Below are 72,089 nucleotides of genomic sequence, written 5' to 3'. Positions count from 1 at the left end.
GTACATGCATTATTTTGCAAGAGATGCGTCCATGCATATGCATGGCTATATTGGTGGAAATAAACGACGCGATACCTTGAACTAATTTTACTGCCAAAGCAAGAATATGGGTAATTACCAAGGACATGGAAAACAAAATCAATGCATTTGCAACATCTTGCTACAGAGTCATGTCAAACATCAAGCGTGTGGATGGATTCCAAATGAAACCATCTATAACCTGACCAACACCACTCCACTGGTTGCCAGAGTGAAGATTCATCAACTCAAATTTCTCGGCCATATACTGCGTCTTGAAGATGGCGAACCTGTGAAAGAATATGCGCTTTATATTCCACCACATGGGAAGAAGAAACCGTGACGGTCACACTGAGAAAACAGTTTACACCTGTGTAAAATATTACACAATATCGATGTAAAAATAGAACACCATAACTATTAGGTAAAAGTTTACATAACACTTGTTATGTAAAATTATACCAATTATTTATGTAAAATTTTACATAATTAATAAGTATTCAATTTACATAGCTTTTAAGTAAATCATTTACACAATTTGATGTAAAAATAGAACACCATAACTATTATGTAAAATTATTTACAAAGAAATTATGTAAAATAATTTTAATTAAATTCTTTGTAAATGAGGCTTTAAAAAGAAGAACATTGACACAACATAAACACACTTGCCAGAACCAATGTGTAAACAAGAACTCATTAAAGGTTTTATTTCACTTCTCACTACTCCTTTGAACTCGTAGACAGCATTCTCCAGGAACTGCCAGGCACCAGAGCGTTCAAAAAAAAAAAATAATGTTCAAAGATGTCCTGTATGTTTTGATTTAGTATTAGATAATAACTGTCTTTACAATCTAGGCTAATTTTATCAGTTGTTCAATGTTGGTACAGACAACATTCTCCAAGAATTGTCAGAGACATACACTATAGTTTCAAGCAGATGTCAACAGCCTTTAAGAGTGAATTCTGAGGCAAAATTGTCTTTTCCACAATTGTGAAAACCTGCTGGGGTTTGCTATGGAACCACCGAGAACAAAACGTACGGTTGAGATCCACCTTGGGTGTTGGCAACACAATGCTCCAAATCCGTGCTTTCCTGTAAAATGAAAAAAGAAAGAAAAACAAGTTATTGTTTTTATTGTGAAAGCAATATTTATAACCAGTGTCATTATTAGCATAGTGATTCACTATTAGAGCAGTGGAAATTGGGTGCCTCACACTACAGACCATAGCTTCAAGGAACCGAAGCACTATTAAACATGACTGACTTGTTTTCTTCGTATAGTTAGTGTGTCATGTGTGTGATGCATCGATAAGCTTACATTTGTACATCATGTGCGTGTGCAGATATTCAACGGCAACGCATACACCCGGCACCAAAAATTGAACGCTCTGCATTTAAAAAGAACATGACAAAACACAAGATACAAACAAAAATGCTGCTATACTCACCTTCAAACTTCTCAATATATTGGGACAGCCCCCATCGCTCGAGAATGTCTTCCACCGTGTCATCCGCCATCGTTTCGTTTTGCGCTGTTGCCACGGAAAACTACACAGTAACTATGCAAAGCACATGTACCGAGTTTAGGCCTACATAACGTTTTGGTATTTTTATTTTTACTTTAAAATTGTAATTTTGAACATAACAATGTGTAAAAACGCTGAACGTTTGCAAAATGTGAGGATTGCATAACAAACGTGTAGTTTAAAATGTACACAGAAGTTATGTTCACTTTTTTTACCTAATATTATGTTATTTTACCAAACAAGAGAATACATATTTTTTTTTTACATATTGTTTTTCTGTGCATGCACACTGTACTTTAGTATGTCCAGCACCTCCTGGGAGATGCTGATAGGATGCTGCAGCCAAACAAAATTGTTCCGCTTGCCCAAGATCGTATTAGTTGGAGAAAGATTGTAGTAGCCTGCTCCGCAGCCGACTGATGATGATGATGATGATCTGGGTACACTCATAGAAATGACTTGTTCGCCTTGTTGGCGCAATTCAAAAGGAGTAAGTTTGGACAACTCAAAAATAGTGTAAAAGTTGCCAAAACAAAATTCATTTTAGTTATCCGAACTTTAAAAATGCTGAAAAAGTTCAAAAGGTTCCGTCAACTATCAACTTTGTTGGCATTACTTAAAAAGTTGATGTAAGTCGTTGCGTCAACTTTTTAAGTAATGCCAACTTCTGAATTCAAGTTCAGGGAATAAACAAGGTTCAAAGAACCAATTAGTTGAGTTATTGTAACTCAGCATGTAAGTTGATGTAACTCGTTCATATTAAGTTACTGGTACTTATTGTTTTGAGTTATTCCAATTTGGTACTTTGTTACTTAATTCACGTAATATGATCATTTTCTGCACAATTAGCAGTATTCAAATATTTATTTTTGTAATCAGTGTATACTATAGCACACCTCTAGAAAATTATGCTAACCTAGTTTTATTTTTCTGAGTTGTAACAACTCAATAAGGTAAGTGCAAATGAATGCGACCAACATAACGATATCGAGTCAGCGTTACTCAAGATTGTACGCGTTGGCATTACTCGGAAAGTTGACGCAACGACTTACATCAACTTACTGAGTAATGCCAACGAACAATTTCTATGAGTGTACAGTCATATTCTTTGTAAGAAAGTGTGTTGATTCTAAAAACAAAAAGCAGTCATTGACCCCACTTACGACATTTTTACCAATTGTTTGTGCCATATATACTGGCCAGAGAAAGGAAAACAGGTGTAAGTGGAAAAGGAAACACCTTTTAAACTTAATCTTTCTGGTACAAGCAAGATATATTAATCTGCTGAACAAGTCCCGTGTTGTCTTTAGCTCAACAACCTTTTAATTTTTACCTTCTAATGTATTTTACTCTTGGTAGCAGCACTGGCAAAGTTGATCACTTTTTGCAGTGGTCTTTCAAACCTTGTAGGGTCCTTGAAACATTCCTCTAGGAACTCATCTTCCACTTACTCCCTAAACAAAAGACGTTTAGCATGTCCACTTAAATTTCATCAAGCATTTTATTGTCTTATTCTAGGATGAGCTTGAGATAATACAGGGTGTCTCAATAAAATTAGGCCCTGTGGAATAGGGGACGTAATCAGGCTTTGAAATAAGACAAAAAAAATCCAGCGGTCCTCCGGACCCTTGCCTTTAAAAAAAATTTGCGAGCCCGCGCCTACTTTCACGGGTATTTGACGCAAGGACGCGCCTTATTTCAAACGCTGGACGTAACTTAAAATATCGGCAGTAAAATCAAAACGTTTGTGTAGATTCAAGAATCATGACGTTTTTCTTTAAGATGATGCATAGATCATTAAAATCTGTTCACGCGTCACTGAGATAATTGGGATTGTACCAATTGGCCCATTTTGGACCGTTCAATATGGGGTAATACACGTGTGCTGCATTGAAGTTTAGAATGGAAGAATATGGGTACGAGTTGAAAACATCAACCAACCAATCTCTCAAAGAATGTTTTTCACACATTTCTTTTCGGGTTAAAATATGTGAAAATAATCATACCTATATCTAAAATATAGCTGTATAAAATATATCAGCCCCCGCGACGGGGGCCGATACAAGTTACCAAGAGTGTACGACCGGGTTTTGGGGTCAAGTGTCCAAAAGGTCACTGATCCCAAACTTGGGTTGCCAGTCTCCAGATGAAGGTCAACGTTGTGACCGAAAATTTGAGGTACGTCTTAATTTTGTGTTGAGATCATAAGTTTAGATTTCCAATTATAAAATATAGTTCATACATTTCTCAAGCAACAACAGGCCATGGGGCCAGTTAAGTTTTATAGACATGCGTGACCAGGAAAAGGGGGTCTTTATTCAGAGAATGAATCGCAAGAATCGCGTTTAGGGGTCAAACACATCAACTGATGCCGCGTTTATGAGCCACTTATATTGATACGCTTATTCGCAAAGCGTATGTATTCGACTGATTTCTATCAGGACCATCACTCAAACATTATAAGTATTGGAAAATTATATTAAAAAAACCCATAAAGGGTGTATTCTTTTTAAATCCTGTATAGGTGCTACCATTCAGATAAAAAAAAATCTCCTGGTTATTTGATGTAATAACGAACTAAAATCCTTTTTGCTCAAAGGGTAAATCCTATTTAAGCTATGTTCTATAAATCACTAGTCGCGCATCAACTATAGCGTTTTGACCCACTAAACGCCATTCGTGAGATTCATTCTTGGAAAAGAACAATATTTCGATGTTTGAACAATATTTTCAGATATATTTTAACATATCGTTAACCCAAACAGAAAACGGAAAGGCGTGAAAAACATTCTTTGAGAAATTAATAGATTGGTTCTTTTTTTGTAAATTCGTACCCAGTAAGACTGAGAATTTACTTAATTTTCTTTAGTCCATTCTACAATGTTCTAAAGTACGATGTAGCACATTAGTGTTTAATGTGTATTGCTCCACTGGAATGGTCCAAAAATGGGTCTATTTGTAAAATCCCAATTATCGCAGTGACGCGTGAACAGATTTTGATCATTTGTGCACCATTTTAGAGAGGAACCGTCATGGTTTTGAATTTTTTAAACTTTTAATTTTACTGCCGGCATTTTAAGTTTAAAAGTCCTGCAATGCACAGGGCCTATTTTTATTGAGACACCCTGTACAAGCACATATTGCGTGCATAATTGTGGTGATTTGCAAAATGTCAATCGTTTCCCCAAGCATGATGTAAAAAGATCCACCCAGTTTATGAATCAAGGGGTGGTGAAACAACAGATTCTGATCTGTGGCCTTGTGGTGTACTGACGTTTCAAGGCTGTCGTTTTGGCAGCGTGGCAGAACTGGTCCTGAGGATCATATCGTTATGAATTCGGCAGACGGCCGATTCCGGATTCGGCTTTTGGTAAATTCATGTTACGCATGCATTACTTTTGGATTTGGGAACAAGGGATCAATGCTGTACATAATTGAGGGCATCATATCAATTTTTAAAGGAGATCAGATGATAACAGCATAGTAAGTATTCAAAAGAGGGCGGTATACAGGGTTAGCTAACGGTGCGTCGCAGTACGGTCGACAACAATAACCGTTAAAAGTCGATATGCTGCCCTCTATAGGTAAAAGTATTGATCCCTTGTTCTCAAATTCAAAAGTAATGCATGCATAAAATGAATTTACCAAAAGCTGAATCCGGATTCGGCCACCTGCCGAATTCATAACGATATATGCAGTTCACAATCACGCAAAGAAGACTTTGTGTTCGTTACGTAAAAGCATAGACAATGTTGAGCAAGAGGTGCTAATGTGGGGTGGGGGCTCATTTAACATCAATGGTGAAGACCAGTTACCATGGTTACGCCCTAAAGACTTCAGATCTATTTATTTATTTACATAACTGGCTAAAATACATCAAAAATACAAATACAAAGCATGTCATCAAATAAAAATAAGATTGTCCCGGTAGGCTAGCCAGGAGCGCGAACACTATCATCCGGGGGTGTGGCCCTCCAACCCTCCGAGACAAATGAACTCAAAACATAAATATTGCACATTTATAGTTATTAATATTATTACACATACTTCTTCTACAATAACGTAAACTTGAGGAGTCCAGCCCCAGCTCTTGCATAGTCATTTCAATCAAATGTGTTTTAAGGTGGCTTTTGAATGGCCTCATATTTTTATGCAAAACAAAGTGATCTTTGATGTGCACTGGAAGTGCATTCAAAAAGACGAGGAAAATTGATGGTATATTTCAAACTATCGGTTTTTGGGATGATTATGATTGTTAAAAAGCACATTTTCAAGATGGCGAGTATTTACAATCCAATTGCTGAAATGAAAGACATAAGAATTTGAAATACATTGGCTAGCAAAACAAATAGATAATCAAGTTTCAAAACTGCACTTTTGAAGTTCTGCATTGAGAAATATAAAATGACAAACATACAGCTGCCAAAAGAATCGTACAGTATAAAGAGGTGCATAAGTTTTATGCGCACACGTGGAAGCCGATACGAGGGTGGCGTACCATCTAGCATGCTGTCTAAAGCAGTTCAAGGACAGAATGTTGTTGTCCGTGCAACAGATGCCGATATCATGATTATCCTCATTCATGATGCGCACCTAAGACAGAATATATGACTGCAAACTGTAACGCCCAACCAGCGCTTGAAGTCTATGGTAGTACCACCAATCATGTCACAGACTTCAAGTATTTGGGTTCCAAGATGGGCTCTAGTGTTGGAGACCTAAAAAGAAGAAAAGCACTAGCCTGGGCAGCTTTCTGGAAACTGGAAGGCCTTTGGAGAAGCTCGTCCCTGCCAATCGAAACAAAAATCAAGCTGTTTCAGACAACGTGTGTTACTGTCTTTCTGTACGGGTGCGAGTCATGGCTAATTACCAAGGACATGGAAAACAAGATCAATGCATTTGCAACATCTTGCTACAGAGTCATGTTAAACATCAAGCGTGTGGATCGGATTCCAAATGAAACCATGTACAACCTGACCAACACCACTCCACTGGTTGCCAAAGTCAAGATTCATCAACTCAAATTTCTCGGCCATATACTGTGTCTTGACGATGGCGAGCCTGTGAAAAATATGCGCTTTATATTCCACCACATGGGAAGAGGAAACCGGGACGTCCAGAACCTCCTGGGAGATACTGAAGGGATGCTGCAGCCAAACAAAATTGTTTCGCTTGCCCAAGATCGCACTAGTTGGAGAAAGCTTGTAGTCGCCTGCTCCGCAGCCGACTGATGATGATATGCCAAAGCAAATTTGGGATGGATGTAGGCCATCGAAGTGATAACATAAGAAGATACCTCCCTATCACTGCGCTACCAAACTACCTTGGTCCAATTATTTGTAATCAGGCATTCACGCTATCGTGCACTATTTGGATCCAACTACACATGAACCTTCTTTAGGTAGGGATTAGTCAACCAACTAAAGATACCTGGAAAGAATGCTCTCCATCTCGAGGGACGGGGTAATACAGGAGAAAGCACAACCTTATCTGATATCAGCCTTGTAGAAAAGTATGTGTGTTCACCCTATGATCAGGGAGCATTATCATCTTCTTCACTTTGCGTCACTCGGTTTATACGCGACACGAGACGACGCACCTTGTCTGTCGGGAATCGGTATGAGGCGCACACCACCAAAAGTAAAAAGAGGGACGAAAAGTGGAATTCGTGAAAGATATGACTGCATAAAAAAGTTAAATGTACGTGAATACAGTATAAGTACAGGATGGGATTATTAAGGGATTACGAAGACGATTAAAATCACAGTGGTATACTGCAAATAAAAATATTTAGGGTTCTGTGCATTTTCTAAACACATAAACGTGTATATTAACAACTGAAAATAGTTCATATCCACATTATCTATAAATTACTGGGATTTTCAGAAACCTCTACTGCTACATATTACACATTCAAAATAAAACCTAACACTTTCGAAGCGAAATTCATTCCCATACAAACTAATTCGAATTTTGTCCTATTCTGGCTCACAAAATAATTTTTCATGGAGAAAATGCAAATATTATTTAATATTTTAGGTAAAGAAAGTAAATATGCAAAATCGCTTTGATAGTAGCATAGAACTAATAATTATTCCAAAACAGTTTTGACGTTTGAAACAGCTCGGTAAATAAATCGGCAAATTTTGTGGCGATAAACCGACTACCAGCAATTTACGGTTGTGGGCACGCAATGCAAGAAACGTGGCGCGTACAGCCTTCCGACCACATTTTTCGACTTTTCTTTTAGGTTGGCCTTTTTGTTGTTGTTTCATTTTTACTTGTTAAATTAACAATTTACTGTTGCTATTTAAGCGCATTTCTATTTGTTTACCTTCGCGTAGTCAACATCGATCATCGTTCTTGGATCTAGGGTATACTGATAATAGCGAGTTCATAAAGATTACTCCCCGCTAAAATTACCAAACATTTATTCGCATAACTAGACATAGGCTACATGTTGTTGATTTGCAAAAAATAAAAACCTGTGAATGAATTAAACATTTTCTACACTCCCACGGTATACCGCCCTCTTTTGAATACTTACTATGCTGTTATCATCTGATCTCCTTTAAAAAAGTGATATGATGCCCTCTATTATGTACAGCATTGATCCCTTGTTCTCAAATCCAAAAGTAATGCATGCGTAAAATGAATTTACCAAAAGCCGAATCCAGATTCGGCCGTCTGCCGAATTCATAACGAATAATCCGTGCATGCAAAACAAAGCAAAATTATATAAATTATACCATTGTTCACCCTGCTGTGGCAGTGACATCAACGCGTTGAGAAAGATTCTCGCGTACATCTATGTGGCGTCTAAGCGTGTGCGTGTAAACGCCAGCGCTTTGAGCAAACGCTAGCGATTTAAAGCTGTGCCCATTGTATACGCACTGACGTAAGTGCCACATTAGGTTGAGAAATGGTATATTATTTACTTTGTTCATTAATTGGGAGTAGACTGACTCCATACACCTGCCACCCAAGTTAAAAAGCAGTATCTACTACGTAATTTATTTACAGATACTTCAATTTACGTGGAAGAGCAGGTTGTCCATTCTCCCTCAGTCGTCAACACTTACTGTCTGGGTTGACGACTGAGATACTTCATTTTACGTGGAAGAGCAGGTTGTCAATTCTCCCTCATTCGTCAACACTTACTGTCTGGGTTGACGACTATTTTATACTTCATTTTTACGTGGAAGACCAGGTTGTCCATTCTCCCTCATTCGTCAACACTTACTCTCTGGGTTGAAGACTGGGATACTTTATGTTCACATGGAAGAGTATGTTGTCCATTCTCCCTCATTCGTCAACACTTACTGTTTGTGTTGCGACTGAGATACTGTTTTTTACGTGAAAGAGTATGTTGTTCATCGTCCCTCACTTACACTTACTGTCTGGGTTGAAGACTGAAATACTTTATTTTACGTGGAAGAGCAGGTTGTCCATTCTCCTTCATTCGTCAACACTTACTGACTGGGTTGAAGACTGAGATACTTCATTTTTACGTGGAAGAGCAGGTTGTCCATTCTCTCTCATTCGTCAACACTTACTGTCTGGGTTGACGACTGAGATACTTCATTTTTACGTGGAAGAGCAAGTTGTCCATTCTCTCTCATTCGTCAACACTTGCTGTCTGGGTTGACGACTGAGATACTTCATTTTTACGTGGAAGAGCAGGTTGTCCATTCTCCCTCATTCGTCAACACTTACTGTCTGGGTTGACGACTGAGATACTTCATATTTACGTGGAAGAGCAATTTGTCCATTCTCCTTCATTCGTCAACACTTACTGTCTGGGTTGACGACTGAGATACTTCGTATTTACGTGGAAGAGCAGGTTGTCCATTCTCCCTTATTCGTCGACACTTACTGTCTGGGTTGACGACTGAGATACTTCATTTTTACGTGGAAGAGCAGGTTTTCCATTCTCCCTTATTCGTCAACACTTACTGTCTGGGTTGAAGACTGAGATACTTCATTTTTACGTGGAAGAGCAGGTATCCATTCTCCCTCATTCGTCAACACTTACTGTCTGGGTTGACGACTGAGATACTTCATTTTTACGTGGAAGAGCAGGTTGTCCATTCTCCCTTATTCGTCGACACTTACTGTCTGGGTTGAAGACTGAGATACTTCATTTTTACGTGGAAGAACAGGTTGTCCATTCTCCTCATTCGTCAACACTTACTGTCTGGGTTGGCGACTGAGATACTTCATAACCTCCGCATATCACACTATAATATAGTATGAGTCATAATCAAATTGCTCGTTGGCTGACATACGCACTTGGGCGCGTAGGTTATTGATGAGAGGTTAATGACTGTGCATCAGGAGTTTTGATGGTATTGTTTTGGAACCGATGTCCAAATACGGCGGTCGCGCCCGCATAATTTCTTACCGCTTAACACCTCGCGGTCATTGTAGCGAGTACCTATCTACTACGTCACGTCACTATTTCAACACATTTCGAAGAATAAAATCTTGAGATTTGATTCTGTGAGGAGTTAAAAAGTGATGGTTATGGAACTTGGTATATTTTTTTTCTCAAAAATTTTAACACACATTCAGCACACATCTTAACTCTGGAATTATGGAAGCATTTGGGTCTCATAACTTTGCAAGTATAAAAAGTATACATATTTAGAATGTCAAAGAAAGACTTTTTGGCAAAAAAAAACGGGGTTTTTCTTTTTGACCAAATTTTTTCGGGCAACGTAACAAAATAATTCTTGAATAAAATGTCTTTTTATTAATTTTTAAAACTAGATATAAATATCTATAAACCCGTTTTTATTTATTTTTTATTTTGATCAACTTCACCACAACTAGGTTACACATTTTGGTGAAGCTTTTTCAAAATGGCCGCCAAATCACATTGAAATAAAAATCCAGGCGTAAAAGCAGGAGCTAATGACTATTATGGCTCAATTAAGACAACAGGAGAATATATGTTTGTTTTGGGTATCGAAACGGCTACATTAGTTAACAGTTCTAAACGGCGCGGCTGGGATTATATCAGCAAAGTACAAAGCGTGCAGCTTTGAAAGCGAAGTCAGAGAAAATACCTTGTAGAGTTTGGATTCCATCCAAGCATGCCAAGTGACTACAACATACAACTGTTTGTTACGATTAATGAATATCTCGTGCAAGTTTTGAAGACAGGAACCCCATGCAAAACGATGGCCCAACAATCACCAAATTTAACAACAACAATTTACTTTACTGATTTAACTAATGGAGGCATTTCACAGACATTTAGCTGCTTTTTTAAACCTAAAACACAAATGTATTCTCTCATTGTCTGTGTTGAATTATGGTACCTTACAGTACCTATGCCAGTAATAGATAATTGAAACAGAATCACTTTGTAGTCATTAGTGCCTATTTTAGCCTTAATTTGTAATCCAATTGAATTTGGTGGTATTTTGAAAAGCGCCCTCTAGAATAGTCTTCTTTTTAAGTCTGTTTTAAGTTAGGATGCCTTCTTGTACCTATGTCATTAATAGATAGTTGAAAACAGAATCAGTGTCTGTTTTAAGCTTTCATGTGTAATTCAATGGGATTTGGTGGCCAATTTGAAAAACGCCATCTAACAGAGTTGCTGCCAGGTTACAAAATGTCTACCCTCACCATTTTCCATTTTGTCATGACATGGTCTAGTTAAAGGTAAGCTATAGTACGTTTAAAGGGATCACTGGACTAAGTTTGCCGGACAAGAGGTAGAAGGTTGGATTTGAGGTGCATGTGTTGGTATTGTTGATCGAAGCAGTAAAAAATCGATTTTCATTATAATCAATATATTATTGAAAAATAACACACTACAAATCATATACTTTGAAAACTTGCTTGATTTATTGTTGTTAATGAGTTATGTACGTTTTACAAAAGTGTTGTTGTTTCAGCCCTCTTTACAACATAACTCAAGAACCACGTGACCTACAAAAGTATATCTGTGATGTTTGAATTCTTCTACTAACTCGCTATAAATTGATCAATGTAATTTTTGCTAAAGTTCACTACTATTTTGTAGGATGCTACGAACGATCAAATCGCAACAGTTTCAAATAGTTGCTTACCTTAAATGACTGTGGAGAGTAGCTTAGGAATGTACACGGAATCTGCCTCAGACAACGGATCACAAGTTTTGTATAATATCGACAGTTGCGACGTATGCATTAAAATTTAGAGGTTGCGATCATATTTTGTTCCGATTTTTCTATATGACATTTGTTCGAAGTATTCAGATTAATTAATCCCAAATTGAAGGTGAATTCTGCTACTTGAAGGACCAGTGTGTGCGATATAGGGTAACATTTTGCAATTTTACACCAGGGCCTATAATTGGCCAAAAACATGGTGTTTCTCGGGCTAAAAAGGAAGATGCACAGGGCAATTCTGGGGCCCTGAATTTTAGAAGTCTGAATTTAATAGAAGTTGCCAATTACTAATTTCATACTTTTTTTCTAAGTCAATATCCCAGCAAATCGCCACCGCCAGAATTGAACCCGGGACCTCATGGACAAAAGGCAAGTACCCATTGCGCCACGCTCTCCGACTGTAATGTGGTACCATTGTTCTCACGTATCCCAATGTGTGCTTATGCGGGTCTGAAGTCTATAGTGGAGACTTTTCTGTCGATGTACACTTCTTATCACCCACCTGACTTTACGCGCTTCATTTAAGTAAATTGAATGGTCTTGTTGATCGATTGCACATCAGAGTGCATTAACTTAGGCTGCCAGGTCCACATGTTCTATAGTACTATGCCAGGTCAACAGGTCTATAGTACTATAGTCTATAGTATAATGGTAATCGCTACGCTTTTTGCGCTACGTATACATGTAACATGTATAAGTAATAGGCCTGTAAGGTTTTATCACAAATTTCCATTTAATTTAATCTTATACTTTAAAAGGAAATTAGCACAGAAACAGTGGCCTACCCAACATGCCCAAGGGAGGAGAGACAGCTTCCTGTGAGAAATCTTGGAAGGGGGGGTGAGGAAGGAAGAGGGAGGAGGGATATGGAGATTGGAGAATGAGAGAGGGCTGGAGGAAAGGAGAAAGAGGAAGAAATGAAGAGAAATGAATAAAGAGAAGTAGATAAATAGAAATATAAGGAAAATGATGGGATCGGGTGAGAGAGGGAGAGTGTGAGGGCACAAGAAGAGCGAGGGAGTGATAAAGTGTAGGCCTAGGAAAGAATAAGTACAGAGAAGGGAAAAGAAAGGAATGATAATTATGAGGCCTATATAATTATAGAAACTAAACACATAGCATCACTAGGCAGCCATTCGATGATGTTAATGCGTTTATTCGTTACGCAATTTAAACGCCCAGTCAGATGTATTTCACACCTGCCAAACACATGCACAAGTCACCCAATTTCGAAAACTGGACGTTGAATGTACACTCTCATGAATATTGATTGGCAACAATTTCCATTATGTCAGCGCTCTAATCGGAAACAATCGAACAATAAACCCTGCAGAGCGTTGGTCACTGGTGTGGTGTATTTGCAGCGGTGTGTGTAGTGATATGAAGAGACAATAACAGCATTAGGCTTACCTGGTATTTTGATACCATTTGTTTTATTAGGTTTATTGATTTGTACACAATCAATTAAGAGTTTGATATTATTTTTAAGGACGGAGATTAATAACATAAATTTGTTATATCTGACGGATTTATGGAGTTAGGAAATACTTTTTTACACATCCCCTACTCCATTGGAAAAAAGACAAGACATGCCCTCCATGACCTATGTTTTCTCAAAACACACAAATAAGGACCCAAGGACTTGAACAAACGTTTACATCATGTACATTGCAAAAAATCATCCCAATTTTCAATATTAGGCTACATATTTCCTTCACCAACATGTGACACCCAATTGTGAAGTGTTAGCTTACGCGACTATTTTGCGCTAAGGAGTGTTCAGAAATACTTTAGTGGGGGTCTGGAAAATATTTTTTCGTGTTTAAAATTTTACCCCCCCTCCCTTCGTGAACCCAAAACTTTTTTACCCCCCCTCTAAATGGACCTAAAGTTCTTTGACGCCCCCCCTCATATTAGGTTCCAAACTAATTTGACCCCCCCCTTATAATGTACCATTCTACATCAAAGGACAGAGGAAACATAGTAATGATACTAAGACTTGTGGCATAAAAGATGTGGAATTGTGGAAATGCTTTGTCATTTTAGTAAAGTAACTCATCATCATGTTTATACCCAGTATCAATAAACCATCCATTTATGATTTTAATCAGTGGCGGCAGAAGCATTAACAACTTAGGGGGGTCGAGACGAGTATATTTTTTTCTGGTTTTACTGGGACTTCAATTTTACACTATTTTAGTCCGAAATGAAGGTGTATTTTTCTATTTGATGGGCCAGTTCGCGCGAAGCTAAAATTGGTCAATTTTACCCTATTTGGGCCCAAAACCCGGTGCTTTTCGATGAGCTAAAAGAAGATGGTCAGGACTATCATTGTTTTATTTTTCTTCTATTAATATTTTTTAGGGGGACGTACCCTATGGAAAAAATAGGTGGCGTGCGTGTACCCCACCGTTTCTGTCGCCTATGATTGGAATGACACATGATTTAACTGTAAAGAAATATAAATAATGGTAAAAAAACAGTGATAATAATCTGTAGGCCTACTATAGTTTGATCAGCTCGTAATAGGTGGGAAATGTTACGCTTTTACCACTACGCAGAAAAGTAGACCCACGTTAAGAGTGCGATAAGTCGACTTCTTTGGTCTATATTTGTGTGTTAAAGAAAGTAGACAAAGTAAAGAACTTGAATTAATAATTCGTGATGCTTCTGGCGAGATGTCACAAGACGATTCTGAAAATAAAATATTTTGATATTATTCCGCGATGTTAAAAGGCCCGCCGATTACGAGCTGGTCAAAGTTTACATAAAATGAAAAATGTTGCATCTTTTAATGATTTAAAGAGCAGACCAGAAGGAATTGATACAGAACTCAAAAATTAAGTTATAGACAAAGACAATTGTTAACACTGCATATATATCTCTGACAGTGGTGTATTGAATGATTTATCAAAATACATTCAGTATATGATCAAATACCCTTATCTGCCATGTTCTTTTGTTCTGGTTATACTGTAACATATGCGCGAGCAGCGCGAGAAAAAATGTCAGGCTATTTATTTTGTAAAGTTTTGTCACCCCCCCCATCACGTGCCAATTTTTTTACCCCCCCTGTTCATACACCCAAACCTTTAACCCCTCCCCTATTCAGAATTTTATGACATATTTTCCAGCCCCACCCCCCAAAAAAAAAAAAACACTCCCTAACAACCATATATTATTAACAGGAAACTAGCAATGATTTGCGCATGAACAGTGACATTTGTTGTGTTTCGTTCGTGATCATTTTTGTCAGACACAGTGAGAGTGACTGGCTCTTAAATCATCTTTATGCCCAGAAATTCCACAATTTTACTTCGTTTATAAATTAGGTAAGTGCATTATGTACTGGTGATCTGTATATGAGTACCAGTTTTTTATGTATTGTCCAAATTTGGAAGAAATTGGTTGAAATGCGTAAGCGACGCAAAATATCAAGCGTGTAAATCACATTCAAATGGCATAAGCCAGTCTGAATGTACACATAGGAACGGCGTAGGCCTACATCAGACTAGCAAGCGAGTAAATATAACATGGCTTGGTGGCTATTATCCCTAGTGATAACAATGATGTGGTTTGACTAGGAAATTTGTGAAAGTAAGCATGATTCTGTAATTAGGGGTGGTGCAATAATTATGTGTACCCCGGGGGTGAATTATAGGGGGGGGCAAAGATTTTTTGGCAGGCCAGAAGGGGGGGGGGGGGCAAGCATTTTTTGGCAGGTCGAAAGGGGGTCAAGGGGGTGGCAAGGGTTTTGGCACAGATATTTTGGGCATCGTTTCTATATTACGCCCTAAAAAGGCGTAGAAAAACGTTACGAATACGTTCAAATAGGCCTATGCAAAATTTCCTGCTCGCTGCGCTCGCATTATATGTTAAGCCAATTTAAGGTTTTAAATTCGGGTTCCCCAAAATCTTGCATGTGGAAGGGGGGGGCAAAGATTTTTTGTTTTATCAAAGCAAAGGCCTTTTGGCACGTCGAAAGGGGGGGGCAAAGGTTTTTTGGCACACGGCCAAAGGGGGGCAAGCGATTTTTGGCAGACCATTTTGAGAATTCACCCCCCCGGGGTACACATAATTATTGCATCACCCTTACATGATCAAGAATTAATATTATTTAGTTTAAACATGGTTAGTATTAACTTTTGCTTTGCCCAGAGGATAAGAGGAAGCGCTATAAGTTTGGCAAGCAGTAAACAAATAATTTTGAGTTGTGAGTGAAATTCGCGATTCATTCAAAGGATATCGCCAAAATACTGCAAGTTCCAACAGAATAAACAGTCAAATACAGTAAGCCAAATAATTAAGGTACCAGTTATGTTCACCCCTTGCATAACCTAAACAAAGACAGATATGTCATGATTGGAACAAGCAGCCAGTAGCTGCATCTTTTAGCTCAAAATTAAGACCTCGTTTGTTAAAATTGAACAAGAAAATAAAGCTATGACGATCCAAAACCCACGGAAGATGCCAATTTAAAAAAGTTGCAGTTTGCTGCATTGCATGCCCTGTTGATTTGCACATAAAGCGTTAACGAGCAAGAGGACTTAGCGCCGTGCTTTCATTGATTAGAACACAAGTGCAACTTTTGATTTCAGGTTTTAGATCATCGTTTCTTTCATTCTCAACCAATTTCAACAAACAAAGTCTTAAATCAGAGCTAAAGAGTACATGTATTGGCTACTTGTTTTAATTTTGACATATTTTGCTTTATATAGGATATACAGGGGTGAACACAAATGGTACCTTAGTTTTTTTTGGCTTACTGTAGTTACTTATATACTCAATCGGCATAATTTGCATTCCAAATGAAATCGATTTTATATTTCCAGAAAACGACTCGTGTGTCAAGAACAATCATTTTATACAGCCTGTATGTGGTATCTTTGCCTTGAACTTCAACCTAAATGAATAAAGGTTAAGTGTTACATGATACATGTATCAATCATGTTGGCAGTGAATATGGTGAACTCGACCCCTTTGTGCATGTAGTAGGCTGCTACACGTACAAATGCCACTACTTCCATTTTGTGCAAGGGGGGGGGGCGAATGTTCCAGTAATATCAATTATAGTTTGATGCGCTGAGATAGTATTTATTCGACCATCCGTATCATATCAGGGAGTGTTGACAGACATACAATTCGTCGTAAAAGTGATAATGTAACAGTATTAAGGGGGTAGGCCTACTACATCCCTGGCCAATTTTGTCCATCTGTACATTTTTCTCACAAAATATAATGCATTGGTGAAAAGTAAGATATGTATATTATAGGGGCAAGGACTACAACTACTGCACTGAAAATTCAGCAACTCAAGGCAAGTAGTTATTGATGTATTGATCAAATACTGGTTTTCCTCTTTTTGACTTTAACTCCACAACTATTGTATGTGCTGAAATAAAATTTCCAGTGCAGTAATTGTATTCCTTGCCCCTATAATATACATATCTTACTTGTCATCAATGCACTATAATTTTGAGAAAATGCAAAATATGCTCAAAATTGGGCAGGGTGTAGTATTTCTTAACTACCATAGAAATAGATTAATACAATAATTATTTTAGAATATGGCGTAGGGCAAGAACTAGCTATGTCCACAATTAGGCCTACATGTTACTCATTTCCGCAACAACTGGACGGTTAATTCTGCCCTCTATAATATAATGTAAGTGACTTTGGGGGTATGTGCATGGTCACTTGCGTCTAACTAACCATGCTAAATGTTTAAAGCCCTATTATAACATTTCTGTAAAAATAGATTAGTATTTCCATAAAATGTTAGCATGTCCCCTTTTAATTTTGAGCTGAACAAATGAGGTAAAGCATAGAAAATTGGAATTTACTACTTGCGCCCACGCATGTTACTCCTGCGGCTGTAATGCGGCACGATCATCGGGGTGTGTGTGTGTATATGCATCCCGCACGCCGTGTACGTACTGTGCATACGTGTTCGACTAATATTTCCATCGTAATAATAAAACGCCGGTTCCATCGTTTTATTCAAAATCTCGGATTTGACAAAACTACGGCCCCTTAAGTCTTGATTTTTGCAGAGTATCTTTATTGACTAAAGTACATTACAATCGTGTAAAACCAGAATTTAAAAAAATTTTGAGGCGTTCTCCTCAGCAAATATTATAATAACTATGGCTTTAAGTGACCATGAATATACCCCAAAGTCACTTGCATTTTATTATGGAGGGCAGAATTAACCATCCATTTATTGCCGAACTGATTAACATGTAATAAATTGTGGATATAGCTAGTTAATATTGCTCTAAGCCCTCGATATTGCCCTGCACTACAAGCAGGTTGCACTCATCACATGCGTATGTCTGCATTCATAAGTCGTGTTCACACGGAAGGAATAAGTGACTTATTACCGGTAATAACTTATTACTGATATATTACCGGTAATAGTGACTTAATACCGGTAATAATTGCACTTTGGAATTCTTTGATGACTTTGACAACATTTTTTTTTGTTTCAAATATCTTAAAATACAAGAATCTAAGCTAATTGAATGGACAGTAGTAATTAAACTGTCGATCCATGTTCTGCCAGCATTTTGATTTTGATACGGAAATCATTTTGATTTGGATAAATCATTATCAATTTTATCAAGTAAGTCTGCGTTGATTTATGTGTTTCAGAGTTTTTGTGGTATGAATATGCACGTATAATGTTCTATTAAATACATTAAATCAGAAGAAAATCTTATTTTAACGCAAAAAACTTTATAATATCCGTCTTAGCTAGATATAGATATAACAGTATTCACTGGTATACATACACCGACGCGTAGTCTTAAAGACATAACAAGTTGCAGGACTCCATGCAGCGTCATGTCTCTCTGTTTCTACAATAAACTCACTTTGATAATTCATTAGGAAATGAATTCGGGGAAAACTTTCTATTAATGAAATACTATATGCTGAGCCACCAACCTGGGTGGCTCACGCTTCAGTAATTTCAGATGATTGAGCTCAGTAATACATCAAAGAATGTCTTCCAATTCATGAAAACAAATAGATAATCAGCTTACCGGATTAAAAGCTTAAAGGGAAGGTCTTGCTGCTCAGCGAGTGTTTGCAATTACCAGAAGGTTTTCTATAAACTCATAATGTGCCCATCTTATTTTAATGATACCTACAGAAATGGACGCTACCTTTTTGCAAAACAGAGTGCCGGTCGATGAGGGACCTATTGGCATGCTTAATATTGATACATTGCTGGTTATTTTCAACTTCTTGTCTTTGTACGAGAAATTAATCGCAATGAGGTAAGATAGTGATCGCATGAAAATCCTACATTTGTCATTTAATAACTATTCAATAATTGCATTCAAGTGATAATAAGAAGCAACATGTAAACTCTTGTAAACGGTTCCTCTCAAAGAGCTTTTAATATAAATAGAGTCGCAATAGATTATATAATGCTTTGTTCGTTTGATGCCGATTAGAAGTTGCGACAGGCTATTCATAAAAGTGGTACCATTGATTCGAACAAAGGGGTTCCACCATTAAATTGGTCACTGATCCGGCATCATAGTAACGCTCTACACAACAGGCGAGTATCAATTAAGTGACCACAATACAGTCATGTGTAAGGGCAGTCATGTGTAAAGTGGTACCATTGTTCTCCCGTATCCCAAATGTGTGCATGTGTGGGTCTGAAGTCTATACAGAAGGCTTTAGCTGTCGATGCAAGCATCTTTACCACCCACCTGACTTTAGGCGCTTTATCTAAATAGATTGAATGCTGCTAATAAACGTTCTTTGCCAAGACCAAAGGAAAAGCTTACGTTTTTCAGGCTGTTGACAGTTTCGCTAGAAACCTTCTGGCTTTCTCAGAGCGATTGATGTTGTTGTTGATCCATCTGCTTGGAGCGGGAATCCCGGCCGGATGTTGTTGTTTTACCGGAAGTACTCTTGTCTCCAACGTTGGTCTTGAGCAGAGGATCAAAGATGTGGCTTAGAAAGAATGTCCCCTCGTCTCTGTTCATGGTGTTGTCTCCTCGCTTGCGAATCCATACTGATTCCTTGACCCATCCTGCCCTTGTAAGTATATAAGTATAGGCCTATAAAGGTTGTTTTTAAGAAATTTCCATTTAATTATTTTAAGAAGGAGATTGGTATAGAAATAGTGGCGTACCCAAAAAGGGGAGAGGGGTTGGGGAGGGGCAGATTCACCCCTGTGAGAAGTCTTGGTAGGGGAGGAGGGAGGAAGAGGGGAGGAGGGGAAATTGAGAATGAGAGAGGGCTGAGGAAGGAGAAATGAAAAGATATAATAAAGACAAGTAATAAAAAATATAAGGAAAATGATGGGAATGAGAGAGGGATGATGAGAGGGGACAAGGAAAGTGTAGGCCTAGGAAAGAATACGTACACAGCGAAGGGAAAGAAAGGAATGATAAATACATTTTAATAATAATTATTAGGCCTATATAATAACTAAACACATAACAGCACTGGGCAGCCATTCCATGATGTCAATGCCTTTATTCGTTATGTAATTTTAATTACGTAAAAAAACGCCAGATGTATTTCACACCTGCCAAACACAAGTCACCCAATTTCGAAAACTGGACGTTGAATGTACATCTCATGAATATTGATTGGCAACCTTTTCCAATACGCCAGCACTCTAATCGGAAACAATAGAACGATAGACACTGTAGAGAGCGCCACTCAACACGGCTGCCACGGGAGAATTTGCTCTCCCAAAAACCAGCAAAATGACCCTATTATCATGCGTTTGATGGGTCAACATTTCCTAGTGGATGATCTGTAAGTAGTTGCTGTAACATTCTACGCCAATTTTGATGCATATTGATAACATTTGAAACTGTACTTTGATAATAATCTCGGTGACTGCATCGTTCATAGCTATAAGCTTCTTACCGTATTTCGAATTCGGCATACTTAACATCGATTTGCGTGGCAGCCGTGCCGGTAGAAATAAGATTCGTATAATTGACAATCCAGTGACAAGAATACGTCGTGATGATTGCTTTACACCAAAGTCAAGATGAATAAAAAAAAACAATCTCATTCCAGTGAAATTTTCTTCCTGGTTTAAACAATCAATTCGTGCACGTTTCTCCCATTGGAACGCTCGATCTATTGGAAACAAAACTGCATCGATATGTGATTTTGTGATTTCAAATAAACTTGATGTATTTGCTATCACGGAATCGTGGTTGAATGGAGATAGCAAAGATGATAAAGCCCTCGCCGATCTGCAAGTACTTTACCTGACTTTGACTCTTATAGTATACCACGGTGCAATCGTGGTGGTGGAGGTGTTTTTCTCCTCTTGCGCAAAGGATTTAAAGTCATCCAAAATCCACGTCTCAATTTCAATTCCTTTGAAATGGGAGATTTCACGATTGCTTCAGCCTCATCTTCAGTGCGATTAGTTGTGGTCTACAGATTGCGACCTGACAAGAAAAATAAACTCACTGCAAATATGTTCTTCAATGAATTTCCAACCCTATTGGAATCGCTTGCTACTGGTTCCAGCAATTTGCTTCTCGTCGGAGACTTTAATTTTAACGTGGATGTTTCAACTGATCGTGAAGCAATTAAGTTCCTTGACCTTCTTGATTCCGCAAATCTCCATCAGCACGTGGTTGGGCCTACACATATCCATGGCCATACATTGGACTTGGTTATTACGCCAAAGGATGTATCTCAAGTCTCAGGAGATATCGCAATACAACGTGAACTGCCCTCAGATCACTTCGCCACAACCTGTAACATCGACATTGCTCGACCTGCGTCAACAAAACAGCGTGTAAAAGTGCGGCGTTACCGCAGTGTTGATCCTGAAAATGACATCAATTCGTTAGCTGTGCAATATGACGCTGTCCTAAGAGAGCTGATGGACAAGCATGCTCCTTTGAAAACGCGTACGCGGATTCTACGACCCCACTCACCGTGGTATTCGGATGATCTCTGTGCAATAAAGCAAGAACTTCGTCGCAGTGAAAGGAAGTGGATCTCGTCAGGTCTTGAAGTTCACCGACAGATCTTCAATGACAAGTCAAAGCAATACAGGACTATGCTTGATTGTGCTAAGACAGCATTCCATAGATCTCAAATTTTGGATTGTGATCACAGCAATCTGTTCAAGGTGGTCAACAACATGTGTGTCGCTAAGGTTTCTAACGTGTTGCCATCTCATAACTCTTCTCAGACACTGGCTGACAACTTTGTCAAGTTCTTTGACGACAAAGTTAAGAACATTCGTCAGAACCTTGACTCTGTTCCATCTTCGGACACATCCTACGATTCGTCACATCCACATTGCGCAGTTGAGTTTGGTGGTTTCCACGCGTTAGCTGAAGACGATGTACGGAAATTGATCTCCAAAATGGCATCAAAAACTTGCTCCTTAGACCCTATGCCAACGTGGATGTTGAAACTTTGTTTGAATTAATTGCTGCCTGTCATTACGCGTATTATCAATTATTCGCTCCTCTCTGGTGTCTTTCCAGATTGTTTCAAGATAGCGCATGTCATTCCATTGCTTAAAAAGCAACGCTGGATGCTTTACAGCTGAAGAGTTATCGCAGTGTGTCCAATTATTTGAGCTTCATGTCGAAGGTTGTGGAGAAAGCAGCTGCTGAACAGATTCAAGCATATCTCATCGCTAATAACTTGTACTCTAACCTCCAGAGTGCCTACCGAAAGCACCACAGCACCGAATCGGCGTTGTTACGTGTCATGAATGATCTTCTTCTTACTGTTGACAAGAGGAAGGACGCGGTACTTGTACTACTTGATCTCAGTGCCGCCTTCGACACTATTGACCACACAATCCTCCTCCAGCATCAGTATGGCATCACTGGTACCTCAGTTTCGTGGTTTGAATCATACATGCATGGACGTAAGCAAGCTGTCAAGATTGGTGACACTTTATCATCATTCTGTGATCTTACCTGCGGTGTCCCGCAAGGTTCGGTCTTTGGACCACAGATCTTCACGATGTATACAGCTCCCATCCAGAATGTTGTTAGAGATCATCAAGTCGAGGGAATGTTCTACGCGGACGACAGTCAGCTGTATGTGTCTTTTAATGCTGACAATCTTGTAAAACTTGAGGCTTGTGTTAACGACATCAAGAAATGGACAGTTGAAAATAAACTCGCACTCAACGACGGCAAGACTGAGGTCATCCATATACGCTCGCGCTACGTGGATTCTGATCCCATCGGTGACTTCAAAGTTGGTACATTTAATGTTCCAATTGTCTCGCAAGCAAAAGACCTCGGTGTTGTAGTCGACACGCACCTCACCATGACCTCGCACGTCAATCAACTCTGCAAAAAAGCTTGTCTTGCCATCAGGAAAATCGGCCGTATTAGGAAATACCTGGACAGAGAGAGCACAGAAAAACTTGTGCACGCTTTTGTTTCTTCTCAGCTTGATTGTGGAAATAGTTTATTGTTCGGTCTTCCTGAGTTCCAGTTAGCGAAGGTGCAACGTCTCCAAAACTCCGCGGCTCGGCTGGTAACACTTACAAAGCGACGCGAACATATTTCACCAATTCTCCGTAATCTTCATTGGTTGCCGGTGAAAAGCAGGATCACGTATAAACTTTTGCTGACAACATACAAAGCACTTCATGATCTCGCCACAGCTTACATCCGGGAACTTGTCGTCATCAAAGATCCTGTTTGCTCGCTGAAATCTAACGTGGCTCCTCAACTTCATCATACATCTGTCAACACTGTCACCTACGGACAACGTTCATTCAAGTACGCCGCTCCCGAACTCTGGAATCAACTGCCACCACACATCAGAAATTCATCTTCACTTGCACTGTTCAAAAGGAACTCAAAACTCATCTGTTCATACAACTCGACGCACCCTGACTCACGAACTTAAACTGAATTGTCTGTTTTTCCCCATGATTATATATGTTTTTAAAGTGTGAATAGTGTGTTTAATTTCGTGCAATAATGACTGAGTTATACTTGTACTTGCAGAATTCTCCAGCTTTTTTTTTTTGCTGTTTTTAATATATAGTTCTTTTGTATATAAGTTGTTTTTGTGTTTTACTAATAGTTTTGTAACATGTCCTAAATTTTTAGCTAATTTAGATGTTTGGAAATATGCGTACTTTGGTGTTTTAGTGTATGTTATAGTACATTGCCTAGTTTTCGTTACTGTGTGAAAAATAACCGGCCAATATTAAAAGTACTCTTCTTAAATTCTAGAAATATAGTTTTGTAACATGTCCTAAATTTTAGCTAATTTAGATCTTTGGAAATATTCGTACTTTAGGAAGGATATGTAAACGACAGATAATCCCAAAAAATATGAAGAAAATAATTATTTCCAAATTAAGTCAACAATCATTATGTTGCTCATTTTCAAGAATGCTGGTTACAAAAAGCAGACCATTGTCTCATTTCGTGAACAAAGGCCAACATACCATTGTTACCTTGCGTTTCTTTTATAATCGGTTACCCAACTGAAACCATCATACCAGCTCATTGCGATACCGCACAGGTAAAACCAGAGAAGATGAGAAAACAATTCTCATCTTCTCTGGTAAAACAGACACATGTGCACAACCAGAGAAGATCTGATTTAATCAGTTGAGCTGTTTTCAATGAGTGTTATTTTGGTTTAATAGCTTTAATGGGGTTTAAGTCCTGCAAAGGTCGTAGTGAATTCTACTGTAGACATGACTGCATCATGGTGCGAAATCTACGTAGATACATCGTTGATAATGTATAAAATTTGTCCATTTCACAATATGTTAAAGACAGTCAAAGATAATGAACATACGAAGGAAAGTCTAATTATTATCATGATCTTTTTGTTTGTAACAAATCATTATAATAAAGGTACAGCGATGTGTTAAAAATGGACTAAATTTAAACGCAATATTCATACGCAGAGATTGCCCATCAAAATGTGTGTGATACTTTGCGTACAAAAAATGACTTTGCGATTTCCCATTTTGGATTCCCAACGTAGAATAAAACGCAGATGCTACGTTGAGTATGCTGATTTTACCTCATGTCTAAGTCCATGCAACGCACCCAATTTTCAGGACGATAAAGTCTCATTTTGAAAGTAAAGTCATGATGTATGGATGTAGTGATCTTTAATCTACCAAAATATATGTTTTTGGGCAACTATAATATTTGAGGAGCAAAAAAAACAATTAAGTTTAATCAGCATGTTGGTCAAAATTTTAGTCAAAATCAAAAGCGGCCTGTTTGAATCAGGCATAGACTCATCTTACTGTTATCGGGACTGTTATATTTCCATCACTATGCCCTCTATCGACCTAGGTTAGAAGCAGTTAGATTAGATCAAATAGTATAGTCTTTATTTCAGCTTACTTGTTCTCCTTCGTGACGAATGAGCATAATCCAGTTTGGAACCGATACTAGCAATATTTAACATCATATTAACGTACGTAAAAAGGTATACGGCAAACTAAGCGGCTTATTACGTGGAGCCTGCTACGCGCAGCTTCTTGCTCGTTACGTGCAACTGATTAACCAATCAGATTCGGTGCTTTCAATCACGTGATTGCAAGCAAGCTGCACGTAATGATATCATACATACCCTCTTTCTAGTTCATTAGAATCTCTCGTTTAAATGTAATGTAAAAAATGTCTTTATGTTGGCTATTTATTAAAGTTTAACGTCAAGTTTATTGATCAAATTATTATTATTGTCCAATATGCCGGGCCAATATGATTAAATTATGTTATTTATAATGAGTCTTCAGTATAAAGCGCGGTGCATATCAGCAACCTTCCTTGTTTACCAACACAAGTTCTTCACGACGTGGATCAGGCCGGGGATAAGGCATGTGACCTTTGCTTTCCCTGCAATGTATTTTAAATCAGTGCTTTGCATGTTGTTGTTTGACCTTCAGATCCACTGCACTGCTTTATACAGTCCGGGTATAAAGTATGCCATTAAATACGGTATAAACTTGGGAACACTCATGATAATAAATATGCTTTGTGTATTTTTTAGCCCTTTTTTGGCACATGCTCATGATGCTGTGATTTGACCTCCTTACCCGCTCGTTATCAAATTCCGTAAATTAATAACAAGATAATAATTGTGAAAGAGGATAGCTAGCACTATACTACGCGCAGCTAACGACCCAACCACGTGATTAAATTGAAGATTTTGATTGGTCAAATAGCTGCACGTAGCTTTAAATAAGCTGCGCGTAGCTACCTGCACGTTATGACCCCAATTGCTTGTACGCGAAAACGTACGTTCCACGTGCTGCGTTTAGAAAATCGCAATGTCTCTATTAACAGATTGGGGGTTTCAACAGATTCGTCGTCGGAAGATTATACAACTGTCAAGCGTTCGTCAGGATTAAGCAACGGGCTGCAACGTTCATTGTTCTATTGTGTCTTATTAGAGCGCTGACATATTGGAAAATGTTGCCAATCAATATTCATGAGAGTGTACATTCAACGTCCAGTTTTCGAAATTGGGTGACCTGTGCTTGGCAGGTGCGAAATACTTCTGACTGGGCTCTTTAATTACGTAACGCACAACGGCATTGATGTCATCGAATGGCTGCTTAGTGCTGTTATGTGTTAAGTTTCTATAATAGTTATTATTATTACATTTATTTTCCTTTCTTTTCTTTCTCTGTTCTTAGTCTTTACTAGGCCTACACTAACTTTATCACTCCCTCGCTCTCCTCTCTCTCTCTTCCCCTCTTTCTTTCTTTTTGTCCTCTCTCACTCTACCTGTTCATTCTCCATATATGCCTCCTATACCCTTTTCCTTCCTCAGCCCCTCTCACGACTTCTCACAGGGAGAAGCTGCCCCTCCCCCCACCCCCTTTGGGTACGCCGATATTTCTATGCCAATCTCGTTCTTAAAATAAAATTAAATGGACATTAAAAAAAAACCTTTATAGGCCTATACTTATATAAGTTTACATGTATATGCAGCGATTACCATTTTAGAGTACTATAGAAATGTGGACCCGGCAGCCTTCACATTCTGATGTGTAATCCATCAGCTGGAGCATTCAATTTATTTAAATAAAGCGCCTGAAGTCAGGTGGGTGATATAAAGATTATATCGACAACTTAAGCCTCCTTTATAGACTTCAGGCTCGCACAAGCGCACATTTGGGATACGTGAGTACAATGGTACCACTTTACACATGACTGCCCTTACACATGGCTGTATTGTGGTCACTTTATTTATACTCGCCTGTTGTGTAAAGAGTTAATATGATGCCGGATCAGTGACCAATTTAATGGTGGAACGCCTTTGTTTGAAACAATGGTACCACTTTTATGAATAGCCTGTCGCAATTTTGTTATCAGCATCAAAGGAACAAAGCATTACATCATCTATTGCTACTCTACGACTATTGAAAGCTCTTTGGGATTAAGTCTGACTTTTTCAGGACAAACGTATGTGGCAGCGTTGTCTTTGTTTAAATCCTTTTCGGGGTATATTACATGTTCTGTGGCGTATCAGAGTCAGTTGTCTGAGAGGACAAAGACAAATTCCAGTAAACATCATTTTGGTCCGGTGTTACTGTGATAATTGCGCGGGAAGCACGAACATTGTTTTCAATTGTACGCTATTTTAGCCCAAAATTAAGATGCAATTTTGTGTTTACCAGGCCAATTTTTAAATTAAGCTATTTTTGCCCAAAATAAAGGTAACATTTTCCGTTTACCGGGCCCATTTTTAGTTTTACATTATTTGATGGTTTATTTCTTTTTGTAGGGGGGTGAGTCAGCAAACCAACTCAATGGGGGATTGTGGTTTCAACCCCCTAACCCCCACAATTCCACACTGATTATGGATTCTGCATTATTAGACTGTTCGTTGTCTACAGATCATTGTGGTGATCACATTGTGGACTGCCACTTGCCTGGTGATATGTGAGTTCATTGCATTTTTGATATTAATAAATGAGATTGTGAGATTGAAAGAGCCGTTTATTATAGTATGTACTAGGCGCCCTTTCCTACTGAAGCCTTCGGAGGGTCTGAAAGAGCCATAAAAGTGAACTGCCCCTTGTCCTATGAAAGTACTGTGGCCCTGACAAAAAGCTGTAGACAGTCCCTTGCCTTGAAACAATTAACAATTATATTTAAAAATATCTATAACAGACTAGACGTCTGTCAAATTTTAGTGCTGTGATCTATTCATACCTTACGTCCACTGCCCAGTCCACTGATCATTTGACGAATTTGTAGAGCCATAGGGCGGCTACTATAAGAATTGTCTGTTTTCAGAGCTTGAACGGCTCTTTTCATAGCCACTTAATCGTCAGCATCTCTTCCATAGATAAAGGGCAATCTACTGACATAATCATTGGGCAAGGGACAGCCTACTATATATAATGCTTTGTTGACAAGGGGCATTCTAGATGTATCATGAATAGCCGTTTTAAAAGTATATCGAGGAGTTTTATATAATATTTATTTGTATTTTCATATAGGGTAAGCAAGGAATGGGAAGTAATAATAAAAAAGCATGCCTGGACTGTCATTGACTTCAGAGACGAAGGTCCCACCAGAAAGGTTGGAGAATCTAATAGAATGTTCAGACGGTTTGTATCGCAAAATGGACCAAACATTTTGAGTACCGAGAGTATGGCAATGAATGGAAATTTCAATAAACGGAAATGACGTGTTGAAGTTCTTGGCTCTTTATGCTGGTAAAGGTTTGCAAGAGATTCATCTATCTGTAGCCAGCGATGAAATCATGAGTTATTTGTGCGCGAACTGTCCTAATATAAACACTCTTGGGCTACCTTTCGAAATAATGCGCCAAAAGGAAACGTCCAAAGTAAGAGTACCTAAACACGATTATGAAAACCTGTATCAGCTGCTGTATTTTCTGCCGAAGTTACAACGATTAGATCTGGCATGGCCCGCAGACTGGAGAAGGTATAAAATTGAATGGAATTGTTATGAACAAATTATTTTATTGTTACAAAAATGTAATTTGCGATGTATAAGCCTTCACGAGGTCGACATTTCTTTTTTATCAATGTTGAAGAAGATGTCACCCGTAACATTAACAAGTTTACGTGAGATGGAATTAAACGTTAAGTTTAACGAGAAGGAGGCGGCTGATGAGATATTGTCCTCAACAGCAGGGTGCATGACATCATTAACATGCTTCAAAATCACCGGTGAAATTGTGTACAGACATATTGAGATCGATGGTGACAGATTTTTACCATCAATCGCTCACTTGACACATCTGAAAATGTTGACCTTGGAATATGTGCGCTATTCGACAGAAGCATTTGAGATGATGATACAGAGACTGCCTAATCTAGAATCACTTGTATTAGAAGGAACATCCATAACGTCATCGGTGGTTAATCTGATCAGCATTCATCTTAAGAAAATTAAATCGTTACAGTTATATCCACGTTGTATGACAAAGTATTCTTCTGAAAGTTTACAATCACTTTCATACCACCCCACACTTGAAAACATTGCGGTAAAGGAGGCATATGATGAGGTAACACAGACAAATTGGGTTGAGCGAATATATGACATATTGGTTACTCTTCCGAAGATCAAAAATGTGAAACTGACAGGATACAATTTAGTTTCTTGTTTTAGTCAGGAAGCTTCGTATCCAGTTATAGAATATGCAGACATTGAAGTGATCCAAATTAGGGCAGAGCAGACTCACTTCTAAGGTATTGAAGTCAGAGAATTTCTAACTGTACATGCGTTATTTTACAAGAGATGCGTCCATACATGACTATATTGGTGGAAATAAACGACGCTATACCCTGAAGTAATTTTACCGCCAAAGCAAGAATATGATTTATAATTTTGGAATTTACACAAGATAAGTGTGAATTTCACTTTAAAAATATACGAATAAATAGATCATTTCTACCATCTACAGCCCAATTATGGAATTCTCTTCCTGCCCAAATTCCAGCCATTAAATCAAGGGCCAGCTTCAGCAGGGAGGTTAATCGCTTTCTGGGTGCTTCCTCGTCAACAGCTTCTTACTGATTTTTTGTCTCTGTTGTTAATGCCCAGTTATGCCATGTCGTGAAAAAATATACACATGAATACCTAATTTTTCATGAACCTCAATATTGCTAATTTATCGAAGTCGAGAAATCCTATTAAAGGGTGGTCTTAACACTGGAATTATGGAAGTTTTGGGCCTCATAACTGCTTACCTATACTTATATGTTGTATTTATTGAGTTATCGTGTACCTAAATCGTCATTTTACGGAGAAAATGAACATCGAAATAATGACCGTTGAAGTTTAAATTGGTCACATTTTGCACTTTGATCGAAGCTACCAAAATTGCTGTTCTGAGTAAACGGCGTTTGAAAATCTTGGTACAATTCTATTGGTCATTCGAAAACTTGAGAACATTCGTGAGCACTTGTTTGAAATGTATATTATAGAAGAGAATGTGCACCAATTATTTGCAATACTCATTATGTTCTCAAACAGTCGATATATCCCACAAAACAGGTAATTACAGCTATTTGGCTTTATGCTAAATCCAAAAAGTGTCCACCGCTGCGCAAAGAGTTGTATGTGGGGACGAATCCGCATTCGACTACGTGTAAACTATAGCACCCATCCTTGATTTGGGCTTTTATGTAAAAAATTGCTGGTTGTCCTAAGGCTATAGATTCTAAACTTGGTATATAAGTTATTTAGTCATCCCCGTGATATTTAGTGAAAATTCCGGTTAAAATCAAGGAATTTAGAGTAGAAATAACAATTGGAAATTTGCCAACAAAAATTGGCCTTTATTTTGTGTATAATTTTCTGTGATATTCCAATATTGCGACGGCGCTCTGACATAATTATGTCATAGCGATATCGTGTGGGGGATGTTTGTACTTATTTCGATATCACTGGATAGACGATACCTGTAGCTACCCATTGGTTTCAAACATAACAGTAGAGGACATGTAATATAGAAAATTCGGAGTTTCCAGCTATACAATACAACAGATCAACCTGATTTGTACAGTATACGATTCGTCTTTTGGTCAAATCCATTAATCGCACTTAGGCGCGATTCGTCCAAGTCACAATTTCAATATCTAATGTTATAAACATTATTATTGAACACATATCCACTGGTTTTACTGAAAACAGAACAGCATTGACCGTAACATCAAATAAAATGTTAAACATGTCTGTTTTAGACCCGTGATATTCCGATGGCCGAATCCGGATTCGGCTTTTGGTAAATTCATTTTATGCATGCATTACTTTGGATTTGAGAACAAGGGATCAATGGTGTACATAATAGAGGGCAGCATATCAATTTTTAAAGGATATCAGATGATAACAGCATAGTAAGTATTCAAAAGAGGGCGGTATACAGGGTTAGCTAACGGTGCGTCGCAGTACGGTCGACAACGATAACCGTTAAAAAGTCGATATGCTGCCCTCTAGAGATATAGCATTGATCCCTTGTTCTTGAATTCAAAAGTAATGCATGCATAAAATGAATTTACCAAAAGCCGAATCCGGATTCGGCCATCGGCCGAATTCATAACGATATATGCAGTTCACAATCACGCAAAGAAGACTTTGTGATAGTTACGTAAAAGCATAGACAATGTTGAGCAACAGGCAAGAGGTGCTAATGTGGGGGTGGGGCTCATTTAACATCAATGGTGAAGACCAGTTACCATGGTTACGCCCTAAAGACTTCAGATCTATTTATTTATCTACGTAACTGGCTAAAATAAGTTAAAGGTACATAAACAATAAACAGCATAACTAAAGGTGGAAAGCTGTCATTTGTTAATAATGTTGTTGTATTATACAGGCTGTATCAAAATTATTTTTTTTCAATTTTTGTAAATGTTTTTAATCATATAGCTGAAATTTGTGAGTTATTCTATTTAAATATTCAAATTTCTAAGAATGTCTTTTTTTTTTTTTTTAACTTACGAGAATAGCACATTCTGTGAAAAAGTTCTCCCTTTCACAATTTTATCATATAATCTTGCTTGGTGGCGTGTCCCCGAGCATATCAATGATGTGGTTTGACTAGGAAATGTATGAAAGAAAGCATGAATTTGTAATTACATGACCAAGAATTAATATTATTTATTTTAAACTTAATTAAAACGAATTACAGTAGAACGCTAAAGCCCTAATGCATTCTCATGACTCTAGAGCTTAAGTAAACCACAAGGTTTTCAATTTCATTTATAGTAAAGCCCTAATGCATTCTCATGCCTCTAGAGCTTTTAAAGTAAAACATCTCATTTATATATATTCTATATTTATTAAAGCAAAACACTAAAAGGGGGCATTTTATTGACACAAACTCAATTCTCTTTTTAGAACAAATGGTGGCTCTGAAAAGAGCCGTTTGGTTTTCAATGGAGTTAATAACTCCAGCCGCGACCTCTGCCGCGACCTCGCCTAGCATTCCCGCCTTCACCATGATGAACCGGGTACTAGTTCTGGTAACCCCTATCAGACTGTGGTTGACGTTGTGAACTCCCGCCCCTTGAAGGATGCGGCGGTTGACGGTTCGCTGTTCTCCTCTTCTTTCGAAGGCCTCTCATTAGATTGCTCCTCACTCTTTTTCTTGTTGTTGTTGCTGCTCGGCTTTCTTTTGTTTTTCAACAGATCAGCTCTGTTTTTCTCGCATGCTTCTTCAAACTTACGGCGAGTGACATGTAACTCAATAATCGGGCTGCTTGCATCTATTTTCGTCTAGATGCAGTCTTAGCCCCACAATTTCAATTTCAAAATCGGGAATGACCCTCTTTTTTCTTTCTTATTTAAATTTTAGACATTGTTTCTTTCGCAAAATTGAGTTTTTTTGATATGTTTGTACTTTGTTATGTTTTTTATAAATACAAGGAATGAAAATCCAGATTTTTAAACTCCAAATGCAATATTTTAAGGATTTTATTTAACTATTCCACTCGTGTTTGAAATTGCGCAATTTGTTACGCATAAGTACGCTACGCATACGCGACGCTTATCTGCATGCGCGGCGCATCTTATGGAAACACCACGGAAGCACAAAAACCTAGTGGTCAAAAGGCTCCGTTTTAGCTGATAAAATGTGGGTTTTTTCAAGTTCTTTCCCCCGATTTAAATATCAGGTTATGAATGGATTTCGCTCAAACTTCTCAAGGGGCCGTGGATTTACCCGATATTTATGTAATGTAAGGTAGAAAAATAAAAACTGCCGCATTCTCCTGCGAGATTCGATGAAAGTGCAAAATGTGACCACTTTAAACTTCAACGGCCATTATTTCAATGTTCATTTTCTCGGTAAAATGACGATTTAGGTACACGATAACTCAATAAATACAGCATCTATAGGTAAGCAAATATGATCATCATAAAAAGCATGATCGACTCAAGAAACGGTTTTCTCATTTTTTTTATATTTTGGTCTATTTCCGATTTTTGGCATCATTTTGTGCAAATAGGCGTTTGTGAATTTTAAAAAGTTCAATTTGATGCCTATTATGGTCAATATCTCAAAAAATAAGGCCAATATCAAAAAAATAAAAAAGCCGTTTTTGTAACGGAGCCTCAAGATTGAGCTTAAAACAAAATAAAATATTTTGGAAAGAGTGTTTTTTTGATATGATGTACCTAACAAATATTGCCAACAACTCACTTTTTTGTGATTTTCTTCATAATTTTTGTTTTTACCCCAAATCTGTATTTATATTAAGATTTATTGATGTCTTGCCTTCATAAAAATGTATACTTTTATATATCTTGCGCGAATAATTACAAAGTTATTGCACTTTTACTACATGCATGTCTGAGAGTACACAGCCTCCTTAACGACCGTAGCGTAATAAATACGGGAAAAAGATGTGTGTTAAAAAGTACAATTAAACAACATGAAGAGGTAGGCCTACTATAAATAAAAAAGAAAACAAAATGAGGACAAACAGGCTGTATGAGTATGTGGGTTATAGTTAGTCACAAAATGAAAACGGGAATAAAATAGGCTAAAGAAGGAAAGAAAGAAACTCTTCAGGAAATGTAAGAAAAAAGGGTATAATAAGATCAGGAAATTTAAATAAAAAGGCTATTAAACTGAGGACAGAATTAAATAAATAACATGAACACGGGAAATCCCAAGCTATGCAGCAAATAAAAAAAGAAGCTAAAAGGGAAATGTAAGAAAGGACAGATTTAGAAAATAACGGGAACGTGATTGAATAAATAAAAACACATGGTCAACGGAAAATCGCAAGCTTAGCAGCAGAATATTTTTTAAATGGAACAAAATTGGCCCATGTAGAAGAAACTAAAAAGAAAGAAAGAAGTTCAAATGGAAACGTAGGCTTAAGGAGGGTCAGGTTCAGATAAATAAAATTTACCGTTTCAATGATTCTACCTGTTCAATCATTCCTCCTGTTTTAGTGAACGCTCCCATTTACTCATATAACAATGAAATTCGGCTAATATAGTCCACAGTGAAGGTGAGATTATAACGACCATGTCTACCGACTTGTTCACTTTAAATCACTCATATGAATTCAACAAGTGTCTTCATTGATTACATTTCAAAAGCGGTAATCTGTGACGTAGTAGGACAACTTGCGACTTTAAAATGTGCCGCTAAAACTTGTATAATAGAGAAACAGAGTTTAAACTTAATACCATATTTATGTCGCTTAAAGTAGGCCGATGGTAAGCTAATGGTGGAAAGCTGCCATTTGCTAATAATTTTGTGTTATACAGACTGTATCAAAATAATTGTTCTCCGACTGTGTTCAATTAAAAACTGTGTCAGCAGTATGATAATAGCTAAGAGTGGAAAGCTGCCATTTGTTAATAATGTTGTATTATACAGGCTGTATTAAAATAATTGTTTTCTGACTGTTTTCAATTTTTGTGAATGTTTTTAATCAAGTTGCTGAAATTTGTTACCAATTTTGTTTAAATATTAAAATTGCTAAGAATGTCAGGTTTGATAAGAATTGTAGCTTATAAGAAAAGTACATTCTGCGAAGAAGTCTTTTTTCACGATTCTATAATATAATCTGGCTTGCTGACGTATCCTCTTGATGTGGTTTGAGAGAAAAATGTGAAACCAAAAATGATTTTGTAATTATACGATCAAGAATGAATTGTTTTTATTTATATTAGATTTTGCTAGACACCGTGGAAGCACTAGAATAATAAATCTTCCAAGCAGTGGAAAAACTATTTTGAGTTATGAGTTTAATTTGAGGTATCACCTTAATCCATTCAAAGGACAATATCTCCAAAAACAACTGCAAATTCCAACAAAATTAGCAGAACAAAATGATATGCTTATACTCATTCAATCGGTATAATTTTCATTCCAAATGAAATCGATTTTATATATTTCTAGAAAATGACTCCTATGTCAGGAAAAATTATTTTGATACAGCCTGTATGTCGTATATTTGCCTTGAACTAGCAACCAAAATGACTATGCAAAACAGTTTACGCTTTATTATTACCCCTTCAAGTGTTACATACAACAATAATATTGGCAGTGTCCTCAACTCCTGCTGCATGCGCAAATGCCACTACAAAACAGTCGATCCATGTTCTGCCGCCATTTTGAGAAGGAAATAGTTGACAGGTTTAATTTAATATCAATTTTGTCAAGTAAGTCTGTCTTGATTTATGTGATTATGTGATATAAATATGGACACGTGTAATGTGACATTAAAACACAAGAAAATCATACTTTAACGCGAAATATTTATTTACGTTTAGATCAGTCCTAGATAGATATAATATACGAGTGTTTAACAGTATTAAGGGTAGACGAGGTATTGTTGGTCGAAGCAGCCAAAGACAAATCGATTTTCATTATTTAAATCAATATATTATTGAAAAATAAAATTATTATGTTTTGCAAAAGTTCATTCTACAAATCGTATACTTTGCAAAATGTTCTTCATTCATTGTGGTTAAAGAGTTATGTACGTTTTACAAAAGTGTTGTTGCTTCAGCCCTCTTTACAACATAACTCATGAACCACATGACCTACAAAAGTGTATCTGTGATATTTGAATTCTTATACACGCTCGCTATGAAATGATCAAGACAATGTTTGCCAAAGCTCATTACCATTCACAAGATGTTGTGAAGTGTGAACTACCAAACCGCAACAGTTTAAAATAGTTGCTAACCTTAAGTGGTAAGCCAAAACCGAAGCGTAGTCTCAAAGATGTAACAATTGAGGACTCCAAGGAGCGTAATTTCTCTGTATTATTACAATCATTTTTCTTTGATAATTACCCATCTTTATTTTAATGATACCTATAGAAATGGGCGCTACCTTCTTGAAAAACAGAATGCCGGTTGACGAGGGTCCTATTGGCATGCTTAATATTGATACATTGTTGGTTATTTTCAACTTCTTGTCTTTATACGAGAAATTAATCGCAATGAGGTAAGATAGTGATACTATTCAATGAGGTATAATGCTGATAGAAATTGATCGGCAAAAGTGATGCATGCTGGGAACGAAAGGGCTCTAATTCGCGATCTCAGGTGACGAATTCGATAGCTTTTGAGCCCTTTTCATTCCCAGCATGCATCACGTATGCCGATCGCTATCAGCAATATACCTTCAAGTGATAATAAGAAGCAAAATGTAAACTTATGATCCTTTTGCCATAAAGGTTTGTACTAGAATGTCTTCATTTTTACACTATTTGAGGGGTTATGGTGTTGAAATATTCTTGGGGTTGGTTTTAGTCGGTTGAAATTTTCTTTTGGGGGTTGAGTTAGCAAACCATCTCATTAAGAGGTTTGTAGGGGTTCAACCATCCTAACCCCGCATAGATCACACTGATTAGGGGTTATGCATAATAGACTGCCCCTTAAGGGTATCTGCAGAGTATCATTGTGGTGAGGCATTGTAGGCTATCCCTTGCCCAATAATATGTGAGTAGATTACATTTTTGATGGTAGCTCTGAAAAGAGTCGTTTATAGTAGGCGCCTTTTTCCTACTGAGGAATCGCTGGCTCAGAAAGAGCTGTGACCCTGACAAAAATCTGTAGACTGTCCCTTGCCTTCAAATATTTGTTGTACAAAGCAGACAGTCTGAACCGACTGCCTGCCAAGGAAATATTGCCGGGCCAGGAAGCATGTTGACTGCGCAGGCAACATGGACTTTGGTTACTCCTCCGAATTTGCTTTTTTAACACATGAGCTATATACATAAATTGACAATTTCAACGGGAAGAAAATTATTTAATTAACCAGATTATTTCTAACGGCTTTTTGAAAATTATTATTATGAAGACTTATCAAGGAATTTTTTTATAATATCTATTTGTATTTTCATATAGGGTAAGCAAGGAATGGCATCTTATAATCAAAAGCCATGCCTGGACTGTCATCGACTTCAGAGACACAGGTCCTACCAGAAAAGTAAAAAAGTCTAGTAGAATATTCAGACGGTTTGTATCGCAAAATGGACCAAACACATTTGAGTACCGAGAGTATGGCAATGAATGGACATTTCCAATGCACGAAAATAACGTGTTAAAGTTCTTGACTCTTTATGCTGGCAAAGAGTTGCAAGAGATTCGTCTATCTGTAGCCAGCGATGAAATCATGAGCTATTTGCGCATGAACTGTCCAAATATAAAGACTCTTGGGATATGTGTCGATCAAAAGGTAAAGTCCAATGCGAACTATTTAGTTCCTAGCGAAGACCCGTATCAGCAGCTTCCAAAATTGCAACGACTGAATCTGACATGGCCCACATACTTCAGATGGTATTCAACTGAAATGAATTGTTATAAAAAAATCATTCAATTGTTACACAAATGTAATTTACGATACATAAGCCTTCAAGAGGTCGACCTATATTTCTTATCCATGTTGAAGAAGATGTCACCTGGAACATTAACAAGTGTACGTGAGATGGAATTAAACTTTGGGTTTAGCAGCGAACAGGAGGTGGCTGATGAGATATTGTCCTCAACAGTAGGGTGCATGACATCATTAACATGCTTCAAAATCACCGGTGAGCCACTTGGTCGATATCGTGAGATCGATAGTGACAGACTTTTAGCATCAATCGCACACTTGACACATCTGAAAATGTTGACCTTGCGAAGGGTGCGCTATTCGACAGAAGCATTTGAGATGATGATACAGGGATTGCCTAATCTAGAAACACTTGAATTAGGAGGAAAATCCGTGACGTCATCGGTGGTTAGATTGATCAGCATTCATCTTAAGAAAATTAAATCGTTACAGTTGTCCCCGCATAGTTTTATGTTGTCAAAGTATTCTTCTGAAAGTTTACAATCTCTTTCACACCACCCCACACTAGAACACCTTGCGGTCAAACAGACATATGATGAGAAAAATCAGTCAAATTGGGTTGAGCGAATATATGACATATTGGTTACACTTCCTAAGATCAAAAATGTGACACTAACAGGATACAATTTAGTTTCTTGTTTTAAACAAGCTTCGTATCCAATTATACAATCTACATCTATCATATACTCAAAAAAGTTGCCGAAGCAATATCTAATTGAGAAACAGTGTGGTGGCATTGAATGAAAAACACATAAACATATAGACACTAATAATCTTACAAACAAAAAAATTAGTTGTTACTTAAAGCTGTTTTGAAAGCTGAAATATTGGTGATGTTGAGAGTGTTTGGTGAGAGATCATTCCATTGAACTATTGTACGGGGCCAAAACTGAATTTGTAACTGTTGATTCTGGTTCTCATAACTCTGTACTTAGCTGGATGGTATTGCCTAGTGTTGTTATCAACCTGACGTTGGACGTAGTCTGGTTTTGGAATTGCAAGCGATTCATGTTGTATTTTAAACATGGTGGTAAGCCGGGCTTGTTTTCTTCTTTGTTCCAGTGTAGGCCATTGCAATTTATTGAGGATTTGTGTCATGGAGCCCTCTGTTCTGTTGTAGTTCTTTGTGACAAAGCGTGCTGCTCTGTGCTGTATCATCTCAAGACGATGGATATCCGATGATGTAAAAGGGGCCCATACAGCACAGGCATATTCTAGATGGGGTCTTACAAGCATGAAGTATAGCTGTTCCTTTACCTTCTGCGGACATCTCCAAAGATTTCTACGCAGGAACCAGAGGGCTTTATTTGCCTTAGCTATGATGTTGTTAATGTGGATGCTCCATTTTAAATTATGCGAAATGTTTACTCCAAGGTAGGGATGGTGAGAGACATATTCCAGTTCATCATTACACATCGTATATGTACTAATGAGGGGATTTTTCTTGGTTGTGATTCTGAGTGTCTTACATTTAGCGGTATTGAAGCGCATTTGCCATTTTTCAGCCCAATTACAAAGAGATGTTAAGTCCTTCTGCAGAATATCTGTATCTTGAGATGTGTGAATGACTCTGTATAGAAGACAGTCGTCAGCGAACAATCGTATTTTTGTTGAACTATCGATGTGGTCTGTAATATCATTAATATATAGGAGGAACATTAAAGGGCCCAATACCGTTCCTTGGGGAACTCCTGATTTAACTTTTGCTGGGTCCGATGTTTCACCGTCCACCACAACTCTTTGCGTTCTTGTTGTCAACCATTTGTTAATCCATGTCAGGAGGCTGCCGCGCACTCCATAAAAATCTAACTTCTGCAACAGCCTCTGGTGGGGTACAACATCGAATGCTTTCTGGAAATCTAATATTTGGAGGTCAGTTTGGTGCTTTTGGTCTAAGTTATGAGCAAGATCTTCGATTGTGATGAGTAGTTGCGATTCACATGAATGACCAGATCTGAAACCATGCTGAAAAGTGGACAAAATATGATGCTTTTCAACATGAGACATAATGTGACGGAAAATAATATGTTCAATGAGTTTACAGGTAACAGAGGTTAAAGATACTGGGCGGTAGTTTGCCGGTTTACTTTTCTCCCCCTTTTTATATATGGCAGTTATATTGGCTGTGAGCCAGTCTTCCGGCAGGTCACCTGTGTCAAGTGACTGCTGGAAGATATAACATATGACAGGGGCCAGCTCTTCACTTAGCTCTTTTAGCACATGTGAAGGTATGCCATCTGGTCCACTTGCTTTTCTAGTATTTATTTCTTGCAGGAGCTTTTTACTCCGTCCTGATCTATTGTCAAAGGATCTATGTCGGGAAATGGTTTCCCTTCCATACGTGGAATTTGCTCAAGATTTTCTGAAGTAAACACACTTTCATACTGCTGGTTTAGAGCTTTTGCCTTTCCCTTTGCTGAAGAAACTTCCTCGCCATCCACACTAAGTGTGGCCACTCCACATCCATCTCTTTTAACAGATTTCACGTGCGTCCAAAATTTCTTACCAGTTGTTGGGTTTACTTCAGTGCCTATAGTTTTTGTACCGTCATCAAGCAAACACATGAAGTAATCATTTTTGGCTTTCTGCATACTTTTCTGAACAGACTTTCTAAGCTGTTTGAATTGTTCCCACTTCGATTCACTATTGTATTTTTTATAGACTTTGTAAACGCGGGTTTTCTTACGTATTAGCCTTTTGATCTCGGGAGTCATCCATGGGACGTCCCATTTTTGCCTGATTGTTTTTTGAGGCACATGTTTTTGCACCATATCATTGACTTTGGTCTTAAAATCATTCCAGCTGGCGCTTGCCAGGTTGGGATTATTTCCTAATTCGTTTTTTGGATGACATTTTCCTGAAAAGCCTTGGATTCCTTTTTCATCTCTTCAACGTTCATTTTCCGAAAAAGGTATACTTTCCGGGGTGGTTGTTTGTTAACTTTAGCCTTGACATTGACAACACCTGTAACCACGCTATGATCACTCATTCCTGGAAACACCTGTATCTCTTCAACGAGATCAGGGTTGGTGGTTAGAAGTAAATCCAGGATGTTGTTCAGGCGTGTTGGTTTATTGACATGTTGTTGAAGACCATGATCTTCAACTATGTCAAGTAACAATCTATTTACCTTGTATCCATACTGTGGGTTTGCTTGGATTGTATTGTTATCCCACTTTATACTAGGTAAGTTGAAATCTCCACCTAATATAACATTAGGAAGAGAGCCATTCTGTGATATTTTACTGAGAGATGTATTCAACTCCTGCAGTGGTTCTTGCTTATCATTTGTAGGTCTATAATATGAACCAACATACAGGGGCTTATTACCAGCAATGCATATTTTACACCACATCACTTCGCACTTTGAATTAAGTGAGTATTCAGTGGTTGATATCAATCTGTTTGAAACGGCAACAAAGACGCCACCCCCATGAATATCTCTGTCTTTCCTAGACACATTATATTCTGCAGGGAAAATTTCTCCATCTGCAAATGAGCTATCGATGTGGGATTCCTGACCGCATATAACATCAGGTTTGTGGGACTCTATTAGGTCCAGTAGGTCATGTTGCTTGCGCTCGCTCTTGAGGCTGCGACAATTCACTATCATGACCTTTATTTTGCAAGGGTTTCTTTTAACATGATTTTGGTTATCATTTTTGTCACGCTTCATATAAGACAACTTCTTTGAACCTTTTGGGGTTGATGTTACTAATCCTTCTGGATTAAAGATATCAGATTCATCCAATGATTCCAGGAGGGTAAACTCATTGGATAGCTCAACATCTGAATCAGAGAATAGCGAGTTGCATATATTAGGCAGGCAACATCTCGGGCATTCCCAGTAAATCATTTGACTTGGTCTAATATGTTCAATTGGACCAAACCCTTCACAATTTGCATGAAACATTTTTTCACATTCTTGGCATTTCAGCGATATTTGGTCACTTTTGATTTCCCCATTACATGCTGGACACATAATGTTGGGGCCGGGATTACAATGGATATCCCCAGAAATGATCAGATATAGAAGTAAGTACACACGCTTGGATATACTTCTTGAACCAGCTACGTCCCAATTCACTAAACTGGATCTGGGGTAAACTCGAGGGATTATTATGGATACTATACTCAAGGATGGTTTGCAATCTATCCATGATTGGTTGACAGTAGTCAACAATGGCACCTGTTGCTGTAATTTGTGCTGATCTATGCATAAAACCTCTTGATGAACACCATTACTGATTATACTACTATGACATAGTATGGGTAAATCGTAACACAAGTATTTTTCACTTAATGGTCTACAATATGAAATGTCGGTTTGATTATCAAACTTGGTACTAGAGTCATAAATGTTGAAGTTTCCATAGCTTGAGTTATTTTCACTTGTTATGAGAATTATCAGCGCGATGACAGTGATGACACCACGAGTCAATGATCGGTTCCCTTCCATTTCATCTGGTCCCCGAGTTTGTAGTAGTACACAGAAAAAAAAAAAATGAAACGACCTCACCTGTTAGATCTGTTGAAATCGTGCTTTGTTTGGAGAATTTTGGCTCCGTAGGTCACCGTCCTCTTCGGACAACAGGAAAACAGTGACACTCCCTGCTAGCCCCTGGTATACATGTACTTTGGTAGAGGCAACCAAGTTGGTGCAAATCATAAAATTAGAAACGATCTCACCTTTTGAACGACGATATACGTGCTTTATTGATGATACTGTGGTATGCTGTACTGGTATATCCAAGGTTGCACTGGTATACAAGGCGTTCAATGGCCCATGCAGTAATCACCAGCATACAAAATTCCCGCCGTACCACTGCACTATTACGTTCAGCATCAGTGGAATTTTTTTAGTCCAAAAACACGCTAGATCCCATCAAATATCCTCTCACTACGATAAAAAAATTTACATAAAAGCCCCACATCAAGGATGAGTGCTACAGTTTATACGTAGTTGAATGCGGATTCGTCATCGCATGCAACACTACGCACAGCGGTGGACACTTTTTGTATTTAGCATAAAGCCGAATAGCTGTAATTCCTGTTTTGAGAGATATATCGATTGTTTCAGAACATGGAAGTATTGCAAATAATTGGTGCATATTCACTTCTGTAATATACATTTCAAATGAGTGCTCATGAATGTTCTAAATTTGTAGAAGGACCAATGAAATGGTACCAAGATTTTCAATCGCCGTTTACTCAGAACAGCAATTTTGCGTATTCGGCACCCTACCGTACGCGTGTTCATAACGATATGATATAGGAAAATGCGGAGTTTCTAGCTTTACTATACAATAGATCAACCTGATTTGTACAGCTAAGTATACGATTCGTATTTTGGTCAAATTCATTAATTGCACTTATGCGCGATTCGTCCAAATCACAGTTTCACTATCTGCGTCGGGAAGTAAGATTTATAATTAATTTTGGTGGAAATGAAAGATCGCCTGAAACAAAATCACAACCATACAATAACTCAATTTGCTCAAAATGCTCGATTCGTCACTCTGCCGAATTCATAACGATATAATTTGACAATTTCACCGGGAAGAATATATTATTTAAATAACAAGATAATTGATAACGGTTTTTTGAAAATTATTTTTTAAAGGGGGTTAGCCTGCTATAATGCTCTGTTGACAAGGGACAGTTTACATGCAGAACTTCTAATAGTGTTATTCTGAAGATTTGTATCATGAATAGCCGTGGTGAAAACTTATCAAGGAATTTTATATAATATTTATTTGTATTTTCATATAGGGTAAGCAAGGAATGGCATCGTATAATCAAAAATCATGCCTGGACTGTCATCGACTTCAGAGACAGAGGTCCTACCAGAAAAGTCGAAGAGTCTAGTAGAATGTTCAGACGGTTTGTATCACAAAATGGACCAAACATTTTTGAGTACCGAGAGTATGGCAATGAATGGAGATTTCCAATTAATGAAAATGACGTGTTAAAGTTCCTGACTCTTTATGCTGGTATAGGTTTGCAAGAGATTCATCTAACTGTAGCCAACGATGAAATCATGAGCTATTTGCGCGTGAACTGTTCTAATATAAACACTCTTGGGATACGTTTCGAATGGATGCATGTCAAGGAAAAGCCCAAAGTGAAACTTTTTGAATGGAGACGCAGTAGGAAAAAGTCCAATGTGAAACACTTTTCAGTTTCTAACGAAAACCTGTCTCAGCTGCTTTATTTTCTGCCGAAATTGCAACGATTGGATCTAACATGGCCCGCCCCATTATGTAGAAGGCATGTAGTTGAATGGAATCATTATGAACAGATTATTAAATTGTTACAAAAATGTAATTTGCGATATATAAGTCTTCACCATGTCGACATATCCTTTTTATCCATGTTGAAGAAGATGTCACATGTAACATTAACAAGTTTACGTGAAGTGGAATTATGCGATAAGTTAAGCGAACAGACACAGGAGACGCCTGATAAGATATTGTCATCAATATGCTTGACATCATTAACATGCTTCAAACTTAGTCTTGTGACCTTTGGCAACAGACTTTTACCATTAATCGCCCATTGGACTGTAACACATCTGAAAATGTTGTCCTTGGGAGGGGTGAGTTATTCGACAGAAGAATTTGAGATGATGATACAGGGACTGCCTAATCTAGAAACACTTGTATTAGAAGGAATATCCGTGACGTCATCTGTTGTTAATCTGATCAACATTCATCTTAAGAAAATTAAATCGTTACAGTTGTCTCCGGAGTATCCGGAAAATCCATCGAAGTATTCTTCTGAAAGTTTACAATCACTTTCATACCACCCCAATCTTGTAAACTTCGCGGTACAGCAGGCATATGATGAGAAAAATCAGACACATTGGGTTGAGCGAATATATGACATATTGGTTACACTTCCTAAGATCAAAAAAGTGAAACTGACAGGATACAATTTAGTTTCTTGTTTTAGTCGAGCTTCGTATCCAATTATAGAATATGTAGAAATTGAAGTGATCATATTTGGGACAGCACTAGATGGTAGGATTTTAAATTTACCAAACTTGATATTACAGAACACGTGACTTCTAAAATTTTGAAGTTAGAGAATATTCTAAAATATTGAAGCGATGCATTTTCAAGAGATACTTTCAAATATTCATGGATGTATTGGTGGAAATAAACGATACGATACCTTAAAGTATAGTTTTACTGCCCAAACAAGAATATGATTTATAATTTTGGAATTAAAACAAGATGTTGTGGGAATTTTAGATTTAAAAATATACAAATAAAACAAAGACAAATAAATACACGTGGATACAAAATTATTAAGCTTTATATATCATCATGAAATTCAATATTGCTTCTTTATCAAAATCGATAATTCTTTTTAATAGAGCCGGTATTTTCAATTATTTTTTTTCGTTCCAAAACGTTTAAAGCTTACAAGAAAGAAACTTTTTTTCAAACTTGTAATGATTTATTTCTATTTAGGCCTACCCAACATTTTCCCGACATGCTATAGAAATTATATCAAATTAACCCTAGAACTACTGAGCCATATTTTGTAATACGGATTACGAAGTAGGGGTTGTTTTCAGTTATAAAAGTTTTATTTGGTACCAATATATAGCTATGGGTCTCCTCTATCTAGTAATACCAAAAGAAGTAAACACATGCTCCCATTAATGCCGCTGTGACGTCATAATGTGAGGACGCCCATGCAAATTTCGCAAATTCTAGCTATGTACAAAAGTATAGGCAAAATTGATTTTCGGCTAGAAATTCTACAAAAATTGAATAAATTTACAGAGCGAAATGAAAAGCATTGGTTTTATCACCAATCCCCCACATGGTCATCTTTGACGGCCGGTCCTACCCCCGGATAAGGTTTTATGCATAAAAACTTTATCACTAAAATAAGCGCAAAGTAGGGATCTATGATTAGCTTCGGTCGTTTGGGCCAAAACGCGTGCGTTTTTTTTGGTGACGGATAAAAAAAACTAGATATAAATATCTATGGACCCGGTTTTTTTATTATTATTATTTTTAATTTTGATCAACTTCACCAACATTTATTTTTTAATTTTATTTATTTATTTATTTATTTATTGGTGAAGCTTTTCAAAATAGCCGCCAAATCCCATTGAATTACAATGACTATTTTGGCTCAATTAAGACAACAGGAGAATATATGTGTTAGTTAAAGGCCCTACCCGCCGCTACTGTGATTATAAAGTGGGTACAAAGCGTGCAGCTTTGAAAGCGAAGCTAGAAAAAATACCTATAATGTAGTTTGGATTCTATCCAAACATGCTAAATGAATACAACATAGAACTGTTTGCTACGACTAATGAATATCTTATGGAAGTTTTAAAGACAGGAACCGCATGCAAAACGATGGACCAACAATCACCAAATTTAACAAAAATTCACTTTACTGTTTTAAACTAATGAGGCCATTTCGTAGACATTTTGAAAATCCAAAACACATATGTATTCTCTCATTGCTGTAAGATGTACCACTAATGATATTGTAGCGGAACCGGCCTTCGGTATAATTATGGTAGCGATTGGCAAAGTAAGGCTTAGGATCTAGTGGGTGTACGAACCATATCGTACCTGACACTGGCAAAGGAAACACTCTCACATATATGAGAACATTAGGCTCAACACCTTTATTGGGCTTCGGGCTGATCCAAGATCGGAGTGGAATCAGGAGCGGAGAGCGGCGGTTTGGATGCTTAGAAGAGAGGGAGAGCTAATTGACCAGTCATCAACCAACCACACTCACATCTACAGACAGACTGGCCCAGAGTACTATTGTACCCCGCTTATATAGCCAATGAAATACACGTGACTGAAGGAGGCCCTCTATCGTCGACATCCATTTCCGCCACAATATAAATAGTTCAAAATATAATTGGCTTGTACTTAATACTTTAAAACAGAATAAATTTTTAGTCATTGGTGCCTGTTTAAAAGCCTAAATATGTAATTTAGTGTGATGTGGCGGCCATTTTGAAAAGTGCCCTATAATAGTCTGCAATTTTTATGTCTGTGTTGAGTCATGGTACCTTCACTATGCCATTAATAAATAGTTGAAAAAAGAATCACTTTGTAGTCATTAGTGCCTATTTTTAGCCTTAATTTGTAATCCAATGGAATTTGGCGGCATTTTGGAAAGCGTCCTCCAGTAGAGTCTTCATTTTAAGTCTGTTTGAAGTCAAGATGCCTTCTTGTACCTATGTCATTAATAAATAGTTGAAAACAGAATCAGTTTGTAGTCATTAGTGCCTGCTTTTAAGCATTCTTGTGTAATTCAATGGGATTTGGAGGCCATTTTAAAAAACGCCCTCTAACAGAGTTGTTGCCAAGTTACAATATGTCTACTCTCACTTTTTTGTCATGATATGGCCTGGCTAATATTGACTGTGAAGAATAGCTTAGGATACTTTTCATGCACACGGAATCTGCCTCAGACAACGGATTCCAAGTTTCGTTAAGATCGACGGTTGCGGCGGGTGCATTAAAATTTAGAAGGGACCGAGCGTAATATTTTGTGCGCGAAGAACTTCAAACTAATTTAGCCCAAAATGAAGGTGAATTCTGTTACTTGAAGGGCCGGTGTGTTCGATATAGGGTACAATTTTGCAATTTTACATCAGGGCCTATATTGGCCCAAAACATGGCGTTTCTCGGACTAAAAAGGGAGATGCACAGATTAATTTTGTGTGCCCCAAATTTTAGGTGTCCTGGGCCCGGTCTATTGCAATTCGGTCTAATATTCATTTAGTATAATATTGTTTGGTCCAATAACCAGTCGGTCTAAAAACTATTATAGTCTAATAACAATTTCGTCTAATATTTTTTGCAATAACAATTTGGTCTAATAGCCGTTTGGTCTAATAACGGTTAGGTCTAATTATCAGTTACGTTGTATTAGGTTCATCTGGATTGTCAATTATAATTGTTTGATGGGAATTCATACTATCAAATCCAATTTATGATGACATACCTTGCTACAGTTTCATGCCGCTATGAAGCGCTTCATCACACTGGCAACATTGCTTCTTCTTCTTTCCTGAAGTTGCTGGTCGAAAATATTCGGTAAGAAATAGACAAGTACTACTTGCATATCACATCTCACCATCCGTTAGAGCATAAAATCAGTGTTGTGAATACGCTCATGGACAGGAAAGAAAAAGTAGTCACAGAACCAGCGGACAAGGCAATCGAAGAGGTAAAATTAAACATGGGCTGAAACAATGCGGATATCCTGATTGGGCCTTCAACAAGACACGCAAGGACAAGACCGGTCAGCAGAAAAAGTCTAAAAAGAAAAGCTATACGAACAGGAAAAGTCGGTTGGTCGTGGTTCCTTTTGTGAAGGATTATCACACACATTTAGGAGGATTTTCAAAAAGAACGATGTAGCGAAAGCCTTAAAAACCACATAAAACAATTCGCAATATTTTAGTTCACCCCAAGGACAAACGGGACATATCTCAAACCTCGGACTGCGTCTATGAAATCCCATACAATAATTGTAATAACACCTACATTGGTAAAACTTCACGCTTGTTTGGTACACGTCTCAAAGAACATCAAGGAGAAGGCAGCACTTGGGGTACATACCCAGTCACAGAAAAAACATTCGCTCACAGAAGTAAATAAGTATTAGATGGGAAATCCGTGACGTCATCGGTGGTTAATCTTATCAGCATTCATGTTGCGCAAAACAACCATGTCATAGGTTGGGAGGACGCTAATATTAGATCAAGGGATATCAACAGGCACAAAAGACAGATTAGAGAGGCAATTTGGATCTGGCGACGAGGGCGAAACACCATGAACAGAGATAAAGGGAACAATTTCTTACCGAATATTTTCGACCAGCTTCTGGCGCCGCCACCGGCAGCAACTTCAGGAAAGAAGAAGAAGCAAGGTTGCCGGTCTGATGAAGTGCTGTGTAGCAGCATGAAACTGTAACAAGGTATGTCACCAAAAATTGGATTTGATAGTATGAATTCCCATCAAACAGAAATAATTATCAGTTAGTCTAATACATTTTCTAAATGCGAATCTAAATGCTTAGACCAAATGGCTATTAGACTTATTGGTTATAGATCAAACGGTATTAGACTAAATGGTTGTTAGACTCAATGGTTTTAGACTTATTATGGTTATTAGATTAATTGGTTATCGGCCCAATGGTTATCGGACCAAATGGTTATAGGACCAAATGATTATTGAACTTAGTGGATAATAGGCCTAATGGGTTTAGACGAAATGGACGTAGACATAATGGATATTAGACTAGACGTTATAAGACCAAGTGGCAAATCCCCCTGGGCGCAGACTCAGGTGGCCCAATGGTAAATCATACCCAATGCTAAATTGATGACAATAGCTAAAGATGGAAAGCTGCCATTTGTAAATAACGTTGTGTTATACATACATACATACATACAAAAGTTATTTATGACGCAATTCGCCGCAAGGCAACATTGCGTTTACAAATTCATCAAAGCAGTAAAACAATATAGACAAACAAAAGTTCAGAATAAATGAGTTTTTAACAGTTTCTTGAAAGTGTTAGTGGATGTTGCACCCCTGATGTGCAGTGGCAGATTGTTCCAGGCTTTGGCAGCAGTAGCAGTGAATCTGCGTTCTCCCGCAACAGAGTTGTATCTATGAACAACCAGGCGTGAAGGATCATTTGAAGATCTGAGAGGGCGGCCGGGAACATAATAAGAGAACAATTGAGTTATGTAAGCTGGTGATTGGTCATTCAATGCCTTGTATACATAGAGCAGGATCTTGTAAGTTACTCTTTGTGCTATTGGAAGCCAGTGGAGTTTTGTGATTAAGGGTGCAGCTTCAGTCCAGCGACCTAAGGCATATATGACCCGTGCGGCTTTGTTCTGTAAGCGTTGCAAGCGAATCATATTCTTGGATGAAAGGTGAGTGAAAAGTGCATTGCAATAGTCTAAACGTGACAGGACCAGCGCACGGACAACATGATGGCATGTGTCAGAATCAATATATTTTCGGATTCTCCAGATGTTCCTGATGTGATAAAGGATCGAGCGACGAAGACTATCGATGTGAGAGGTGAGTGACATTGAACTATCGAAGTGGATGCCAAGATTTCTGATGACCGTGGAGGGTGTGATCTTCAATGAACCAATTTCAAGGGTAACGTCATTAAGCTGAAAATTTCTCATGTTGTAGATAGAGCCAGCAACAAAAAACTCAGTTTTTGCATCGTTGAGCTTTAAATAATTCACAGTCATCCATTCTCTGATTTCAGAGATGCAGCTTGAAATCTTGTCAAGAGTGTTAAGCACATCGCCAGGAATCCGAGGGTTGAAAGAAGCATATAACTGGCAGTCGTCAGCATAGATATGATAGTTGATATCATATTTCTGGATGATCTCTCCAATGGGAACAGTATAAGCGGAGAAAAACAATGGTCCTAGAACGGAGCCTTGTGGCACACCAAAATCCATTGAGATGGGGTCGGAGAGGTGACCATTGATGCTGACTTTAGAACTCCAACCTTTCAGATAAGATTGGGCCCATTCCAGTGCAGAACCGGTGATGGCGAAACGGTCCTGCAGACGTTTTAGGAGAATTGTGTGATCAACAGTGTCAAATGCGGAGCTTAGATCTAGTAGCACCACAAAGACAGCTCTCCTAGAATCAATCTCACTGAAGATATCGTCACTCACTTTGATTAAAGCACTTTCAGTGCTATGTTTGGGACGGTAAGCAGACTGGAATGGGTCTGAAAGCTTGTTATTGTTCATGTGATCAACAAGCTGCGAAGCAGCACATTTCTCAATCAGTTTTGCAGTAACAGTTAAATTACTGACAGGCCTATAGTTCTTAAACTCGTCTTTGTCTAGGGATGGCTTCTTAAGCAGTGGTGTTACAATTGCTTTGTGAGCCGCCGTAGGGAAAACCCCTGTTTGTAAAGAGGCATTAACAATGCTTGTCAGAGCAGGTAAATTTGCGTCCAAATAATGTTTCATGAGCCAGGTTGGCTGAGGATCGAGGATGCATGAGGCATTGGATGCCTTTGAGATAACATTGTGGACCTCTTCTTCAGTCATTTGGTGAAACTCGATTAGAGGTCTACAGAAAGGTGAGCAACTGTCAACGAACTTGGAAGCATCAATTTTGGTACTATTTGACTCAAGCTCATCACGGATTTTACAGATCTTATTCCTGAAGAACTGAGCAAATTTGTTGCCCAAGTCTCTTGAGTCACCATGGGCAGGCAATGGCTTGGCCTGATTGTTGAGGAGGCTATTTACAGTGTGAAAAATTGTTTTTGCATTGGCAAGACATAGCTTATCAGAATAGTGTGATTGTTTGGCTTCAACAATACATTTGGACACATTATTCCTGGCAGACGCATAGTTTTGGCGATCAGACTCAGTTCTAGACTTCCGCCATTTTCTTTCGGCCCTATGACGTTCTTGACGAGCAGAATGGATTGATTGATTGTACCATGGTTGCCTGTTTCTAATAGTCCGAGTACGCGTTTCAGCGGGAGCATGTTCATCCAAACAACCAGTTATGGTCGTGTTGTACCAACTGTAAAGATCATCAGGACTATTTACATCAGGAATGGGATTAAGATGGTCAGTCAAAGTTTTTGAAAATGCCAAGCTATCAATTGCTTTGAAATTTCTGAGAGTTTGCTTGACACGCTGAGGTGGCGGCTTTTCTAAGTTTAGTGTGAAATGAACACAATGGTGAACATACAGTAGATCATGAACAAATTTGTAATTAACAAAATTGTCATCGGGGCAGCACAGTACATGATCGATAATGCCGCCATCTCTATGAGTTGGATCAGGCACATACTGATGAAGATTTGCAGAAGCAATGATGTTTGAATACTCCTTAACATCAGGTCTATGCGGTGCCTCCCAATGAACATTAAAGTCACCTACAAGGAGCAACCTTCCTGGGAGTAACACAATATCATCCATAAAGCTGTCAAATTCACCAAAGAAATCTGATTGCTTAAACTGATTTGTTTTTGAAGGAGGGGGGCGATATATGACAACAAGGTTCAGACGACCAACATGGTCAGTGATACAGGCATGTTCGAAATATGTTGAGTTGCGTGGACTTGGTCTCAGGCGGAGCTGAAGTTGGTTCTTGAACAAAACAGCTATACCACCTCCTCTATTAACAGACTGTCTAGGAATGCTTAAGAATGTATAGCCAGGCGGTGTACATTCACCAATGATGACATGCTCATCATCATGTAACCAGGTTTCAGTTACACACATGATATCTATATCATGTTCTAGGACATAATCAGAGAATTGATCAGATTTGTTTCGAATAGATTGAATGTTCCACAGACAAACATTGAGTTTAGCTGACACCGAATCAGATCTTGGTAATGGTTTTAAATTAGATATGTTCACTCCACGGGCAGTTTGAGCATATCTGTTTTGTGAAGTTCTGTTGGTGATGATGGTAGGGATAGGATGTTGTCGCTTATCGAATGCATGGTTTCCTCTCCTTGTGGGTTTCACACTACTGATGTTAAGATTCTGTAGTGTTCTGTATACATGCAATGGTAACCTATTGGTAGTACTAGGTGAAGGCTGGAGATTTAACAGCTCCTCTCTACTATAACACAAAGGAGGCATATTGATGAAATTGATCAATATGTAGAAAATTACTGTGGTTCTCAATAGCAATCTGGCCATTTGTGAATAGCAAGGTGTGATAAATTAAGTCCAACTCCAAACTGAAGATCAATAATTGAAGATGATGCTGAAAATTGATCCAATTTGTATACCATACACATGTAGTTTGAGAGGCAATGCACTGAAGCAGAGTTAAGTTATATCCAAAATTATGAAAAATGTTTCAAATCCACCCAAAAAGCAGCGAAAATAGCAAATATTATACAGGCTGTTATTTTATTAATCATGCAGCTGAGGTTTATTGGCAATTTTGTTTAAATATTCGGCGTCTCGAAGTAGGGGCCTATCACCCCCCCCCCTTTCTTTACAAAACGTTGTTTAAAAAACGTTGTTGGGAAAAAAGGGTCATTGGGTATACAAATTTAAAAATGAGGTCATCAAAAATGTTGAAACAATGGAGCAAAGTTCTATTTCTTGTTCCAAAATTTCCAATACAAATTTGCTGTCATAAGAAAATTTGAAAGTTTCCGCATTATTTTGTGGCATTTTGATGATACAATCTATAAAAAAAAACATGGAGGTCATTGATTAGCCGCACATAAAATTGAAAAAAGAGTCATTGGGCATGCATGACTTTTATCAAGAGAGGTTCATCGGGTATATTCGACTTCAAAAAGGGGCCTATTGACAGGCACACACCACATCACTTCTAAAGTTGAATGCCCCCTCCCCGGATATAATTTCGTTCGAAATGAAATCGGTTTTATATTTTTAATCTTTTCAAAAAAATGACTCGTGTGTCAAGAACAATCATTTTGATATAGCCTGTATGTCGTATCTTTGCCTTGAACTTCAACCACATTGACTATGCAAAACAGGTCACGCTTCATTATTATCCGGTCACGTGTTACATACAATAATACAACAATCATTTTGGTAGTGTACGCAACCCCTATGTTCATGTAGTAGTATATGCACGAATGCAACACCTATAAAACTGCCGATCTACAGACCCATGTTCCGTCGCCATTTTGATAAGGAAATAGTTGACAGGTGTAATTTATTATCAACTTGGTCCAGTAAGTCTGCGTTGATTTATGTGATTCAGTTATATAAATATACACGTATAATGTTCTATTAAATACATTGAATCACTAGAAAATCTTATTTTAACGCGAAAACTTTATTTACATTTATAATTTAGATCAGTCTCAGCTAGATATGTATATAACAGTATTCAGTGGTAAGCCTAACCCGAAGCGTAGTCTCAAAGACAAACCAAGTTGCATGACGCCATGCAGAGTCTTTATCTCTGTGTTTCTACCACAATCTTTCTTTGAAAATTACTCATCTTTATTTTAATGATACCTATAGAAATGGACGCTACCTTCTTGCAAAACAGAGTGCCAGTCGATGAGGGACCTATTGGCATGCTTAATGTTGATACATTGCTGGTTATTTTCAACTTCTTGTCTTTATTCGAGAAATTAATCGCAATGAGGTAAGATAGTGATACTATTCAATAAGGTAAATGCTGACCCCTTTTTTAAAGGGGGGAGGGTAGCCTAATATAATGCTCTGTTGACAAGGGACAGTCTAGATGCAAAACTCCTAATTAGTCTAGTCACCAGATGGCTTAATTGCATGCACCTGAATGATGTATATTAACCTATTTATTCGTAATCCTTAAAGTCCCTAGTACACAAATTTTGTTGTTCCTAAAACAAAATATTGTTCCATGGGTGGGGGAAGGTCGTTGAACTTAACATGATTCAGGTGCATGCAAAGCCAACTGGTGACTCGACTAAATAGTGTTATTCTAAAAATTTGTATCGTGAATAGCGATTGTGAAAACTTATCAACTTAAAAAGGAATTTTATATAATATTTATTTGTATTTTCATATAGGGTAAGCAAGGAATGGCATCTTATAATCAAAAGCCATGCCTGGACTGTCATCGACTTCAGAGACAGAGGTCCTACCAGAAAAGTTGAAGAGTCTAGAAGACTGTTCAGACGGTTTGTGTCACAAAATGGACAAAACATTTTTGAGTACAGAGAGTATGGCAATGAATGGCAATTTCCAATAAACGGAAATGACGTATTAAAGTTCTTGACTCTTTATGCTGGTATAGGTTTGCAAGAGATTCATCTATCTGTAGCAGGTGGTGAAATCACGAGGTATTTGCTCGTGAACTGTCCTAATATAAACACTCTTGGGTTACGTTTCGAAATGATGCACGTCGAGAAACGGTCCGATGTAAGATTACCTAAACATGATTACGGAAATCTGTATCAGCTGTTTTATTTTCTGCCGAAATTGCAACGATTGGATCTGGCATGGCCCGCAGACTGGAGAAGGTATCAAATTGAATGGAATTGTTATGAACAAATTATTCAATTGTTACACAAATGTAAATTGCGTTATATAAGCCTTCACGAGGTCGACCTTTCTTTTTTATCCATGTTGAAGAAGATGTCACCTGTAACATTAACAAGTTTACGTAAGATGGAATTAACTTTAAAGTTTGGCGAACAGGAGATGGCTGGTGAGATAATGTCCTCAATATTAGGGTGCATGACATCATTGACATGCTTTAAACTCACCAGTGAGTTTCGAAATAGTCAATTGCGTGAGATCCTTGGTGACAAAATTTTACCATCAATCGCTCAATTGACACATCTGAAAATGTTGACCTTGCGAAGGGTGCGCTTTTCGACAGAAGCATTTGAGATTATGATACAGGGACTGCCTAATCTAGAAACACTTGTGTTGGAAGGAGTGTGTGCGAGGTCATCGCTGGTTAATCTGATCAACATTTATCTAAAGAAAATCAAATCGCTAAAGTTGTCTCAGTATTTTTCTGAAAGTTTACAATCACTTTCATACCACCCCACGCTTGAAAACCTTGCGGTACAGCAGGCATATGATGAGAAAAATCAAACAAATTGGGTTGAGCGAATATATAACATATTGGTTACACTTCCTAAGATCAAAAATGTGAAACTGGCAGGATATAATTTAGTTTCTTGTTTTAGTCAAGCTTCGTATCCAGTTATAGAATGTGCGGAAATTGAAGTGATCCATAAGTTAGAAAGGTATCGGAGTCTTACAGAAGATTATATATATATTGTGACTGAACCTGTGACTTCTAGCATATTGAATTCAGAGAATAATCTAAAATATTGAAGCAATGTATTATGTGTTTGAACCTTGCGGTACAGCAGGCATATGATGAGAAAAATCAAACAAATTGGGTTGAGCGAATATATAACATATTGGTTACACTTCCTAAGATCAAAAATGTGAAACTGGCAGGATATAATTTAGTTTCTTGTTTTAGTCAAGCTTCGTATCCAGTTATAGAATGTGCGGAAATTGAAGTGATCCATAAGTTAGAAAGGTATCGGAGTCTTACAGAAGATTATATATATATTGTGACTGAACCTGTGACTTCTAGCATATTGAATTCAGAGAATAATCTAAAATATTGAAGCAATGTATTATGTGTTTGAACCTTGAAGAAGTTTACCTGACAAAGCAAGAATATGATTTGTAATAATTTGCACAAGATAAAGTGTGAATTGTTTATACATTTAAAAATATACAAATATAACAAAGGCAAATAAATGCACGTGAATATTTATTTAATTTCACCACCATTTCGTCGACCGTATCACATACTGACGTATTTGCAAAATACGCATTTCGAGAAAATCGAACTTGAAAATCTGGCGATTTTTATTTGCTACATATCTAGATTAAAACATTATTGTCAATAAAAACGATTAAAATTCAATATATATAACTCACTTATCACTATCAGAGCATAACTTATTCTGCAAAAAATCTATATTAAATAAAATACGTCAATATGTGATAAAAACTAATGACAATTTCGCTGTTCAAGTGACAAATACGTCGCGCAAATACGTCAGTATGTGAAACGGCAAATTCTTCAAATTGCAGAAACGACATACTGGGCTTGCGCAATATAGGTGATCGGTAAATACGTCGTTATGTGATACAGACGTTTCAAGGTTTTGTAAATACGACAAAATTAAATTTATTAATATCTTACTAATTAAGCCACTTTGAGGCATGGTGTTTGGTGAATATATAGAGTAGAACATAACAAACTAATATACCAATTTTCTCATAAATGTTAAAAATGTCGAATACGTCAGGCTGTGATACGGAACGCTACAAAAAAACAAACATGTGTTTGCAATAGATAACGTAGCTAAGAATTATGTCGATAAAATGACACATTAAAACTGTTACTATCGTTATAAAATTTACACTAAATTTCGGCGATATATATACGTAGAAAGAATATCTTAATTTTATTCACTTGTTTTTAGCATGATTGTATCATAATTCGTTACAAAATCGCTGCATACACTCAGTCATTTATGGCATGTTCTCCCAAATTCTTCGTACGTACTAAATTGAACAACATTCACACACTTACATTACTTTACAGGCTAGGTGAGCAACACATCAAAATGATAATTACTATACTACCAGCAGATATTCTCTCTTTACTTTGTGAGTAGACTGACTCTATAAACCTGCCTCCTAAGTTAAAAAGCAATATCTACTTAAGTTTGTTCGACTTATAATAGGTGAGAAAATAAGACTTATAACATCCGTATATTGATACATAATCAGTGCACGCAGTTAGTTGCAGCACTTACGCTAGTTGCACGTTACGAAATGCATGACTGGCGCACGCTTATGTGTAATTACGAATAAGGGTCTAGACTTTATTGACGCGCGCAGTAACAAAAACTGAATCATTTTCATAAGCCGAACTCTACCATCTTCACCCTGATGTGGCAGTATTTTCAACGCCTTGAGAAAGCTTATTCTCCCGTACATCTATGCGGCGTCTAAGAGTGTACGTGTGTACACCAGCGCTTTGAGTGAACCTTTGAAATACGCAATGACGTCACTCCCACATCAGGTTGAAAAACTGTATAATTTATATTATTTTCCAGTAGACATTCTCTTTTTATTTTGCGAGTAGACTGACCCTATACAGCTGCCTCACAGGTTAAAAAGCAATATCTTCTACGTTATTTATTTACAGATACTCCATTTTACTTCAAAAAGCATGTTTTCCAATCTCCTTCATTCGTCAACACTTACTGTCTGGGTTGACGACTGAGAAACTAAATTTTTACGTTGAAGAGTATGCTGTCCATTCCCCCTCATTCGCCAACACTTACTGTCTGTGTTGCCGACTGAGATACTTCATTTTACGTGGCAGAGTATGTTGTTTATTGTACCGCACTCGTCAACAATTACTGTCTGGGTTGACGATTTTGATACTTCATTTTTATATGGAAGAGTAGGTTGTCCATTCTCCCTCATTCGTCAACACTTACTGTCTAGGTTGAAGACTGGGATACTTCATTTTTACGTGGAAGAGCAGGTTATCCATTCTCCCTCATTCGTCAACTCTTACTGTCTGGGTTGAAGACTGATTAACTTCATTTTTACGTGGAGAGCAGATTGTCCATTCTCCCTCATTCGTCAACACTTACTGTCTGGGTTGAAGACTGAGATACTTCATTTTTACGTGGAAGAGCAGGTTGTCCATTCTCCCTCAATATTGGGGTAAGCAAGGAATGGCATCTAATAATTAAAAACCAAACCTGGACTGTCATCGACTTCAGAGACAAAGGTCCTACTAGAAAAGTTGAAGAGTCTAGTAGAATGTTTGTATCACAAAATGGACCAAACATATTTGAATACCGAGAGTATGGCAATGAATGGCAATTTCCAATGAATGAAAATGACGTGTTAAAGTTCTTGACTCTTTATGCTGGTATAGGTTTGCATGAGATTTATCTATCTGTAGCCAGCGATGAAATCATGAGCTATTTGCGCGTGAACTGTCCGAATATACACACTCTTGGGTTACTTTTTCGTAAACGTCGAGGAAGTGTCCATATGAGTACCTCAAAACGATTACCTGCATCAGCTGGTGTATTTTCTACCGAAATTGCAACGATTGGATCTGACTTGTTTCGTTGACTGCAACTGCCTTGTGATTGAAAGGAGATGTTATCACAGTGAACGAATTTTTCAATTGTTACAGAAATGTAATTTGCAATATATACGCCTTCACGGGATCAACCTGTATTTCTTATCCATGTTGACGAAGATGTCACCTGTAACATCCAAAAGTTTACGTGAGATGGAATTATGCGTTATAGACAGCGAGGAGAAGATGGCTGATGAGATATTGTCCCCAACAGTAGGGTACATTATATCATTAACATGCTTCAAAATCTACGATGATGTACTTAGTTATAGAGAGATCGATGGCGACAGCTTTTTGCCATCAATCGCTCACTTGTCACATCTGAAAATGTTGACCTTGCAATATGTGGGCTATTCGACAGAAGCATTTGAGATGATGATACGGGAATTGCCTAATCTAGAAACACTTGAATTAGAAGGAATATCCGTGACGTCATCGGTGGTTCATCTGATCAGCATTCATCTTAAGAAAATTAAATCGTTACAGTTGCATCAGCATATTTCATCAAAGTATTCTTCTGAATGTTTACACTCACTTTCATACCACCACGCTTGAAAACCTTGCGATACAACAGGCATATGATGAGAAAAATCAGACAAATTGGGTTGAGCGGATATATGACATACTGGTCACACTTCCGAGAATCAAAAATGTGAAACTTACTGGATACAATTTAGTTTCTTGTTTTAGTCAAGCTTCGTATCCAATCATAGAATGTGCAGACATTGAAGTGATTCTATGTAGTAAAACTTTTATAGGAATACAACCTGTGATTGTGTGTTCTGAAATTATGATGTCAGAGAATATTCTAAAATATTGAATACGTGTACACTTATCCGGTGTTTCTATAACTAAATTTCACCAACATTTATCAGGATTGTGTCATTAGCCACGAGCTTAAAGCCTACAAGAAACAAACATGTGTTTGCAGAAGATAACATACAAATAACGTAGCTAAGAATTATGTTGATAAAATGGCACATTAAAATACTATCGTTATAAATGAAAAATTCCTTTAAAAAGGAATGGGGTGCCTAATAAGAGCTTTGATGTGATGTGCTGAAATGTAACCGTTTGGATAAAATTGACTATAAAACAAGCGGATTGGTTTCAAATAAAAGGAATAAAACTCCAGTTACGATTTCGTTTACTATTGTTGGGCAATGGAAGGGCCTATATAATGGGGGGTGGTATTGGAGCAGAATTATTCTATTCAGGATATTGCATATTTAATTCTTCAGAATTGTTTTTTCCTACAGGTGTATTTATGTCTTATGATTGACTGCATTGGTAAAGAAGACAAGAAAAAACAATCAAGAACACGTATTATTCAGTGATTTTTTTTAAAGATATGAATGTAAACATTTAGTGTTATACATACTAGTACCACAAAACCACTTAAGGGTACATACTCTAGTATACTGGTTTGATTGACAAAAACAAAATTTTTAGCAAGGCGATATGACTATTAATAAGGTGAAATTTTGAATTATGGTAGATGGTTGTTAAGGACGCTTATTTGTTAGGCGATGTATGTAGTCTCCTTCACCGACAGTTTCTGTCATTTCTAACGCTAGTCGGCAACCACATACAGTATTAGACTCGCGTCCAGTCCTATAATACGCTGTGCCTATGAATATTGTGGACTGTCACACACTATTAAGAAGGTCTATGGGCAATACATTTGCGTTGGTCAAACATGGGCAAAAATTTTAATAGTTTAATAAAGTATATAGTTTTAATATAGTTTTAAGTTTAATAAACATATAAAATCGGTACCCAATTCATTATGCTTGGTAATTGAAAAAGTTCATAGAAATAAAATCAAGGATCGAATGCGTTTTAGTGTCCAAGTTATCCTTACCATGCTAGCGGTTACAGAATTTGAATTTGGAATAAAAAATACCCAACTTTTGCGATCAAAAACACAATATTACACATTTTGGACATACTATAGCAACATACATAGTGCCAAACAACATAGAATAGAACATTCGACGTCAACTTGTCCAAGTATTGAAGAAATGTGCTCTGAAAACATTAAGGAAGTACGCACAATATTTTATATTCAAACACGTGTGAAACCACTGTGGTGAAACTAGAAGCGCTGAGTTACATTGGCCTACGAGACTGCCTGGTCTTTAGCTCAACAACATTTACATTTTTATCTTGTATTTTACTCTTGGTAGCAGCCCCAGTAGCAGCACTGGCAAAGTTGATTACTTTTGTTTGCAGTGGTCTTTCAAACCGTGCACATGGTGCAGGGTCCTTGAAACATTCCTGTAGGAACTCATCTTTCCACCATAACTCCCTAAACGAAAGACGATTAGCATGCACCCTTACACTTCATCAGGCATTTTCTTACAATATGCCAGAAAGTGTACAAAATAAAGTCTTCGAGAAGGTGCTCAGCACAATATTCCTAGTGTCCTTCTTTAGAGGTGCCTTTTCAAACAGATGCCAAACTAAAGAACTTCTAGCTGATCTAGTAACTGTTCACCGCCTGGATGCTCCTGGACTTTGATGGAAAGAAATTATACCACTTTGTCGTGAGTCTGCATATGCATTGATAGTACTCTCTAGTGTTTGATCCACTGATTGTCTGGCAAAGGAATTGGACGACAACCTCACAGATACACCATCTCGTTCAAGTTGTTGTCTTTTTCCAGGATGAGTGTAATCCATGTTCAACAGCCTGAGATAAGCAATATTGCGTGCATAATTGTGGCGATTTGCAGCGAAGAAAATGTCAATCGTTTCCCCAAGCATGGTGTAAAAAGATCCACCTAGTTTATGAATCAATGAGTGGTGCAATTAAAACAACAGATACTGATCTGTGTGAGTGTCCTTGTGGTATACTGGCGTTTCAAGGCTGTCGTTTTGGCAGCGTGGCAGAACTGGTCCTGAGGATCATATGTAGTTTACAAGCACGCAAAGAATACTTTGTAGGTGCTAATGGGGGGGGGGCTTATTTAATATCACTGGCGCAGTCCAGTTACGCCCTAAAAACTTAAGATCATCAAGTTTCAAAACTGCACTTTTGGAGTTCTTCATGGAGGAATATAATCATGACATGTCTAAAGCAGTTCAAGGACGGAATGTTGTTGTCCGTGCAACAGATGCCGATATCATGATTATCCTTCTTTATGATGCTGTATATGCCAAAGCCAATTTGGGATGGATGTAGGCCATTGAAGTGATAACATAAGAAGATATCTCCATATCACTGCGCTAGCAAATTACCTTGGTCCAATTATTTGTAATCACGCTACCATGCACTAACTGGATGTGACTATACATCAACCTTCTTTAGGTTGGGATTAGTCAACCCAGGGCCGTTCCGACCATTAGGCCAGGTAAGGCGGTCGCCTAGGGCGGCAAACGCAGAGGGGCGCAAAAACAGAGGTCGAAAAAATAAAAAATGGAGGAATGGAGAAAATGGGAGGGATAAAAATTAAAGAAAAGAAGGAAAACGGTCGTGGGCAGCAGTGGTGTAGCGACAGGGAGAGTGGGGGCAGGTGGGGGCACGTGCCCAGGGCTCCATCATTAGGGGGCGCCGAATTGACCAATTCACCATCGATTCTGCGCCCATCCAAGTGATGAAAGTCAAAATTTTCGCGCGCTTCACGCGCATTTCACTACAAAATCATTTTAAAGATTAATTTATCATTAACTATAGCCAAAATTTATTTGTGGTAGTTCCTATTTAAAAGCAATTTATAAATCATTATAGCCAATAGTTTTAAGAATCGGGGTGAGGGGGCATACATACATACATACAATCATTATGTATCCCTAGCCCTGGGCGTCATAAGCCCTAACTACGCCACTGGTGGGCAGTATACAAATCAAATAGGTCAAAACTGACAGGTTTTCAAGGGGTAACCACCTTTAACACTTTTTTTGGTATACTTTGGTGGGGCGGCAGGGAGAGGCTTTGCCTAGGGCGGCAAAACCCCTAGGAACGGCCCTGAGTCGACCCACTGAAGATATCTGGAAAGAATGCTCTCCATCTCGAGGGAGAAAGCACAACCTTTTACTGATATCAGCTTTGTAGAAAAATATGTGTGTTCACCCTATGATCAGGGAGCATTATCATCTTCTTCATTTTGCGTCACTCGGCTTACACGCGACACGACACGACGCACCTTGTCTGTCGGGAGACGGTATAAGGGCGCACACCACCAATAACGGTGACTGTGCAGCGATTAGGAAAGAAGTAAAAGAGGAACAAAAAGTGGGATTCATCTAATCCTGTATGAAAAACATTAAAGGTACGTGATTACGAAGACGATTAAAATCACAGAGGTATACTGCAAATAAAAATATTTAGGTTTCTGTAACACTTTTTAAACACATGAACGTGTTTATTAAGAACTGAAAATATTTCATATCCACATTATCTATAAATTACTGGTATTTTCATAAACCTCTACTACTACATATTACACATAACATTTTGGCCAACACCACTCCACTGGTTGCCAGAGTCAAGATTCATCAACTCACATTTCTCGGCCATATACTGTGTCTTGAAGACGGCGAGCCTGTGAAAGAATATGCCCTTTAGGCCAAATAAAAAAACAAGTTTGTTTCCCGTAGAGCTCATTTCGTTTTTGATGGCTTATTTTGCATATTATAATTGTTTTCATTCTTTCAACAACAAAAAAGAAAAAAAAACCGGAAAAACACAAAAAAAATAATGTAAAACACCATTGCAGTACTGCATTGAACTGAATCCGCCCAATACTCGTGTGTAATTTTGTTGCGGTTTTGGGTGTACAATTGTAGCAACACAGCAAGAAATATAGCGAAGTTTTAATGTTTTCCTGAACGACGCTGTTGTTATGAAAAGTTTTAGTTTATTTTGGCTGATTTTTTTTCACATTTTTTGCACGACATAGATCAGCTGTAGATTGCGATCCAATCCCAGGATTGGCAGCACAAAAATATTGAGGTTGGTTGACATATCTCTTAAAATACAAAGTATTAAAAGTCACTTTGTTTACCCTGAAGTCACAAACACAAAGATAAAAACACACACAGATTCAGAGATTTGTATTTTTCTTTGCGAGGCAATGAAGACTTGTTTTAAATCAGTTAAGCTTCCAAGACTTCAACACTGAAGCAAAACATCTTGTTTCAGTGAGCAAATATATAAAAACTAAGACAATTAAAGAACAGTTCTGTTTCTATGTGTTCCTTACAAATTAAAAAATATCTATTATGATTTTTAAATCTTCCGGTCGAAAGGGGATCATAAATATTCTTGAATATGAAGAAACATGGCCTATGGTTTGTGGGTGGGGGTGTGTGTGTCGGATAACCCCGCTATAAATTACCATTGCAGGCTTTTCATTTCAAGACATGGATCTAAAAAAAATAATAAAAATAAAAAACCGCATTTCGCATTTGACTTTTTAGACCTGCTACAGGAAACAAACATGTTATGTTTTGGTCTTATATTCCACCACATGGAAAGAGGAAATCGGTACGGCCGCGCACACTGTACCTACACTGTCCAGCATCTCCTGGGAGATAGTGAAGGGATGCTACAGCCAAACAAAATTGTGTCGCTTGCCCAAGATCGCAATAATTGGAGAAAGCTTGTAGTCGCCTGCTCCGCAGCCGACTGATGATGATGATGATGTGGCGATAAACCGCCTAGCAACAGTTTTAGAATAGCAACCGCCTGGGCACACAGTGCAAGAAACGTGGCGCGTACAGCTTCCTGACCCCATTTTTTCGATTTCTCTTTTAGGTTGGCCTTTTTGTTGTTGTTTTATTTTTACTTGATCAATTAACAATTTACTGCTGATATTTAAACGCATTCCTATTTGTTTACCTTTGAGAAGTAAACATCGATCATCATTCTTGGATCTACGGGTATACTGATAATAACGAGTTTAAAAAGATAACTCCCCGCTAAAATTACCAAACATTTATTCGCATAATTTGACATAGGCTACAAGTTGTTGATTTGAAAAATTTAAAAACCTGTGAATAAATTAAACACTTTCCTACCCTCCCAAAGTTCTCGGTCAAAATTAAACACATTTGTCAGTGGAAGCACTAAAGTAATCAATTTTGCAAGCAGCAAATTATTTGTGAGTTTTAAGTGAAATTGGCGGTATATCACCCTCCTTCATTCAAAGGGAATATCGCCAAAATTTCAACGGCAAATTCCACAAATTTAACAATTCAAAAGTGTGTACTTTTTCAATTGGTATAATTCTCATTCCAAATGAAATCGACTATAATTATATTTTTAATATTTTCTAAAAAATGACTCTTATGTCAAGAACAATCATTTTGATACAGCCTGTATGTGATATCTTTGCCTTGAACTTCAACCAAAATGAATACGCAAAACAGGTTACCCTTTATTATTACCTGGTCACGTGTTACATACAATAATACAACACTCATTAGGCAGTGTACTCAACCCCTCTCTGTGCATGTAGTAGTATATGCACGAATGCACTAAACTGTCGATCTACAGACCCATGTCCTGTTACCATTTTGATAGAGGAAACTGTTGATAATTGAAATTTTAATTCATTGTCAATTTTGCCAAGTAAGTCTGCCTTGATTTATGTGATTCAGTTATATAAATATACATATATAATTTTCTATTAAATACATTAAATCGCAAGAAAATCTTATTTTAAAGCGAAACATTATTTATATTTATAATTTAGATCAGTCTCAGCTAGACATGGATATAACAGTATTCAGTGGTAAGCCTAAATCGAAGCGTAGTCTCAAAGACAAACCAAGTTGCATGACGCCATGCAGAGTCATTTTCTCTGTGTTTCTACAATAAACTTTCTTTGATAATTAATCATCTTTATTTTAATGATACCTATAGACATGGACGCTACCTTCTTGCAAAACAGAGTGCCAGTCGATGAGGGACCTATTGGCATGCTTAATATTGATACATTGCTGGTTATTTTCAACTTCTTGTCCATATACGAGAAATTAATCGCAATGAGGTAAGATAGTGATACTATTCAAGGGACAGTCTAGATGCAAAACTCCTAATTAGTCTAGTCACAAGATGGCTTAATTGCATGCACCTGAATGATGTGTATTAACCTATTTCTTCGTAATCCTTAAAGTTCCTAGTACACAAATGTTGTTGTTCCTAAAACAAAATATTGTTCCATGGGTGGGGGAAGGTCGTTGAACTTAACATGATCCAGGTGCATGCAAAGCCAACTGGTGACTCGACTAAATAGCGTTATTCTAAAAATTTGTATCTTGAATAGCGATTGTGAAAACTTATCAACTTAAGAAGGAATTTTATATAATATTTATTTGTATTTTCATATAGGGTAAGCAAGGAATGGCATCTTATAATCAAAAACCATGCCTGGACTGTCATCGACTTCAGAGACAAAGGTCCTACCAGAAAAGTTGAAGAGTCTAGAAGACTGTTCAAACGGTTTGTATCACAAGATGGACCAAGCATTTTTGAGTACGTCAATGAATATCGTCATTTACAACACGAAAATGACGTGTTAAAGTTCTTGACTCTTTATGCTGCTATAGGTTTGCAAGAGATTCATCTATCCGTAGCCAGCGATGAAATCATGAGCTATTTGCGCATCAACTGTCCTAATATAAACACTCTTGGGTTACGTTTCAAACAGATGTGCGTACAGGAAGTGCTCAATGTGAAACGCTTTTTAGTTCCTAACGAAAACATGTATCAGCTGCTGTATTTTCTGCCGAAATTACATCGATTGGATCTGACATGGCCTACAAACTGCAGATGGCTATCAATTGAATTAATTTGTTATGAAAGAATTATTCAATTGTTACAGAAATGTAATTTGCGATATATAAGCCTTCACGAGGTCAACCTATCTTTTTTATCCATGTTGAAGAAGATGGAATTATACGTTATTGACAGCGAACAGGAGTTATTATTCTCAACAGTAGGGTGCATGACTACAATAACATGTTTCAAACTCACCGGTTCGTGTCCTGAGAAGATTGATGTTGACAGACTTTTACCATCAATCGCCCACTGGAAACATCTGAAAATGTTGACCTTGGTGTTTGTGCTTTATTCGACAGAAGCATTTGAGATGATGATACGGGGATTGCCTAATCTAGAAACACTTGTATTAGAAAGAATATCCGTGACGTCATCGGTGGTTAATCTGATCAGCATTCATCTTAAGAAAATAAAATTGCTAGAGTTGTCTCCACGTATTGCGTCAAAGTATTCTTCTGAAAGTTTACAATCACTTTCATACCACCCCACGCTTGAAAACCTCGCGGTACAGCAGGCATATGATGAGGAAAATCAAACAAATTGGGTGAAGCGCATATATGACATATTGGTTACACTTCCTAAGATCAGGAATGTGAAACTGACAGGATATAATTTAGTTTCTTGTTTTAGTCAAGCTTCGTATCCAATTATAGAAAGTGCGGAAATGGAAGTGATCTTATTTAGTGGAGTAGAAGATATATATGGGGATCTCCAACCTTACACAGAACCTGTGACTTCTGAGGTATTGAAGTTAGAGGATGTTCTAAAATATTGAAGTGATACATACATGTCGTTATGAAAACGACAGAGTGCCGAATACGCAAAATTGATGTTCTGAGTAAACGATGTTTGAAAATCTTGGTACCATTCCATTGGTCATTCTAGCAATTGAGAACATCCTTGACCACTCATTTGAAATGTATATTATAGACGAATTACATTTTAAGCATTCCTAGACCTCACTGGCAGCCATAACTGGATTCCCGCCGGCTACAATGCACACAAAATGTGAAATGATTCGGCCTTGGCGGGGAATTTAAACTGCACTCCATCACCCGTTTTACACCTGTAGACAAAAGAATGATGAATGTTTACAACATAATCATGACAATAGAATTCCCTTCGACAAAACAAACAGCGTCTAGTACATGGTCTATTGCCTTTTACGCACGGTACAAAGAAAATAAAGTCAATTATCGGCTCACTTTTTTCGTATTTAATACCTGCGGAATTATCCCTATTGTATTATTCTATTAACCCTCCTTGTCCGTGCATCTTCTCTAGGGGTTAGTCGGATTTTATTCGCACAATTGGGTGGTCAAACCACCAGTTCGGTGCAGCATGGACCCAGTAATAGCCGACCAAATCCTGACCATGACTTGCCTCGTGGGATTCGTCTATAGAAGTGAACGTGCATGAATTTGCAATACTTGTATCTTCTGAAAGAATCGATATCATCCCTCCAAAATCATTATATTGATTTAATCGTAACTACTTGATTATACTATTGATTCCTGATTGTATTTAATATTCTTGTTTCATATATTTCGTATTACTTTGTTGAGTTTTATGTATCACATGAATTTTGATGATTGATGAAAATAAAATATGAATGAATAAATGAATGGGTATTTACTGCTATTCGGCTTTATGCTAAATCCAAAATGTCTCTACCGCTGCGCAGAGAGTTATATACAAGGTCAAATACGCATTCTACTACGTGTAAACCATTACGCATTCATAATTTTGGGCTTTTGTGTAGAAATTACTAGTTGTCCTTAGGCTGTAGACTTTAATTTTGATATATAAGTTATAAATAGTCATCCCTGTAATGTTTGGCAAAACCTCGAGGATTTAAAAGCATAAATAACAATATTGGCCTATTTTTTGCGTGTATAATTTTTGGGATTTCACGAGGGCGCACTCACATTATTAAGCCATAGCGATATCATGTGGGGGAATGTTTGTACTTATATAGGAATCACTGGATTGAAGATACATATAGCTATCCATTAGTATCAAATATAATATTATAGGACATTTAATATAGAAAACTCGGAGTTTCTAGCTATACAATACTACAGATCATTAATCGCACTCAGGCGCGATTCGTCCAAATCAAAATTTCGGTATCTACGCCCGGGAGTAAGATTTGCCATTAATATTTGGTGGAAATAAAAGATCACCTGATGATGATGATACAGGAACTGTCTAATCTAGAAACACATGTATAAGAAGGAATATCCGTGACGTCATCGGTGGTTAATCTGATCAGCATTCGTCTAAAGAAAATAAAATCGTTACAGTTGTCTCCATCGATGTCGTCAAAGTATTCTTCTGAAAGTTTATAATCACTTTCATACCACCCCACGCTTGAAAACCTTGCGGTACAGCAAACACATCATGAGGAAAATCAGACAAATTGGGTTGAGCGGATATATGACATATTGGTTACACTTCCTAAGATCAAAAATGTGAAACTGATAGGATACAATTTAGTTTATTGTTTTAGTCAAGCTTCGTATCCATTTATAGAATGTGCAGAAATTGAAGTGATCCTATATAGCAAAGTATGTGGTTTGTAATTATTACAGTACCTGTGACGTCTGAAATATTGAAATCAGAGAATATTCTAAAATATTGAAGCAATGCATTAACTGAGATGGGTTAAACCTTGAAGTGGTAAGAATATGTATTATAATTTTTGAATTTACACAAGATAAAGTGTGAATTTTACATTTAAAGATGTACAAATATAACAAAGGCAAATAAATATCCATGAATATCTGTTTATTAAGCTTTATATAATCTGTTGTGACGATAATTGATTCGATAATTGAATATTGATCATAGTGCAGTAAGCCATGATAACCATTCATCAAGTGAACGTTTTTATATACGTTGCACTGACTGAAGCGATGGTTTATTTGTGCGTTGTTAATAAAGACTTCACTCCTTGTTAACCCTGCAACCTATATCAGACGTGCTCTGGCTTGGCTCATGTTGATTAGTTAGATTGGTCAACATGATGACGATTATATATATTGTCATAATGTCTTGCACGTGAATCATATTCAGTTATACTTATTATGATGCGATGTAACTCTGGTAAGACTTTATATTAATACATGGGCAATTCCAAGCAAAAGTGGACATGACCCAAAACATGAAAAATGCTCAGAAATTCAAAACTACAAGTGCTGTAATCATACTCTTTAAATTAAGTCGACTTGCAGTTACATTATTGCATGTTTATTATGAATTTTCTTTGAAAAACCTGTTTTTGGCCAAATTTGTTACTTTTTTAAGTGAAAAAAGACCTATATTTGGGATCTCATTTGCACATCTTCATTAAGGTTTTATTTCATGTTTTTTGTTTTAAATTGCTCAAGGAATATTGAAATTTACATATTCTATAATGTTTTTCATGTTTTTTTATCTTGTAAATGTATTTATTATGCAATTTGTTTCCGTCTTTTTGGGCGGACAAACTGTAGCACGAGTTACCGTAGCACGAGTTACCATGTTTTTTGCAAGCCAAAGTAAAACTATGAAGGACAAATCTTTTTATGTATATCAAAATCAAGCTATTAACATAGTAGTTACTTATCATAATCAATTAGGCTTTATAGTGTTTTTTTTGTTTTAGGACACCATACACATTAAAGTGAGTGATTTTTTTGGCATGTCACGGCTCGTAGCACGAGTTACCGTTTTTCACAGCTGTCCCATACGTATAAAAGTTGATATCTGCATTTAACAATACTATGAGGATCTGGCCTTGAATGTTGGGTATTAAAATACCAAAAATAAAGATTCCACTCAAATGAGTTTAAAGGTTGGAGCATAAAGTTTGTCAAAGGACGCGATAAAGTGTAGCACGAGTTACCATGGAATTGCCCACATACATTATATTATTTTGATCAGCTTGTCATATAATAATGTCATAATAAATTGTTATACTTAATTTCTGTTTCATCTGATTAATTTCGTGATAGTCATTCCCGTTTCCGTTCACTCCGTCATCCCTTGGGACTCCAAATCTGGTACCTCGCTCTCCTTCCCCATGGACTAATTCCCCAATTTAGATTCGTAACACATGGTGGAAGGATCCTTTCGGTCAATATTTTTATGTTATTTGGAGTCCCGTTTGCATTTTTGTTCATTTCTCGCATACATTCGCACACATTATACACACAAGATTGTTGTGAGTTGCATCGCGGCATTTTTCATCACAAGAGTTGACAGCTGGGTTAGCAAGGACAATGTGTAATGCACGTAACACATATTAAATGTAAGTCTTGTTGTTTTGTATAAGTTTATGGCAAACTAGAATTTATATTTATTTTATTATGTATTGGCGAGCTAGCAAAAATATTGTTGTATATGCATTGTGATCAAGCAGACATTTAGGCCTATTCAATTTCAGAAGCGTGGATAGTTTTGGGGGCAATGCCCTGTAAGTTCTTTGTTTGGTGAAGTATTGAAGTATAACGATTTTAGGATTTTCGACTGTGATTTTTTTTACTACATTTTTTCGTATTTAGAAATCGGGATGGCCATCTATTTTCTGAAAGAACCCAATGTTAGGTAGAGATTGGTCAACCCACTAAAGATAGCTGGAAAGAATGCTCTCCATATCGAGGGACTGGGTTATATATAAGAAAGCACAACCTTTACTGATATCAGCCTTGTAGAAAAATATGTGTGTTCACCCTATGATCAGGGAGCAAAATCATCTTCTTCACTTTGCGTCACTCGGTTTACACGCGACACGACACGACGCACCTTGTCTGTCGGGAATCGGTATGAGGGCGCACAAAACCAAAAGTAAAAAGAGGGACGAAAAGTGGGATTCGTGAAAGATATGCCTGCATGAAAAAATTGAATGTGCGTGAGTACAGTATAAGTATAGGCTGGGATTATTAAGGGATTACGAAGACGATTACAATCACAGTGATATACTGCAAATAAACATATTTAGGTTTCTGTGCATTTTCCAAACACATGAACGTGTTTATTAACAACTGAAAATAGTTCATATCCACATTATCTATGAATTACTGGGATTTTCAGAAACCTCTACTCCTACATATTTCACATACAAAACAAAACCTAACACTTTCGAAGCGAGCAAAAAAAACTAATTTTAATTCATTCCCATACAAACTAATTCGAATTTTGTCCTATTCTGTCTCACAAAATAATTTTTCATGGAGAAAATGCGAATATTATTTAATATTTTAGGTAAAGAAAGTAAATATGCAAAATCGCTTTGATAGTAGCATAGAACTAATAATTATTCCAAAACAAATTTGACGTTTGAAACAGCTCGGTAAATAAATCGGCAAATTTTGTGGCGATAAACCGACTACTAACAATTTTCGGTTGTGTGCACGCAATGCAAGAAACGTGGCGTGTACAGCCTTCCCGACCACATTTTTCGACTTTTCATTTAGGTTGGCTTTTCGTTGTTGTTTTATTTTTACTTGTTCAATTAACAATTTACTGCTGCTATTTAAGCGCATTTCTATTTGTTTACCTTCGAGAAGTCAACATCGATCATCTTCCTTGGATCTACGGGTATACTGAGTGAAATTCCATAGCCGTAGAGTGGCTGCTTCCTGACTTGATCTGTAATCGACGTTTTAAGGACGTGTACAGATGAAGCAAGTAGTTGCTGTATCAAGCCCAGGTAGACATATTATATATAAATCCTGTTCCATCAATCTAACATTCTGCTGCACTGCCCCCGACTTGGGACGGGTGGTGATGGGTTGAGCGCTTTGTTCCCGGAAACCCTCCCTCTCCAGTGCAGCAACTGTTGACATCAGGGAATCACATTACAGTAGTGGCTATAACTCCCTTCTTTCAGACCAGGAACTGTCGGTATAAAGTGTTGAAACCAACGTGCCAAACTCCCATTTGGCAACGGGCCAAACTTAACAACCAAATACCAAGCAAACCCTTTGTCATGGATCTGCAGGGCATGACTTGCACTGTTGGAACATCTTGATGTGTGCAAGTTCCATTAGAGGTTAG

The 72,089-nt window shown here is 37.5% G+C and overlaps 3 protein-coding genes and 2 long non-coding RNA genes across 6 annotated transcripts; 4 read left to right on the top strand and 1 right to left on the bottom strand.

Annotated features, from left to right (window-relative positions):
• The first annotated feature begins 14,936 nt into the window (after positions 1-14,936).
• LOC140144894 (uncharacterized) lies at positions 14,937-28,317 on the top strand. The gene is made up of 3 exons (XR_011857955.1): positions 14,937-15,043; positions 18,868-18,994; positions 28,192-28,317. It is a non-coding gene; the product is annotated as an uncharacterized lncRNA (long non-coding RNA).
• A 6,856-nt stretch (positions 28,318-35,173) lies between these two features.
• LOC140144897 (uncharacterized) lies at positions 35,174-38,279 on the top strand. The gene is made up of 3 exons (XM_072166697.1): positions 35,174-35,350; positions 36,017-36,143; positions 37,049-38,279. Exons 1-3 carry the CDS (start codon positions 35,263-35,265, stop codon positions 38,277-38,279), a joined length of 1,446 nt encoding a protein of 481 aa, XP_072022798.1. The 5' UTR covers positions 35,174-35,262.
• Positions 38,280-38,405: 126 nt separating this feature from the next.
• On the bottom strand, positions 38,406-41,994 carry LOC140144896 (uncharacterized). The gene is made up of 2 exons (XM_072166696.1): positions 40,453-41,994; positions 38,406-39,500 (listed from the first exon to the last, which is right to left on the bottom strand). Exons 1-2 carry the CDS (start codon positions 41,992-41,994, stop codon positions 38,406-38,408), a joined length of 2,637 nt encoding a protein of 878 aa, XP_072022797.1.
• Positions 41,995-53,098: 11,104 nt separating this feature from the next.
• LOC140144890 (uncharacterized) lies at positions 53,099-59,735 on the top strand. 2 transcript variants are annotated; one of them, XM_072166692.1, is made up of 3 exons: positions 53,099-53,282; positions 53,578-53,704; positions 54,111-59,735. In XM_072166692.1, the coding sequence occupies exons 1-3, from the start codon at positions 53,219-53,221 to the stop codon at positions 55,390-55,392; spliced, it is 1,473 nt and encodes a 490-aa protein (XP_072022793.1). In that variant the 5' UTR covers positions 53,099-53,218; the 3' UTR covers positions 55,393-59,735. The 2 variants fall into 2 exon arrangements, with proteins under 2 accessions (XP_072022793.1, XP_072022794.1); XM_072166693.1 differs by having other exon boundaries at positions 53,099-53,302.
• A 4,992-nt stretch (positions 59,736-64,727) lies between these two features.
• LOC140144892 (uncharacterized) lies at positions 64,728-66,153 on the top strand. Its single transcript, XR_011857954.1, has 3 exons — positions 64,728-64,835; positions 65,130-65,256; positions 65,598-66,153. It is a non-coding gene; the product is annotated as an uncharacterized lncRNA (long non-coding RNA).
• Positions 66,154-72,089: the final 5,936 nt, after the last annotated feature.

This window comes from Amphiura filiformis, unplaced genomic scaffold (assembly GCF_039555335.1).
Source record: "Amphiura filiformis unplaced genomic scaffold, Afil_fr2py scaffold_94, whole genome shotgun sequence".
NCBI lineage: Eukaryota > Metazoa > Echinodermata > Ophiuroidea > Amphilepidida > Amphiuridae > Amphiura > Amphiura filiformis.
Note: the sequence above shows the minus strand (reverse complement) of the source record. Positions and strands in the feature narration are given on the sequence as shown.

What these genes read in the sequence shown, in the direction of transcription:
- LOC140144897 (XM_072166697.1), top strand. Translation starts at nt 35,263, where the DNA reads ATGCCACTACAAAACAGTCGATCCATGTTCTGCCGCCATTTTGAGAAG. An exon ending in TTTAATATCAATTTTGTCAA is followed by an intron (nt 35,351 to 36,016) that starts GTAAGTCTGTCT and finishes TGATACCTATAG; the next exon opens with AAATGGGCGCTACCTTCTTG. An exon ending in GAGAAATTAATCGCAATGAG is followed by an intron (nt 36,144 to 37,048) that starts GTAAGATAGTGA and finishes ATTTTCATATAG; the next exon opens with GGTAAGCAAGGAATGGCATC.
- LOC140144896 (XM_072166696.1), bottom strand. Translation starts at nt 41,994, where the DNA reads ATGGAAGGGAACCGATCATTGACTCGTGGTGTCATCACTGTCATCGCG. An exon ending in ACAAACAACCACCCCGGAAA is followed by an intron (nt 39,501 to 40,452) that starts GTATACCTTTTT and finishes TCCACTTTTCAG; the next exon opens with CATGGTTTCAGATCTGGTCA.
- LOC140144890 (XM_072166692.1), top strand. Translation starts at nt 53,219, where the DNA reads ATGTTCCGTCGCCATTTTGATAAGGAAATAGTTGACAGGTGTAATTTA. An exon ending in TTTATTATCAACTTGGTCCA is followed by an intron (nt 53,283 to 53,577) that starts GTAAGTCTGCGT and finishes TGATACCTATAG; the next exon opens with AAATGGACGCTACCTTCTTG. An exon ending in GAGAAATTAATCGCAATGAG is followed by an intron (nt 53,705 to 54,110) that starts GTAAGATAGTGA and finishes ATTTTCATATAG; the next exon opens with GGTAAGCAAGGAATGGCATC.